The following is a 70946-nucleotide window of genomic DNA, read 5'->3' on the forward strand; positions in this document are numbered from 1 at the left end:
CGAACACAATAACAGTGACAGCTCAGAGTCAGCTTGGCGGCACCGTCAGGTGTTTGATAAAACTACAATTCAAGCCTTTTATAAACATACCGATGCCAGGTAACTCTTAATTTTGAAAGTTTTATTGTTCATACAAGGGTTTGGTGGAAAGTAATACATTTATTTCATTTATTTGATTGGTGTTTTACGCCGTACTCAATAATATTTCACTTCTATGACGACAGCCATCACTAAGGTGGAGGGAAACAGGGCAGAGCACTTGGTTTCCCCATGATCACCCACAGGTTGCTGGCAGACCCTCCACATCGAAGCAAGCCAGCATGAGTTGCACTTGTCGAGAGGCTCCTGGGTCATTGCCCTGGGGAAGTATTAAAACCAGAAAAGCTGCATAGGCTGACTGTTTTTAGTTAAGGGAGTGGTGGTGGTTCGGGCGTGGGTGTGCGTGGAGTATACGATTCCTCCCTCGGAAAACCAAACCGCTGAGAATAAGAAGAAATCCAAAAAATGGATTGTTTTGTTCAATATGGTAATATTTAGGCAAGACCATATACAGTATAGTTCTTGGAGGGATGCAAGGAAGGTGGGTTTCTTTTATGTTATTTTTTACTTCTCGATGTTCAAGTGACAGAGTTGCTAAACCTCACACTTTTCCACTGAATCACAGGACTGCGAAACCACGCTTCAATGTTTTTTAACTATTGCTGTGTTCTTTTGGGGTCGGCATTAGCTCAAAAGCACTGTGAGAGGCCCGTTTGTTACTTAATAAATGCATTAAATTACCTTTGAATAACAACTGCCTCTAAATCTCCATTTCTTCCAAAAATTGAAGCTTTCAAATCATATCGTCAAAGAATACATTTACTCGCCAAATCTATAAACACATTGTACAAAATCATTAGGCTGCTGTCTTACCACTTGTTATTAACACGATGCACCGTTATCGTTGTGTATCAAACCTATGAACAAATCAATTAGCCTTCACCTTCCTATTTAAATCCATTTTTCGGTTTGTACAATGCTACTTAAAGACTTGATCGCTTCCTGTTGTCAACAGAGCAGTCGACTCAGGTTGTGGTCAGACCAGAGATGAGCACCCCAAAGCACAGAATGGGATGTCCGTCAACAACACAAGGTAAGATAGTGGAAAGCGGTTCCTGATTATTCGGCCGAACTGATTAATTTTGTCACCGCAATACACAATTTACATGAATCCTGAATTTGATAGACGTCTATCTTAATCCCAAGTGTATGTAAAGTCACCGTCACAAAACTTCTGTGCGCGCGGTGGAAACCCACGGCCATCTGCGGCTTGCTGGCAGGCTTTTCCACGTACTGCCGGAGAGGAAGCCAGCATGAGGTGGACTTGAACTCATGGTTACCACATTGGTGACAGGCTCCAGGGTCATTGGGCTAAACGCAAATGTTCATTTATATATGCAAATATAAATCATGACATAAGTCTGCCCTTTTCCTGGCGAATGGCGGTTTACTCTTTATTCAAGGTAGTCCAGTTTCCCCTGCCCTTAACTCTGACCACCATCGCAGACGTGAAGAAGCTATTCTTGAGCACGGCGACTGTATCACCAACCAAACACATACATAAATATCTGTATCCAAAATCGTGCACCCAGCTATAGTTTATAAGTTGTCTCCAGTCCAGATGAGTATCAAAATGCATAACACCATGAACGTTGACTGTTTTTCCTCAGAGTTTTACAATGGAGCCTGGTACCCACTCAAGGGCTACTTGACGCAGGGTAATACGGAATCTGTGATGGACTCAGAAAAAGTAACTACGTGCGGAATAAGTGAACCTGACAGCCTGCCAGCTGGAAAGTACTGTCTGTACAAAGAATCAACCGCATCAAATTGTTCGAACAATTTTACGCAAGGAAAGTGTTGCTATTTTTTTCCATGCGATTAATGAAGGGTCGTTAACAAGAGAGGAATAGTCTCGTAAATGTAAAAGTTTATAGTAATGTATCCATGTTTTTTTGAAAATGGAGAGGTTCATTAAAAAAAACTGATGAATAACATAGTTTGTCGTCAGTCCATCCATGTAAAATCCATTATGGCTTTTTAAAACTTCAGTAGAGTGTTATTACTCTGGAGGAATTGTCTTTTCGGGGATTTTATATGACTTCTTTGTGTATTTCCTGGAGGCATGTAACATTTGCCTCTGAGTAGTTATTCCAAAGCATAGTATATAATGGAGAGTTTATCGTCACCGGTTGCTGCAGTACAATGTATAATACAGTAGATCTGTTCACACTTTTTTATGTGGAATGCTCACGAACTGTTTTGATTACCAGTAACAAGCAGCTTTATATGTCAGTCTGTCTATCGGTCTGTTGGTCTGTCTGACGACCGGTTATGTTTCCGACATTTTATAAATGGTATTTTTTAATATTTGCCTGAGTTTAATGTCAGACGATATCCACGTTTTGCGGGATGTTGCAGCTGATGGGAATTTGCGCTCGTATTTATTTCCATTTGGGAATTTTCTGCTGTGTTTTCAGATGCCATTATTGTACAGACGCTAGACAGTGGTGAGTTCAACTATTCTGTAGAGTACTGCTGCAGTACCAAAGGAGACGCGGATACGCCTGTAACGTTCCCGGCTTGGGACGGACCTTTCTATCTGTTACCGTCTGACAGGAAATGCCAGAAAGTAATCTTCCACATTTCACTTTTTTGTTTGCTTGGACGGGTCAAACAAACATAATTGCAGATGAAAAACGCCGTTGAATGTTCCACCTTGATCTGCTTCATGTCTGTCATTTTTAAATGGAAACAGTGATCTTAGGCAGTAAAAATCAAGACGTTTAAAGTATTCCATACAAACACATTACCGGATAAACTTTTGCCATTTCAATTATTTCGCCGCTAAAAATATGACATAACGCTATCTCACTGTAAATTAACAACTCAATGAATGAATGAATGATTATGGCTTAACGCCACATCGCTAATATTTCAGCCATACCGACTGAAAGGGCCGAAGACAGACGGAAGCGGAAGTTCAGTCCTGGTACATTAATTTGGTTTCTCTGCAGGTTGTGGGTTATACTGTGGAATTACAGTACATAGACTGGTGGGTGAATTTCACATATACAAACCTACAAGACCAGTGGAAGGGAAATTCAGGCCTAAACGTGATCACATTGTACATGTGTTCTTATATCCTCCAAAACTGTAAGTATCCTCAAATCCTTATATGTTTGCGCTTTGCTAGGTTCTGTTACTTGTCACTGTAAAGTATTTATATTTTCTGGCGTATAACTTCTCTTTTAAAGAATACCCTAATGTACGTCTTTACCGACGCCCAAAGAACTGGCCGTCATCGTATATGGAACTATTTTTCGGAATTGACATAATTGAAAAACTGTTGAAAGACTGAAATCTAGTAACCCTCTGAATTTGTTCCGTTATCCATTTCCTGCTGTAGACACAATTTGTAAGTATATATACGCAGTTTTTATGTGCCAAATCTTAAACTGTTTTGTGTTAATTCCTTGGGGATAAATTTTATTCTTCAAGTCACCATGCATATACATCAGATTTCAGACATTCCTACCTCCAGTATCGCGTGGAACATACCGCGTTCACAGGAAAGGAATGACTGTTTAGGACATTTAATTGCTTAAGAGATTCATTATTCCAAAAACCCTATTTTGTCAGTAACATAATAAATATGCATGAACTTTTGACATTATTTTGCCTTGTTCTGTTGTTGAATCCAATAGACTGGCCAACCGGAAACTTTGGTTTGCTGAGACCGGATGAAGGATGTGCTGAAGGTATTGTTTTGTTTCTGTATTATTGCTAAATGTTTGTATTATTTTGCTTACAATAACATGTTTCGTGAATGAATGCTCCATTGTTTTCCAATTCCTTTGTATGGGTTATCTCCCCTGTAAATGAACCACTAGATGCCATTACTTTTGTTACCGGAGCTTATCGCGAGGGCTTCTGTCCTGATCACGAGGGCTGGACCGAGTGCTCACGCCGGTGCGTGCGCAGTGCCTCTCTGTCTATATCTTCAATAAACTGTCGCAAATTATCCAGTGTGTTCTGGTTCGTCTATCAATCTCGGGAGGCCCTGTTCGAAACAAGTCTGTCCCTGCGGATAAGGCTTAATGGACCATCCTTATAATATTGTGTTACCTGGCTCCGTAACAGTATATGTGTATTTCCGTTACTCTTACTTCCTGCGATTAGATCGTATATTATATTCTACAATTCGTTACAAAGATGACATCAAAGTTACAGTATTCTACACACATTCATTCTGTTTTATTTAAAATGAATTTAAATAAGGGGTCGGCTGTATGCTTTGTAGAAATCTTCCATCGAGAGAGACAGGATTCGATTGTAAATATTGACTATGGCAGCTTCTGGTTGATAGAAAGCACCGGAACCACCGAGCTTACCAGATTTACCTTTGACTTGTGTGTCCGGTCGAAGAACAAACTGCGGCAAGCGTTTCCTAGGGGACGGTATTGTGTTTTCGGACAGAATGATATATGTCCTTTTGCATTGACCAAAGGTATGACAAGTTTTAGCGAATTTTGAATCTGAGAAATACGATACAAGAACTACGTGCTTTCTGGTCTGATCATGTTAAGTCCTTGAGAACATACGCTTAACATACTACATTCTTAAAGGGATACAGAATCTATTCTGATTGGCTGGTGTGGGAGATAGGCAAGTCCTAGACTCAAAGTTACGATGACCAAGACAATGCTCACAAAAATCAGATTCACTTGTATTTACCTTTATAAATGCCTTCATCTTTCTTCGCATCAAGGTTAAGTATCGTTCACAATTTTGATCGCATATTACATTAAATGAAAAAGTATTGCAAAACAAATTAAATTTTCCTGAGTCAAAACATTGTGTAGTGTGAAAATGGAATCAGCTTCTGAATTATATATTGCAGTATGGAAGGTGAATTATTTATATTGTATTACGGCTGAGCTCTACTCGAGGATTCATATACCAGCTGCTTTTGCCGTTCACCTTAAAGTATGTATTGATCGATGTTTGATCTTGTATGAAAATATAACACGCAGAGACAGTTGGAGTTACCAGTGTTCTGGGAGATACCTTGGTGTTCTCGCTTCTGTATTGTTGCATGTTGGACGGAGACCTTAACATAGCCATCACACTGCCAAGTGAAAACCCATTCTATCTTCTCCAGTACGGACCGAAATGCCAAAAGGTTTGCTCGTCTGTTTTGAAAACTTGTGTATGAAACAACGTTAATAAGTACAAACTCCCCTCTTAAACTTGATCACCATTGTATAAATGAAAACATTAAACAAAAAACAAATAAACGAAACTCTGCACATATAAACCCACTAATTCATGACAGAAGTTGGTGTAAATTTTACGTTAAAGTTTATTAGGTGCAATGACAACAGCATTTTGAGTAATTTTAAACCAGTGACGTTTAATAAATTGTCATAAATCTGCGTAATCCGCGGTGCTAGGGGCTGTATCAGTTGCTATTATTTAAGCATTTGAGTAATAGAACAGAATAAAACCCTAACTAAAGTAAACTGGCAAGATACAAGATCAGGTTACGCCTGACCATTTGCCAACCATTGCTCAGTCGTCGCTGCTCTCCATGTTCATATCACCTTTCATATCAGCTCATTTCGTTCACATTTTATGTTTAAATAGATAAATAATATACAGATGGTGCATACTGTGGGATGGGATATGAGTAATTGGCAGCTCAAGAGAAGCGATATTCAACGAGGGTGAAACTCCTCGTATTCCATCCCTCAGCATGCACCATATGTTTTATTATCCCGAAAAAAACGGTGTACCTTTTCGGGTTGTGTTTAAATCGCCGAATGTGTTCGTCCATAATGGAGCTATAATGTTCATGTTAGAGAGCCAACAAACTGTCGTGGAATAAACGAACGTGATCGTTGGATATTAGCACAAGATAGTTGGATTTTGCCTCGTGAAGGTTACTTTGTGGGTGCGACGTTGCATTCCTTGGGAGCGTGATTGTTGTAGCCTACATCATGTTTTTGGAATCTCATGTGACCGTCTCTCGACCAGTGGAATCGGAAAATAAGACTATGAGGTATAATAAATAAAGGTAACGTGCTATTTTGAGGCCAGTATTCACAACAGAGATATTTGCATATTTAATTTGTCTTTAACGCCATACTGAAGAATATTTCACTTATACGGATATGACCAAAATTATGATGAGAGGAAACTGAGCAGAACCCTTAGGGAACGTACTTCCGCAAGTCAATGCCAGACCTTCCCACATACGACCAGAGAGGAAGCCTTAATACATTGGTATCTTTTTTTTAGACCAAGTTAAAGCTCTGTTATCTAATTAAATCTTTGTGGCAATTGTAGGTTGAAGGAATGGATGTTAGAAGGCAGTTCCTTCTATTCCGAGCCTCAGTTTTATCCGGATTTGTCGAATCCTCTCCTGTCAACTTCACAAATGTGAGAACAAACGCTAATAAATCAACCATAACATTTGATGTCTGCAAATACCAGCCATCGAGTCACGGTGAGTGATGTGGTTCTTGAGATGACTTAAATAATTGATATATAAGCACAATATATAACATTAAGATTGCCACTGATTCACGATTGATGCAAGATTTTTCAAGAGCATTTAAGTACCATGATTGGTACCATGAGTATGATATCTAGCTTTCATGTTTAAGTGCGACGTCTAAAATTTAAGACATCCTAACATTAACCTTCTGTCTTTCAACACTGACCGTTCACTTAACACTGGGCCTGAGCGTCAGGAGACAGCTATTGCGATATTGAGCTTGCTATTTATTCGATCACCTAGTGGTTCAACCACAGCCCCTGAAATCCACGCCTCCATCCTCTATTCAATAAGCTTGGACGTCGCACGTTTTGCTCTTTAAGCAGTTTCATGTCAGATTCGTTGAATATCACTGGCCTTTCACCAAAAATATGACCCATGTCTGTACAACATGTGTGAAAGTCGATAGTTTATTCTGGGCACTCCGGTTTCCCGCACAAAAAACTGCGTCTAAGTGAAATAATGGTAAGTGTGTTAAGTCCAAAATATATAAAAATAACAAAAGATTTAAAAGATAATGAAGTAAATAAATTTTAATTAATGTAGGTATAATATTTTTCTCGCAAAAAGGGGGAGATATAGACAGGTCAGGATTTATGGCGACAATGGTATTACTGGATACCTTGTGATTGTTTATTGATCACTCCTAACAAAATATAATTAAAGACGTACCCTTATCTATATAAGGGTGATGACATAGGGATAGACCTTGCTTTGGCTGGATTAGATGAAGCTTAATATGGATTTCCGATTTCTCTGCAAAATAGTTTTTCCAAAAATTTTTTCTACACGATTTGTGGTTTCAGGATTGCTCAGAAAAAGTTAACCTCATCAGCACGAAGTTTTGTTTGCTACAAAAATAGAACCTAATATTAAGCTCTTAGGGGATGTATTGTTCCTTTCAAAGTATTGAAGCCAACGTAAGCAGAATGAATGTCTTTAAAACCTTATTTGATAACAATTTAAAATTATTTACTTTCGTTATAAACATATTTTTGTGATTTTCTCAGTTGCCAATGCCCCAGGTTCAGGTAAGTAATACACAAGTTAAGATTCAACTATTTTGTAGTTAATTTGTTCAAACTGAATCCACCATGTCCGCTTGTTGTTCCATTTGGCTCGCCATTGGTTGTGTCAACTTTTCATAGCAGCGAACATCTGGTTAATGGTCTTATTTTTCTATAGCAATTTTGCGGAGAACACAATTTTTATGAGTGATAGGTTAATGAAACAAACTGGAAACTGATTACTGTGAATAGACTGTCAATAATGGGTGCTTCTGTTAAATAGAAAACAACTATATAATGCATAAGATTAAAACGACATTACACCTTGTAAACCTATATAAATGATTAACCTGTTTCTCCAGTTTTCCATTGGGTGATATTTGTCTATCAAAGTTGCGATTCTGAACCATGATTGGTTGGTAGAGTCACTCTCACATTTATCTGAGAATTGTTGACAACATCTTTATCAATATGAACAATAGTAGACAATGTTAAATTATCCCTTGTACACGATATAGCCTATATTCTGTACTGTGTGATTATTTGCTATCTGTGATTTCGTTTGTCTCATCACCTTTATCATCATCGTGTCACTTTGTTACTGACTATAACAATTTATCTCGATATGGTGCTTCACTTGTTGAACCCTTGAGGAAGTTTCGTTTGAACTTATGCATCCACGCAACGCTTACACAATTATTTGATAGTCTTTGAAAATTTCGCATCACTTCTGCATCCTTACAACGTTTGCACATCTATTTGATAGAACATATAAACAAGGCTCTGTTCAAATACGGGTGACAGATGACTACGTAAAATAAGTAAAATGTCTTTTTAAAAAGCATACAGACGAAATTCGATTGCTGATCTATGATTTATCTCGTGAATAAATTTTGCACAACATTTCATTTATCAAGCAGCATTCACCGGTTATGGAATGCAGCTAGGTAAGATCTTCAATGACTTCATTCTCTTGTATATTCCAATAAGGTCTTTAATATTGATGTACTCTATGAAATGTAAACATTCGTGATTAATTATAGGTCTTGACTTGGGTGAATAAAACCCAATAAAAGACTTCAGTTAAACTATATTATATATGATAAAAGTTGTAACATACCAATTTAAGTGTCCGTTCATCATAAAGATTGCAAAATCCATATTTACTTAAAAATCATTATAAAATATTTTTTTTCTGGTTGATTTGTATACGATACCAATTAATCTATCTTTCTTTAACATACAGGGATAGCCTTTGGAGTGCTAGGCCTATTTATTGTTATATTGGTTTTAATGTGCCATAAACAACGCAGATGTCAGCTCATAAGAAGACAGAAGAATAAGAATGGAGAATTTGTTTCATCGATCTCAGGCTTACAACCATCGCATACAGGTTATGGCTATTTAAACTTCCAAATATTTAACATTTTTCACGAACATCACACAAGAGTTTATTTCCGTGTTAAACCCTACAAAAATATCTATTTTTTATATATATTTAACGAGGCAGAGCCCGGAGAAACCATCGCCCTTCATCTTCTGGTAGACCTCAGTCAGGCTGAAAGCGAAGTCACGCAACCTCTTTAGTCAAGGGTGCAACGTCTTGGCTTTGAGCAACGTGGTAGTCAAGTGAGCCTGAGACGGAAGATTTGAATTGTTTTCTGTTAATAAAAGTTACAGAATAACCTGCAATATACAGATTTCGTTGACACCCGTACGGTTTTGGTGTAAATGAGTCCCATCAAGGGACTGGCACACGCCAATATCCCAAACACCACCCAGTGAGCCTGAGAAGGCTTATATGTTGCTGCTAACATAGATATAGAACAAGTATTATCTACACAAATTTGTGTCATTTGGTAGCTAATCTGACATTGGTTTTACAGAAAAGTCTAAGCTGGAGATCGGATCATTATTAAAAATGGCTCTGGATATGGACGCTCAGCTAGCGATTTATGACCGTCTGATCCATCCAGATAAAATGGAAACTTTGGGGCAAATTGGAAAAGGTAGGACTACATAAACAGCACCCATATATCGGTAACGATGTTTCGTCTAGCCACGTAACTGCCCTTTCCTCTAATACATGTATGGATTGTCTGCGCTCTAATGGTTAGAGCAACTGGTTTGTAAACAGCAGATTCGGTGTTCAATCCCGGATCACCCCTGGTTGACCTGGTACTACCTCGCTTGACTCTCAGCGTTAGAGGGATACGAACCAACTACTGCTTGGTCCAGTGTTACCACAATGTAAATGGGTGGGGTTTTGTGTCTGGTGCCTTCAGCATGGCAGTCGTAATGTGACCGAAATAATGAAAGCGATGTTAAACCCTAATCAAAAGAACCAACCAATATAATCCGCAAAACACCCATCAAATGGCTAAATAAATAATCAATGGCAAGGGCCATAACTCTTGCATTAACTTCAGATGAAAGCATGAATTGCAAGGTGCATTGCAGCTAATCGTGTATTAATCGTGGTAATGTAGAAATGTGATCCCGCCAAGTTCTCAGTTAAGTTCTTTAAAAAGTTTTTAATACATTAGTTTTCTACAGATAGGTTAAAATCAAAACAAATGTTTTTATGTATTGCTAGCAATTTAACTCTTCTAAGATTGAATACCATTTTCTGTCTACAGGTGCATTTGGAACGGTGTATCAGGGACGATACAGACCTGATAATAACCCCCTTCACGCCCAATATGTAGCCATCAAAAACATCAAAGGTAAGTGCAGCAGAAAAGACCTGGGGCTGTGAATGTAATCCTTTGTTTACTTATTTCATTGTCGTATAACGCCACACTCACAAATATGATTGCGACCAGTGAACGGAAAATAAGAATTGGCGAACAATAAAAGCATTTTTCTTCATTGAAGTGATCTTAGAGTGTCTTCATCTAAGTCGCATTATTATCCAAGTTTTCCTTTTATAGGTATATGTATATGGTTTATTTAGTTTTTATTTTAATGCTATTTGCGTTTTTAAATGATTTTTTTTCAAAAGTATTCTTTTCCTCAGAGAGCTGCACTTACCCTGAGATCAAAGCATTCATGGAAGAAGCCATAGTGATGGCGGGTTTCCGACACGCAAATGTGCTGACAATGATCGGTGTGTGTGTCCACCCCATTACCCACATACCCACTCTCATCCTACCCTTCATGGAGCACGGAGATCTGCAGAAATACCTGAGAAAGTTCAGATATGAGGACGACTTAAAAAATATGGTAACCATGGCTTAAATGTGACTTCCTCCATTGGCCAACCTATCCTGGGCAAAGTAATTCGGATCTAAGCTGCGTAATCTATTTCTCATCTCCGTCTTTCCGATGACGTTATGTGGGTACAGTGATAATATATCACTGGTGCTATGCAAAAGAACAGTTGTCTATTCAGCTTTAAGCCAAGTCGACATTGTACATGAATAGGTTGACGCAAGTTAGTAATAATGTGATTATTTGTTGCATGGCAGAAGTTATGGTAATATAAGTAGTATCAATGTCCACTATGCTATAAGGTCTCCAGTTTCGAGACGATACAGGTTAATGACCTATCTCTCACTATTCTACAAATAATACCAGGACAATTTCTAACATTCCACAATATTATCTGCCACGTTTGTATACTTTATATTTTATGTCTCCTAAAATACAAATTTTGTTTCGTGGTAAGTTTTGGCTTATCTTCTTTATGGCTTTCATGCAATTTGCAGACACCCGAACTTCACCAGTTGTTGTCCTTCTGTCTGCACATTGCCAGAGGAATGACCTATCTGTCAGACATGAAGTTTGTCCACAGGGATCTGGCCGCCAGAAACTGCATGTGAGCTGTAAAACTAATGAATGGTTGTGATAAATGCATTTATTCGACATGTTATCAAGAACTGAAAAGTCAAAACTGAATTTGTTGATTCCATGTGCATACCACAGCTAAACATTAATAAAAATACCAAAAACAATTACATAAGTATCCTTTATAAGCAAGTTAAAACAACGATTCGTTTCTAGGACTATGGTTGGTGAAAGAAAGACCATTGAAATTTTCTTCATGTAACCTGTATCGATTATCTGATCCTTGAACAGAAATAATGTGAACGTGATTTGAAACAATCGACTTTTGTTTACTGATGTCATAGGTTGGACAGTAACATGGTGGTAAGGGTGGCGGACTTCGGCTTGACCAGAGACATTTACTCTGACAGTTACTATCGTCAGGACAAGAACAAGTTACTGCCCATCAAATGGATGGCTCTTGAAAGTTTACGAGACCGTGTGTTTAACTTCCAAACTGATGTGGTAAGACCATGTGCTGTTTTTCCCTCGTCGCTAGGTGACGATTTGCCAACTATCACACTGTTGTCACTGCTCTGGTTTACTCCACATATTGTTCGTCTTTTTGTCAAATGCAGTTATTAAGCCTTTTCTGTATGTATGCAATGAAAGTTACATTTTTGTGTGTTGTCTCAATAGTAGGCACTGACTGTTCATGGAATCCATGCATGTTATTAATTTTTATTTTTGAAGTTATGTATGTATCATAATTTTTGTTAGTACTTGCGAAGAACTAGTTACTAGGAAGGCGGGTGGGGATGTGAGTATAGTTTGAATTGGCCCCTAACCATCATAACTATGTGATGGCATTATGTACAGCTCAAACATCGTAACAATACGCGATGAAAATGTGGTGTTTGGTAGGTAACACGAATTAAAGCCGTATGTCCGACATTCGAATACAACTCATAGATCAAGAAGGGGCATTCGAAGTCGATAATAACAAAATCTATTTCCAAAATGAGTTAAAGCACAAATCCTTAATGGAATATGTAAGAAATAATGTATCAGTAGCAAGTAAAGTTGGCAGTTTTCGATGGATAATGCCGAAGACACCAAGCATGACCTTCCACTCATTCACATTATACCGACACCGGGCCCACCAGACTTGTTTCTTTGCTGTAGCCTCTTAGTGTTGAGTGCTAAGCTAGGCAGCAACAGATACCATTTTAAAAATAAAAGTCTTTGGTATTACCCGACCCGGATTTGATCCCATGTCTTTCCACTTCCAGGTGGACGCTCTAATCTCTAGGCCACCACAACGGTCTCGCTTTTTATGGAAGCCTAAAGCACCAATCAGATAAATAAATAAATAAACACATTAGACCACACGCAAACGAATTGGTTGAATATAAAAGACTAAAGTATGGAAAGAGCAAGAGCACAGATGACTGTGATAGTTGACAAATGGTCACACGTAACCAGTGAAATCCGGCCTCTTGTAAATTTACCTTACTTGGCTTTTATTCTGACTGTTCATGTAAGTGCTTACGGAAGCAACTTATAAATCCCATAGCACTAGGGCTAAATGGTAGCTGCAACTTATTAGACACCATCGGGTCTGCTATCACATTTAATACACACCAACTTAAAAACAACGCAAAGGGACAAGGCTTGGGACAAAGTACACCAGCAGAATCCAAATCCAATCCAAGAGTCCAGGCGGTTAAACGGACAGTTTGCCGCGATTGTTATTGGCCCTTGACCAATAAAGCCGTTTGTTTGGACCCGGCTCTCTTCTGCGACTTCGGTTGTTTTTGTAATTATATTTCAGTCACACTGTATTATACCAGGCCAGGACCACATATTATCAGATGATATGATAAATACGACTAAATGCCGAAACTGTTAAAGAGTAACCGTCAATAGGCTCGATTTTTCGCATTCACTGAACGGTATATTGATGATCTTTCAGCTTTGTACAACCCATTCATCCTAAAGGCTAAGAAAGATATATATCTACCTTTGTTGGATTTAAAGCAAACTACAGATTCTCTAGACGATGCATCTATTTTGTACAAAGACCAAAGCGATTTCTCGCAAACTCTGTGGCAATAGAGATGGTGCAATGTTGACATTGGACTAAAGTAAATTATCTTTACTTGTATAGCTATATACTCAAATGTTCTGTATATGTCGTGTACAGATCTCGCCTTGCAGCGTTTATTAGATGCTGTGTGTTATGAGACGATTTAAATCAACGTCACGAGATATTACTGTAATGGTGTGATAAGGTTATTCCACCAAACGCCTTTAATCAAAGCTTAAATTTTACACTGAGAATAATTCTCAAGCAAACAAATATGGACAGAAACTCTTTGACTCTTAATTCTTGCTTCATAGCTGCATGTGTCTAATTCACATCTAAACATGGGACCAGCCACTGTGAATTCATCGGGTGGAATTAGCTCGCTACACTACTATATATAAACAGTACCAGTCAGTGCGCAACTGAAATACGTATTTTGATTATACTTATAGATGACTAGCATGGTATACGATTATGATATAATTCATTTCACCTTCAACATTCCATGCGTCTTTCCATCATCCTAGAAAACTGTTAACTGCTTCATGACTAGTCTAATTCCGCAAAACCCGGGCTACGGACACAGGGAAACAGGAATGTCTGTATAGTATATTGTGACTGGGTAGGGTGCCATGTCTGGTGCCTTCGCCTTGATACTTCACTGGCGGTAGCACCTTGATGGCATGGAACCATGCCACAAGAAGACACTCTATATGCAGACACACCTAATGACCCCTCGTCGACGCATGGCTGAAAAATTGTTAAGTTCAACGTAAAACCCTAAGCATAGGCCTACTTTGATGTATAATTTGACATATACGTTGAACTCTTAAGCGTGGCGACATCGTCAGATTATTATTAGTTATTATGAAAAGGAAAAGGAAAAGCAAATTCCAAAGAAAGCTCGGATGCTCCATTATACAGATTCTACACGCTTAGGGTTGGGATTTTTGCACTCATGGAATATCTCTTCTCTCGAGCTGACAATTCCTGATATCCCATCCCCAGCAGGCACTATGTGCCGTTTTTAACCGAAAGAACGGTGCACTTGCTCACTTTATCACCAACTATAGTTTATCACCAAGCTGAATTTGTACATCGATAGCGGAGCTAACCATCGTTCGGTTGGATACTTACAAACAAGCAGGCGTCGGGAGGTACCTGCAGTAGGATATCGATTCGTCGAAACTGACATACGCAAAACAATCGTCAACCAAGAAGATCTACCAGGTCAACAATCGCAAGGCCAATTCCCAATAACACAAACAACCATTCAACAGTTTTCAGTGATGTTGGAAAGACTCGAGGTATGTTCTAGGCGACTGAGTGAAAGCAATGTTCAAATCGTGTATCTTGTTAGAATATAAGTTGTCGGTTGTATACTATGTTTCTCAGTTGCGCTTTGATTGCTACTGATTATATATCTAATGAGGTGATCTAATTCAACACGATGAATATGCATCTCCTAGCTCCGGATTAAGTGAACACAAGTGTCCATATTTACTTACAAGAGAATAATAATCACTGTAAAACTTAAGAAACTTGGTGTGAAGGCAAATAATCTGGACACACAAGTTTTTGCAGTAATAGCTAATAATTCTGGTTGAAATCGTCACATAACACAAAGGATCTAACAAATGCAACAAGGCAAGATATGTACACGCCATATGTAGGGCCCAGCATGATGTTGCTTTATTTGAGCGCGTGATCCTTGTACATCATGATTTGTGGAATATCATGTGACCGTGTATTAACCGATGGAAACCAAGAATCACTCGACGTATAATAATAATTAGTGGGAAACACCGTATGTGTCGCCATTGTGCTGATATATGGCCAAACGACTGACATTTATAACAACAAATTTCAAGCGATAAATAAGGTTTCATAGCACTCTGATTTCGGGCGAATTGGTATTAGCGGAAAGTAGCAATATCCTCGATGACAATCTCTCCCTATTTTGAGGCATTAGTTGTGTAGTTGGCAGTCAGAATTTTGGATTCTTTGTATTGATCAGCAGGTTATGACCGGGGGTTATATGGCAGAAGCAGACTAATACATTTAACATTTCAATCCATTAGTGATATTAAACCCCAAACCGTTTCACCTTACATTTTTCTCACCTGTTTGATGTCCCCAATACTGTGCATTAAAGTGTAAGAGATTCTGATGGGATTCCAGTCCCTAATATACACGCCCTCGAGTGCCTATAAAGTCACATGTTTCCGGTATGGAAGCTGCATTAGGGAAGCTCTACTGGCTTCCCAGTGAGCTCTCACTGCATATACGAACAGGCAGCACCTATTATTTATTTAGGGATCCCTACAAAGACTTTGGCAGGTTAACACGATATAATGTTTTAGGATATAAGATTTGATGAAATGCGCTAGGTTCAGTGCTACAGAGCTACAGTGGAAATATAACTTCCGGTTGATGTAACCCTAGGCCAGCCACATAGTATGCTGTCATTTTAGAGCATTACACACTGCATTTATAGTGAACCTGTTTATGAATAATCAGATTACACCTGATCTTATTTATGAGGAAGATAAATAGTCAGCTTAAAGAGGGTTGCAAGTTAGTCACACCTCAGGTGTTTTCGACTCTCCGACGTTTTTGTGATTTTGCAAAAGCCAAGGTTAAGAAGAAAATTACGTGGATAATGGACTGTTTTATAAAATACAGTAGCGAGAACTTCACAAATATAGAATATGCGATTAGTAAGCTGAAGCAGACCCTCGCCGTTATGGTGATTGGTATCGGGTGCCATCTGGTTATTCAATATGATTAATTTTGAGTGCAAACAGCTCTTTCAGAGAAGGGTGAATTTGGTTACTTATGTAATACTGGGCATGATTTTATCTGAGAAAGAGTAGTTCGAAAGTTAAGTGCATGGTTAGATAAACTAACAAATCATAGCGAGATGTTTACTTACTTCCGATTATTTCCGTTACATAACGAACAAGTTTCCATGAATCCACTCTTGATAACGATCACTTGGAGTTTACCTCTCCTCGTCTTTCCCACACTCAGTGGGTCTAAGTGTCAAATCCGATATTCGCATGCCATTCCGATCCTAAACCACGATAAAGCGTTTCAAGTATCATATGTGTTAACTTACAGTTTGTGTATAGTTTGTTTACGTATTAACTCTGGAAGTTTGATGACATGTTATTTATTGTATACATCACGATGTTTTATGATTGATTGTGATTCAGTGATTTATGATTGTGGTTGAATACGTCAGGTTGTGTGCGTTTCATTTCATAACAACGTCCAGACACAGCATTGCTGGATACATTCTGATCAGATACTCTCCCTAAATAAATTACAATAAATCTATATCTTCTTAACAGTGGTCGTTTGGCGTGACGGTGTGGGAGATCTTCACCTTGGGAAAGGTACCTTACCCAGAGCTGGAGAACATCCAGGTACTTCCGGAACTGGAAAGAGGTCAGAGACTTCCCAAACCGGACACCTGTCCGGTTGCTGTGTAAGTTGTTGGTTTTCCCATTTAATTTCATCTGGTAAGGGTACCACTATATCTGGCTTGTTTTACTCTCAGATCAGCAATAGGCCTTACACAAGATCAAACAAAGAAACACGATGACGTTTGAAGTTCAAGACATAGATTTTAACAAAATAGACTCCATGGCTCAGTTGGTTAGCGCGCTAGCGCAGCGTAATGACCCAGGAGCCTCTCACCAATGCGGTCGCTGTGAGTTCATGTCCAGCTCAGGCTGGCTTCCTCTCTGTCCGTACGTGGAAAGGTCTGCCAGCAACGGTGCGTAAGATACCAATCAAATAAATAAATAAATTTAAGGATGACAGTGCGATAAGTGGTTTATTCCCCAACTGCCTGTAAATGTGTAACTTATCTGGGCGGACGGATTGACAGTAGCGTCCATGATGCCGAGTTGTCGATGTGTGTTTCCTTGGAAATATGCACACAGTCACTTTCAGGGTAAACTGGGATGAAATATACCTAATCGCACAAAGAGACACTGATCGACACAAGCTCCAAAATAACGTCTCAAAAAATAGCAAGTGGCGAAATGCAAGCGCAAAAAGTGCTGCGTACAGAAAATGAAGTACAAATGACAAATTTCGAATGGCGTGAAAGCCGATATCTCCGAACCCAGCAATACTTTTCACAGTTAATTACGGTAAATATGACTGCTCTCAAATGGACTTGAATAAATGACTGCTTTCAAGTGACTTCGAGCTTCACAACTCTGTCGCTCATATTTATAGACTAACGTAAAAGAAAATTCTGGATGGTTTGATCGAAAACATGTTTCCAGCAGTAGGATAGACGTACATATTTCCAGAATGCACGCTGTATTTACAATGACACTAAACTCATAAACACTGAAGCCTCGAGAAGGCTCGACTAAAAAAAAGTGCAGGCTATAGCATACAAAAACGGAAAAATAGAGGTCAGAGACTTACAAATAAAGAAATATAATACAATGTTTACAGACGGGGCTCATAACAATCTGGCGTTCGTTAGTTTGAAACTATTGAAGTAACTTAGATAAGTTAAAGTTATGTATTTTATATCAACCATCTTCAACCATCAGTAATTCGACTTTGGTCTTACTGCTGTGCGGAGAATACTTCGAAAATAGATTCTGTAAACTCCCAATTGTGCAAATGGGAAATTAATTTTTAACATTTCTGGTGTTATATACTGAAGATTATGTCATTGTTATCAGTGTTAACATGGGTTGGTGAGATAAAACTACTGTGGGCACATCGTCCATTCATGGAATCTCTATGCAGCATGATGTGCACTCACTAAACCCTTCACGGCAAAGTAAGCCAAATCACAGATCCAGCCGTCAACCAATAAAATAATATCTAAAGCCAAATCCCCAAGAGCCAGTTTTATTAATAAAATTAACGTCAAGATCTGTAAAAATTCCACACGACATTGTGTTTAAGGTCCATATTTGCTATTTACACCCTATAAATGACACTTTGGTTAATTCAGCTATTTTGGGTTTGGATATAGTTCTAAAAGTAGATCTAAATTTCATTATGAATTTCACTAACCTCCATTCATTTGCATCGACCTAGTTTTGCTTACGACAGCAATGATAAGTTTTATTTACTTGGAATTTCAGATAGTCATTCATCAGTGTGATTTGATAGTTGTCTCTTTTTGTGACCCCGTGGGGTGCTATTCTTTCATGCGCAGTTGTTTTATGTTAAAGATGGAGAAAACATAAAAATTACATACAGCTCAGACCAAAGACTGCGAAAAGTTAGTTGTAAATGTGGTCTTCCATATTTTTTTCGATTTTTCTTTAAACAGAGAAAGACACTTGGAAATAATTTTTGCACAGTGGGCATTTGGGACCATCTCTTGGTATATATTGTCTTTGCAAAATAATGTTATAAATGAGAATGTAACACATGTTTATTAACTATATTGCTCTTTCAGCTAACAAATATGTTCAAAATGGATTTTGATCATATTTATATTTTTAATATATTTATAAATACTATAATAATTCAGATTAAATACGTGTGTTTGAACAAAATAATAAAATTTATATTGAAATTAAATTTACTAGACATGCATCCTTATTTAGAACATTATTATGCAAAGAAGATATATAACAAGAGGTGGTCCCAAATACCCACCATACAAAAATATTTTTTTATAAAAATACCCTTTTCTCCGGAAAATAAATGGAAAATAATTTTAAAAACCATATTTACAAATAAATTTTCACGCTCTTTCATCTGATTTTGGTATGATTTCTATGTTTTCTTCTCCTTAATATACAGGCTGGATAAGTTAATACAAGATCAATTGATAACATTCCAAGACAATTTACTGCTAAGGAACATAACAAAAGATAATTTTGACTGACAGATATATACATATACAGATATCTTTTTATTGTGTAAACTTGTTCATAGCTGATGATATATTGCTGGTTTCAGTGTGAGCATTGTGACTGGTTTGTTTATGGTAGTGGTTAACACTGAGTGGCGTTTGTATTTATCTTTCCTCAGTCACGATATGGTTCTCAAGTGCTGGCTGGAAAATCCAAAAGAAAGGCCCAGTTTTGTGGACATAGTCAAGTCTATTGAAGCAAACCTGGGTGAAATGAGTGAATATCTGGACTTGGACAAAGGATCGGAAAATACCACTGGTGTCACTGACGGAATTGTTTCTTCACATCAGGAATTGGCTGAGATCAGCAACTTAACCGCTCGTGCAAAAATGGGTTACGATGATTACAGAGAGCCAAGTTTGAGATGCAAGAAAAATACCCTAAGCCAAGACCCATTACAACAATCTTGAGTTTGAATAAAAGCATTCATGCATTCTGTTATATTTCATTTTATCATATATCTATGGCCGTTACCCACATGATACAGATGATTCGTATATGCATCCTGTGAAAAACGGGACTTTTATTCATGTTTACATTAAAAGCGCCCTCTACACCCTGGACCTGGAGTTAACATGGCGTAACAACAACAGCATTAAGTTCTGAAGAAAGCGTACAAAGAAACGACAAGCACGCTCTCCTTAGCCTTCGAAAGGGCGTAGGGGTTATGTATCTTTTGAGAGGCCACCATTACGGCCTACCCCAAACTTTGATCGCGGTTCACAACTTCTTCGAATTTACTTGTTTACGCATCAAACGTGGTCCATACCGCGACGATAAGGCATTCATTCAAGTTCTGATCTTCTTGGTGAAAATCCTTAATTTTGTTCCCAAACATCCTAAAAACAAGGCCGCAAGGATAAATATCCACATTCTGATAAATCCCTTACAGTCGGATACCTCCTCTTGCAGTAGTCTCCAGTATTTTCATCCTTAATTTCCATCAATGATCCATGGTGATCAATGTTTCGCCAGACACGATCTGTGGCTACACAACAGCATGAGGATCAGATTTTCAATAAATACAGATTTTGCATGACTGTTGTACTGTTGTAAAGCCACACTTTCAGTACAGTGATCATCGCGCAGCTGTTCCTTTCAAACAGGACTTGATTTTAAACTATTCCACACGCCGAAATTTAACACACGCCTGTCTCACATTACTATACAGAGGGACTCCCCTGGCGTAAGGATTCCTCAGCGTTTCGTGAAGCGACCGTTTTTTCATAGTTTAAGTTCGTAGGTGTTTACTAAATTGTTTTTTGTTAAGTAGTTTTCAACTGGAACTAATGAAATAGAAATTTAAAGAATATAATAATATTCGAGCTGAAGAGATTGTAGATGATCTACATTTTATCGGCTCTCCAAATGTAGGAAGTTAGTCTCCTATTTGACGAAAAGTAGTACGTGAAGATAAAGGTATATGATAAATAGGTTATCAAAATAGTGTTTGTTCCCCGATGCTGTATCAGCTGTCGTTGTCTGAGGTCGGCTTGTTGCATCGCTCTTCAAGCTCGGCTGATACGACAGACCGACCTCAGACAACGAGAGGTGATACATCATCGCGCATCACACACTGTCATGATAATCTCTGTATATACACTTTACATTTTGTCCACATGGTGTGATTAACAGTGATATAAATTAACATTTACGTCAAAAGGCCTCAATAAAACGATAAAGAATCGTTAAATTTTATGGCGTTAAAGGCTGTCTCTGTAAGCCGTTGTTACTCTTTCTATTGGAATGCTAACATTATTTTGAAATGATGGGTATGCATGCACTTTCATACAAGTTTCATGCAATAAAGCACTGCCAGTGCGTATTAAGATCATTTGATGAATACCTGGTTTTTATTGGGAGCTTTCCATGTACATTAATTTTAAGCGTGGACAGCCAACATGGAGCTTCATTAACATGATGGAGTTCTAGAAGGAAATAAAACAAAATCTGTTGCCAAAGTACTCAGAACACCTGCTGCTGTGCGTCCTACACCAGGTATTACTTCCGGTTTCTCCACGGGTATTTACGGGCAATATACGATACAGTTTCCGTTTGACCTTTACCTGTAAACCTGCACATGATCGTAAATTTATGGAGGATAATCTAGTGTGTGGCCTGAGAAGTTATATTTGTACTGGAATAACTGGCAAGTCGTTGTATTGTGGGATGATATGCTGCTTGAATCTGTGCTCATTACCATTGCGATCTAAATATCAGATCTCACTCCTGTACAAACCGCACACGCTGATTAATTTCTCAGGAACTAGGTGTGTGGGGTGGTTGATCAAGCACATTTCATTTAACCAGTCAAATGACGTTTAAGTCACAAATCAAATCAAGGTGTATGACTCACATAGCGTGTGTGATTAGAGATATACGAGCCCTGTTCAGCTGCAGGCCTTTGTGACAGCCGTGAACAATGTTTGTTTGCTTTAAAGTGTGTCCTGGCATGTTCTAGAGGAGTTAGTAATTGTTTACTTCTGGAACCTCCGACCTAATTTGCATCCATCACTTTTCTAGGTACATCAAACAGGTCAAACAACGGCAACATGAAGAAGATACCATCTGGATCGGCGAAGTGTGACGGAGTATAGATTTGGAACTGCATGGATCAAACTGCACACAAAACAGGGTTTATCATTTATATCTATCGTTTGTTTGGAAATTTGACAGTCTCTGCAACTTTGAACTCTTGCTCTGTTGTTTTTTTCCCTTAGGCTATCTGTGGTGATATTGGAGGAGATTCCATGAGGGTTCTCTACTATTTCGCTCTACCCGTTAGCCTGATCGTCGTTGCATATCAGTGGACTAATATGGAAGACGGCTATAAACAGGATGCAATCGGCCTTGACTAAACAGGTGTTTACACGTCTAGAACATTTGTCTTTCCAGCAAAATACTCCGTCCTAATTTCTTACGTAGCATTCATTCTTAGTTCTTTGGTGGTTTGTATCGAAAGTTTTTGTTAGGAAACTGGGATTGGGATTATTGACTTGGTAAGCTCAGCACGGTTGAAAATTGTTACACGAACAATAGTATTTGAAGTAGATTGCCGGTGGGTTTAAAATCTTATCCTAAAAAGCTTTCCAACTTATCACTTTTTTACATCTTAAGTGGCCAATGTGTAAATAATGTCGGGTGAAAATTCAGGAGGGACCAAGCACAATTCACTATCAGGGGTCATAGAAGTGCAAATTTGGGAAGTCAACTGACGGGCAATTGACCTTGTCTGTAGAAGCCTCAGGAAAAGGGAATGGTCCCGTATATTCTACAAGTAGAAGGTCAAGTCTAGGTCGCCTTTTAGCGTATGGGTTGAATTAGATTGGTATTTGGCTTGGCTTGAAGGTATATTATATTCCTTTGGCTTGGCCAATTATTTCGGATAAGCCTACACATTTAGCCATGATGATGCCCTAAATCATATTATTAACCATTCATTAGGGGCGAAATACACCTATTCACGTGAAGTGAATGGCAAATCAATATCCTTTATTAACATTATTTGCCTTGGTAAAACGCTTGCTCAATCGTAATAATTTTTTCAATATAATAAAGTAGATTTATACAACTACTTGCACTGACAGCCAGTGGTAGTGAACAACTATTCTGTGAGCGAATCACAGAAGTTTTAAATGTGTAAGTATGTGAATCAATGGCAGTGTATAGGGCTTTATCAGCTGATATTTCGTCGTGTCTCTATATCGATTACTAGTACTTTAAACAATAAACCATATATTTGTTAACACACATGACTACCTGGCTTTGTTAAACAACTCACGGCTTCCGATTATGCCGATAATGGATATCTCGCACAAATAAGATTAGTAATCCAATAGATTGCCCATGGGGTTAAATTGACACGTTAAACAACTCCAGCCTAGTTAGAGTAAAGACTCACAGATTCTACATAACAGTACCGAATCAGGTGTACATGGGTGTCGGTGAGTTACATTTTGTTTCTATAAATCTGTAAGTGCAATATAGCACTTTTAAGTTAACAAACTGTAGCAAAACTGTATGTATTTTTTGATTTGTGGTAATTTTTTTATTTACAACTACTATAACACACGTTGTTAGAACTATATCAGAGCGAGACATGCGAAATAAAAGGTGTTTAGCTTACCTTACCAAATATGTTGGTCTCTTTTTTTTAATTTCGATTTTTTTAAAAATCTTGAATTTAATGTTGAATGGCGTTGGTGGTGGGGTGTTATTGGGCACATGATTAGTAAAAAGTTATGGTTTCCACACCAACCACTTTATAGTTTCGAGGTCATGATGATGGCAGTAAGTAGCTGTATTGTAAATACCGGTGAGGACCTTGAAACGGTGCTATCTGGAATGCCAGTGTTGATGCAAATCGTGTTAACTGTGGATAAAATATATTTTCTCAAAAGGATTTAATTATCTTTTCATGTTGGCATATTATGGATTCAGTGATACATAAACCTGTAGAGGTGTGGTTTAAAAAGCTTTTCAGAAAGATAAAGAAGTACTCATTAAAAAGAATTTATGATAGTGTGTCACTACTTTCCTTCGTATATCTGTTTTCGGTTTGAAAAACAACAATACTTAAGGAATTACTTATCAAAAGTTTGAATTATAACTTTCCACATTGCAGCGTCTTCCAAATGCTTAAATATTCACAGATATACCTACAGCCTTTTATAAATGTACGTGGTTGTAAACCGCTCTTCGGTGGTGTAATATGCTATGACATGCAAGGTGGTAAAGAAGATAACAGTTGGGGGCGAGCTGCTATATGGGATAACAATTTCATTCCAAATTACGTCGTTTTCTCTCATAGGATATACGACATACAAGATAGATAATTTCTAAAAAATAACTTTTTATTTATATAGAAACGATGAAGTGCATTCTGGGAGCGTTGGTCTTCAACAGTTTGATCCAATTGAGTACATCTGATATGTCTGGAATGCTGAACACATCTGATACACCTGGAATATATAGTACATCTGAAAGGCCAGAAATACTCAACACATCTGGTACTCCTGCAATTTCTAGTACATCTGAAATACCAGAATTGTTCAGCACATCTGGTACACCTGAAATGCTCAGTACATCTCAGAGACCTGAAATGTTCAGTACGTCTGGTTCCAATGGAATACCTACAACATCTGAGGAACAAGAAACCTTCAGTACATCGGATACTCGTAGAATGCTTAGTACATCTGACAGTACTGAAACGTTCACCACATCTGGTACACATGGAATGTTTAGTACATCTGTTACGCTCTGGGAGGAATATTCCACATCTGCTACAGGTACACTCAATCCACCTGCCATTTTGTTATTTGAGCAAGTCCGAAATGCTCAAAATTTATTATGTGCGGAATATACTTGTCTTCAGAGGGAAAAACGATATCCTTTTTATTATAGCTTATTTATTACATTGCTAAATTTTACTAAATTAAATATGTTATTTTTCAACAGCATGGAAACAAAAGGTTTCTATTTTAGGTTATTTATATCTTCGAAAACATATATACTCAGTGGCAGCGTGAACAAAAAATGAAAAGTTTGAAACAATCCGTGACCACCTTAATAACGCTTTTTTTTAGGGATTGTGTGCTCTCGAAATGAATTTGCGGTATCATTTCCACGTTGTGCGAACAAAAGATTTTTTGTCGTAAGTTCACAGTTTGATAAATGTTTTTCTGGTTGAACATTGGTTTGTAGATGTTGTGGATAACATATCCCCAGGAAGGATCGCTTTGGAATCATCGTACAATTGGACTATCCCAGTTGAGGCAGACAGGAGCTTTATCTATTACGGAAGAGTAAGCTCTGTTTGAATCAAAATACATGTTACTTTAACACATTCAGTATCCTTTTATTGAACCATATGTGATTTTTGTATATTAAATAAGATGGATCATATTATGATTATTATTATGCCTTATGAGGCAATGCCGTTTTTGTTAGATTCAGCAAACTAATCTTGCACACTGATGTAATCACTGATCTAGCCCATCTATCCGAAAAAAATTCCCCTATTTATCGAAATAGTCTTCTAAAATATTGCACTCGTGGGCTTTTTACTTTGACGCCAATGGCTTTCTTAAACATGTCAAATCTATTTTAAGATCAGACAAGCCCTGGATTTAGCCGATAATTACGAGTAATGAAGTCGCAATGCTGAAAAGAATAGCATTTCCATATATTTGCCAGAGCTGCATGTAGACGTGCATGTCTAATTTATGTTTGGCCAATCTTGTTGACCCATTTTTCCATCTTCAGCACTATCGTTCAAGTCGGCTGTTTTGTGTTGTAGATGCACACAGCACTCACTTTATTTTCCCGTAACAATGAACATTAAATATCCAAGCAATAACTGGCCACACAACTTTTCAAGACTTTGAATCTGATTGCGATAAATCACTTTTGGAATATACTTTGTTTGAGGGATGCTAAAATAAGATCTACTCTTTTGACTATTGGTCTTACCATTTTAAATGGCCAACCTACTGAAGGAATCTCATTGAGTCACGTCATATGCTCAATGATAAAAGGTACCACCAAAGAAACAAAAATTATGAAAAATATCACCCATCCATCATATAAGCAAAGCTACACTACAACATTCGTATATTATCTCGTTGGATCTATTGGTGTGTTGTCCATAGAGATTATTTCCTAACAAGTGGTGGAATAAATACTTTACTGTTTATTAATAGCGCGCGACTTTGTTTACATAACCTTCCACAACTCAAAATTCAGCCTTCTTCAAGAAACAAACGATGTTCAAGGCTGGAATTCTCACAGGCCTGCGTCATTAGCACAACGGTCTCGCGAACACACCTATATAAACTAGACTAATGTTCTTTACTCAAAAAGAGACAATAATGTGTTTGGGCCATGCATATATGTATGTAATACCCACCGTATTAAAGACCTTGTGCGTGGGAAGGTCCTTCCAGCAATCTGAGGATGCTGGCCGCTATCGTATAAGTGAAATATTCTTGAGTACGACGTAAAACACCAATCAAATAATTAAATAAATCAAATTATAGACCTATAAATTCTATATCGTTTAAATTTATTTATTTATTGACTTGATTGGTGTCAATTATTCTTGAGCACGGCGTAAACTTTTAAATAAATAAATAAAATTGTTGCCAGGGAAACCCACAAATCTATTCTATGTCGTATTTCTTGAAAAAAATGTCACTGCATATAAGTGAAACGAGCTTCAACTGTGCTTTGGTTTATTTTGGTAGGTGTACATGACAGAACCGGTATATGATATCGTAATTCTGCCGGAGGAATTCGTCAGGCATTTTTCCAAGACAATTTTCCCGGCTAATTTGACGAAAGTTGGGGTTTTCTTAAGAGGATATGCCACCGACTTTAACACTAAAACTTTAACCTTGTCCGCTGAAGATCGTCATGGCAATGTCATCACCAACAGGATTAATCTGAGGTTCATTCAATCCTCTCAAGCCGTTGCGCCGCCATTTTTCCCGAATCTTGCTTACTATGTTTTTGCAACCTCTGATGTTCCACCGGATAGCCCACTGAGAATCATTACTGCAATGAGCACTACAGATTCTCCACTAATATACCATTTGAGTAACACTACCATAGTGACAGTGGAGAACACAACAGGAAACCTGTACCTGACGTCTCAACGTATCCCTCTTGGGACGTATTACACCATGCTGTATGTAGGGCTGGTCAATCGCCCAGATGTCCGGAATTACACTGCGGTGGTTATATATGTGATGGAGTCAGGTAGGTTGTATGATCGCTCTCACTATTTCGTGAATATAGGCGGGATAAAACTTGAAAACAAGTGACACCGACATACAGTTATACCATGCACACTCCCTTGACAGGCAGTTGCTAAATTCTGAACAATTTCCAAGCGTTAAAATGATACCCTTCCAATGGTAACTCGGAACCAAACTGAATTAACCAGTGTTTTCTTGCAATGAATAAGTAATACATTGTCTGTATGGTCACATCATCAAAAAGCTAGGAACGAACAAGACTTCACAGCCTAGGCCAGAATTGTTTTAGGCAAGAAAGGTTTTTCATTGTTTAAGATACAAGCTGTTCATATGAGTAAATGACAAAATATAAACGTGACCAAGAGTATGGATATTATACAGCAGAAATGTGTTTTCAGTATTTCTGTTAAAACTCCCTATAACATGCTGGTAAATGCTTTTAAATATAATATTTTTTATTTTTAATTATAATATTTTTATTACTCATGTGGTAAAGCTTATTTTGACTCAATGTCCGGTGTCTCGTCAGTCAAACATGCATTCCCAAACATTGGTACACTTCTGACTCCAGATAATTTATATTTTGTTCAAAGTATTGTTGATAACCCTTATAATTTGAAAATCTTTCCTTTTTTGGGCAAGCTAGTTATATGTCTTTCAATGTTTTGAAGGATATTATTGCGGACAGCAACGTTCAGCGTAACATTATTGACATTAAATGAATATTAATTTATTCTTATATGAATGATTGATGTATTCGTTTTAGTATTTGATTAAACCATTTATCCACATCGATCAATGTATTTATAACTTTCAGCAAATAAAACAAAATGATAAATATAAAATCAGCATCAACAGTTGAATATTTTGTTCGGCCACTCCTAATGTCAGCTAAAAACTGTACAAAAATATGGAAGGTCGCAATAACATATACCTTTGGTTTTGTTATGCTAAATGTATAAGGCAAAAACCCATGTATCTTCGTATCTCTAAAGCCTTTTCTACACCTGATGTTACAACATTGCGAATCGAGATATTTTCCATCAGTTGCTAGTATTGGAAGACAAAGGATATTTATTAATATTGTTAAATATTTGTACACACGAATAAATCACTATTTTATTAAGATAAATGCATAAAATAAACGACGATGATCTGGCGCCAGCTCGACAGTATTCCAGACATGTGGTGACGATAAATATTAACATATGTCTCATTAAACGAAATGAATGATTTAGTTTTTGATAAATAGCGTTATATAGTTAAGTATATTCCCACGAGAGTTCATTTTCCATTGGTTTTACTGCGAGTATTTGAGTGAGTGAGTACTTGGGGTTAAACGCCGTACTTAACAATGTTTCAGTCATATGACAACGAAGGAGTCCCTACAGTGTATGCAATGTGCCTCCTTGTATGCAGGGCGGATTTCCACCGCTCTTTTATCTAGTGCTGCTTCACTGAGATGATTTACCGAAGGCAAGTAATCCGCCCCGCCCGATTCATTATACTGATACTTATACTGATACGGGGCAATCAGTCGTTGCACTATCCCGTTCAAGCTGAAGTTACAACTTACTCTGTTTTTTAAGGCCTTAGGCGTGACCCGACCCCGGTCTGACCCTGGATCTACCGCCCATAAGCTTCATCGCCATCAAGAACAAAAAACTTCATATTCAGTAAATCAATCAGTTTATCATGATGGCCACATGTCCTTGTTGCAGGTGGAATGGAAGCAGACGTTGTGAGCGTGCCAATGCATAAAATGGGCTGCCCTTCATCGACACAAAGTAAGGTGGTGGAAAATTTGTGAATGTAGGAAACGAAGACCCTCCATATACATCAGCTTCTTTAGATAACGCAAACAATTTCTAGAAGACCCTTGTTGCTCTTTATCTCTTGACTTCAGCTGAAGTTAAGAAAGGAGTGAATTAATGCATATGACGTAGCAGGTTATGATGGTGAGTGAGGAACAAATAGGAAAACAGATTATTCATGTAATGTTTATCTGTATAGAATTTTGACCATAATTCTACACATAGACTATGCTATTACATACAGTCAAAGACGACAAAAAGGGTCACGCTTTTTAAATGCACGTTGTTTAACTCAAACCTGAATGAAGATATTCAAGAATAAAATTCTTGGTGAATTTTTATTACATAAAAGTTTTTGATTTGTATCAATTCTCCGCCATGGGTTACCATGGGTTATCTAGAAGTACACACAGAGTTATAAACTGGTGACAATTTTTTTTCCCCATGGATAAATCAACTTTTTCTGTAGGTGTATGGTAATGTATATGTATCACGCGTGAGGGAGGATAGGTAGGATTTAAACTAGAGATCAGAATGTTCCATATTATTGTATTAATTCAAAGTTCAACTAACCCACAATTTTTTTATCACTGCCCTAAAAGTTTTGGTGCTATGTTGTACCAGCCTACATTTTCTTTGTGATATTACCAGGTTTATTGTACAAAAATTCCTCTTGGTGACACTCCGTATCTTTTGCTTATACATCATTCAGAGTTTTCCGAAAATACATGGACCCCCAGCGAGGGAAATCTGATGCCCGTCTCAGTGAAACTTGTAATGGGCCTGAAATTTGAAAAAAGATGCGGAATGAACAAAGTTGAAGGCCTACCATTTGGGAAGTACTGCCTTTATAAAGTGCAATCCGCACTGACATGTCCGGAAAACTTCACGCAAGGTTTGCATCGTTTGGCTACATAGACCAAATCAAATCTGTACTTATTGATGAACAAGATAAGATCAAGCGTGAACTACATGTACATTAGAGACAGGTCTTATAATAAAAATCTTTCTACGGAATACAAGTTTGAAATTTTAATGCCATGAAATTTTGATGCCATGCCTGGAATATCGACTGTCTTCTTAAATCATTGAAAACTGCTGAGCACTTCTCTCCTACATGTTACCAGCTTTATTTACTACTTTGATAGTACTTCTTACATATCCCTTTGGGACCTGGTATCTTAGGTTGTTCACAATATACTTCAAATACTCATACATTCTTGTCATGTCCTCTTAAACGATAAACCGGTATGAAAAGACTCGCATTTCTCTCTTTCAGATGCCACAGTCGTACAGACTGCAAACACTGGAGATTCGAATTACTCCATAGAGTACTGCTGCCGAGATGACGGTGATGAGGATACGCCTGTAACATTTCCAGAATGGAACGGGCCTTTCTATCTGCTACCTTTTGACAGAATATGCCAGAAGGTATCTATACCTTTTAAACCTGTTGACGTAATGTACACAGGTAAAGCTCCAACTATATATTATTACATGTATAAGGATTCTTTAGAATTCAATGATACTAACGGGCACAAATTCATGTTTACTGAACGCTGAAGAATCCAGCTGACGACTTCATTGATTACTGTTCAGTTCACTGAATTTTCGATGACCTTCACCTAATGTCTCTGCTACCTGCACTTCTGAACTGTCATTCAAGTACACGCATTTCGCCAGTCATAATCAACATTGTTGCAAATAGCTCAACCGGATGTCAATCGGATGGGGATTACAATAAAAAGTAACGTTGTCACAAGAAGGAGTGATGGGGCCTCGAGCGTGTAGAATCCAGCCATTAAACCGTCTTTGTTGGTTGGTTAGTTCTCACAACAAACAATCAACATGGTCAAAGTCTTTATTTATTTATTTATTTCACTGGTGTTTTAAGCCGTACTCAAGAATATTTCACGTATACGACTGCCAGCGGTGTGGTGGGAAGAAACTGAGCAGAGCCCGGGGGAAACGAAGAAACATTCGCAGGTTTCTGTAAGGCCTTAGCACGTCAGACTATTTAAAATGTCTAATCAAATATCTTGTAGGTAATAGACTTCGACGCGAGGGTGGAATTTACGAAGTGGCTGGTGAATTATACCACAGTTCTGCCTAGAAAAGGCAGCACAGAGGTACTTCCGACTAAGAAAGAAATCAAAATGTACAGGTGCTCATATACCGTGCAAAACTGTGAGTATCATTAAAGGCGATTACGGCCGCTTCTCTACTTACTATCTGAAGTAACATTTACCTATACTGTCAAGTATTTGTGCACAGAACGGAATTAAGTAATCAACTTGACCATCTAAATACCCAACGACTGCTGATCACTTTCCCAAACAACTAGGTCCCAAATATTACATTCTCTGCCGTTACGCCGGAGTACTTGTGTACTACATCTTTGCTTTCTGTGCGCAACCGTACAAAAACTGTGACGTTCACCCGTTTGTTTTAGGCGCGGTACATGTGTTTCACTAAAAGACTGATCAGCTTGTGAGACTGATACGCCAGTGACCGTTATAGACTGAGAGAGATAGGATATATTTTTTAATGCAATGGTATTTGTTACAGACTGGCCAACGGGAAACTTTGGATTATTGAAACCAGAAGAAGGGTGTATCGACGGTACTTTGTTATTTTTATTAGTTTTTCTCATTGTTTCACTGTAATGTGGGTTAATGTGTAGGGCTGGCTTAAATTTTTATCATGATGGCTTTAAAACAATTAATTCTATTGCTCTTTTGTCTTTGTTTCTGCTTATGTGAATACCAAATGTTCATCATGAGGTTAATGTAAACAAATTCAATGATCAAAAAAAAATTCAAATATTGATATATTTAAACAAACACAAAGTGTTCAGAAAATATATCGTCGCTTAAAGCCCCACCCATTAACCAGGGTGCAGCTCGTATTATGACACCTTGACTGGTTTCACAATTATTGTTTATAGCATTACGGGCTCATACCAATGAATACTACGAAATTGGAAGGGAAAGGAACTGCGGTTTCCAATTGATTTTTGCGTTATGTACGTATTTCTTTATTTGCTCGTTTTTATAACTTAAATCGTCCAATATATTTTATATCAGGTTTCATATCTTTTAGGAATCTTTTCCGCTCAAACACCGGACTCATGGAAATACTCTGACTACGGCAGCTTTTCCTTGGTAGACAATATCGGTACAAGTGAGCCCAGGAATTTTGACTTCGATATGTGTATCCGATTGGAAAGCCATCAAAGACAAGGATTCCCTTCTGGGAACTACTGTGTATTCGGCCTTAATTCCACTTGCCCTTTATCAATGACCCCAAGTATGTTCCATGTACATGCTTTTATAGTTGAGCAAACAACACAGAATTATTGTCTTTATAGATAAGTAACCCCGAAGAAATACTTTTTGACTATCTCTACATTTAATTAAATACCTCAGTCTTTATTTAAGTTATCACTTAAATATGAGAAATACTGACGACTTCTTTAGTTCTTCAGATCTTTTATTTTTAAGCCACGAGTTGTCTGAGACATTCAGGGCCATATTACAAAATTAACCTTTAAGTTCAATTTTTTTTATTTATTTGATTGGTCTTGTATTCCGTACTCAAGATTATTTCACTTATACGACGGCGGCAAGCATTATGGTGGGAGAAAACCGGGCAGAGTCGGGGGGAAACCCACGGCCATCCGCAGGTTGCTGGTAGACCTTCCCACGTACGGCCGAAGAGGAAGGCAGCATGATCTGCTTCTGAACTCACAGCGACCGCATTGGTAAAAGGCTCTTGGGTCATTACCGTTTACGTTCAAGTTCAGGAACAATATCACAAGTTAAGAGTAATTCTGACTAAAGTTTAAAGGATTGGTGTCCAGAATGGTTATTTTTTCATAATTAGCTACCCCTGTATATATTGTTAAATCGAGTGTAAAAATACTGGAAAACTGTGCAGTAATCTGAGTAATATGGCATTAAAACTACTGGATAATGAGTCTGAATTTATGCATTTTTTCCCGCCAACACTCGGTAGTCTTCGCCGAATGACGTCATACAAGTGCAACCTTTACGAGGTGTCAGAGCTTCGCCATTTAGTTCAGTGTTAGAAAAGCATACGAGTAACAAGAAGCATATCGAATTCTGGTGATAGGGTTTGGTAGGTGTAAAACAAAGCGGGAGTGTATTCGTCATTAGTTAGATCATTCTTCGGTATGCCAATAATGTGGAAGTAAGGTAGATACAGTCATGTGAATGACTTCTAATAAATGTCGCTATCCCATTGCCTGTGACCAATGAGTGAGTTTCTAACATATTGTGAACTGTGTACAACAACGCAATGGCCGTTTGACAGCTACGGCAATGCTAGCGGTATCTGACAGGCTATCTGATCCATATTACGAGGATTACCGACACCGCAGGAAACAAAAGAGGTTTATAGTCAGTCACCCTTCATAGTACCCGTTTGACGTGCCATAATTGAGTAAATTCGGCCATAATTAAACCAGGAAATTAAACAATTGTAACAATTTTTTCAGTATTAAATTCATAAAAATTAATTCCCGCGAACCCATTTTGAAGTAAATCCACTCGGGGAATACAATGGTATTTATTGTGAAACGGACAGAAGAATAGTAAATATTGAATATGCTTCACGAAATGTAGACCTACAGTGTAACACAGGATAAAGCTGTAGCTTACCAGTTCGTATTGCCATTGCGGCTGGAAAGAAGTTCAAATTTATTGTCTGGAAACTCGGAATTTGAAGTCTGACCGAGATGTCAGTGTCATAAATCAGAACTTCAACGTTGCCCACTATGGGTACAGTTTAATACGGCAGTATATTTGCTTATGTCCAGTTACTTAAAATCCAGTTATATAAGCCAGCTAGACTTGGCTTGGCCATCTATGACAACACCCGCTGAACTTTACCTGGCGTTTCTCAGATGCCCTCCTGGTAGCATACTGTTAAACAGGCTATAATCTTTATACTTAGTAGCCGAATGTGGACACTAATCCTTTAACGTAGCTTTGTGACCCTTCCCTAAAGCGTCTCCCTTCTACATTGTAGAGACAATCAACATCACCGTGGATTCTGATGCAGTCGTCGTCTTCCCGCTTCTGTACTGCTGTATGGGGGATGGTCAGATCGACAATGAGATCGAACTGCCCACAGAACACCCGTTCTATCTTCTCCTCTACGGTTGGAAGTGTCAACAGGTTTGGTTAACCTTTATTATTAAATTATACACAACGTCTAATACTAATTCTATTATACGACTTCGCGTGTTAGAATCTAGCCCTCGCTCTATCGGCGACGGCAAAGGCATCTGGCAAAGGTGGGTGCTTTACTCCGAGAACTACGGTACCCTCCACCGCCACTATATAATTGAAATATTCTTCAGTATGGCATTAAATAGCCATCAGTCAATCAATCATTCAACCCATCAGTAATGGCAAGTTGTAGATCGTCTATCCTCTTACGAATGAGGTTTCTGGTTCAGCCTCATCACTCAGCACAAGGCGATAAATCCATCCTTGACGAATTCGATGTCAGTGTCCAGCATCGTGTCTTTGTTTGTTTTAGTGAGACAGCACTATAAATATTGAATACTGTATAGGAGACATCATCTGGATAGGCACGAAATAATGTTGAAAGAGGTCTTTTACCCAGATTAACGAACAAACAAATCTGTATCCAGATGGTTGTATGTTCCACAGTTGTTGGGCCTATTTGACATCTACTTCATGAATTGGCCTGTCCTGTCTTATTTGCTTAATTTTAACAACTGGTCTAGTGTTACACCATATTAAGCCACAATGGTACAGTAATAAATGGACAATGTTTTTGCTCATACTTTTAGGTTAAGGGAATGGATGTGAAAAAGCAGCGTCTTGAGTATCGAGCTGGTGGTCTAGCCAAACACGTGCAGTCCTCCCCTAACGACCTTCTCGGTGTGACGACGAACGCTAATAAAACGGCTGTCACGTTTGTCGTCTGCAGATATCAGCGAAAACTTCCCTGTAAGTCCTGACAAATTGTTATGTTTATTCCCATTTTTGATGAAGTGATTTCCATTTGTCCAATTTCGTAGGATATTTGGCAGAGAACATGAACTAGTGGATTCACTGTTTAAAGTGCGTGGCTTAATTCTTTTAACCGTCTAGTTATTCAGCAAGCAAAGTGCCTTTCCTTTCAAACTTGAAACGAATTTGACTAAAGGCTACTTGTTCTTGCTTTGTTTACCGAGTTACTTCAATTTCTCCTTATTTACATTTCCACGACGGCAACACTGTGTACAAGCACTTATGTGGATGAACACAGTGTTGTCTTCAAATTCAACTCTACTACTTCAAACCGGCCCCGATGGCTCAGTTGATAGTGCGTACGCTTTGGGAGCGGATTACACCTAAGAACTTAAAAGAGGAATTTGTAGCTTCCTTGCTTGGTGTTCAGCATTAAGGGAATAGTGCAACGAATGATTGACGCTTACCAATATAATGGATCGGGTGGTGCGGCTTACTTGTCGTCTCAGTGAAGCAGCACTAGATAAAAGAGCGGTGGAAATCCGTCCTGGAAATAAGGGGGCACATTACATGCACTCTATGGACTCCTTCGTCTTCATACGACTGAAAAATTAAGTACGACGTTAAACCATAAGCACTCACTCACTGTAGTACTTCAACTATAGACGGAAACTCCTAAACTTGCCATATTTAAAGTTTGATACTTTCACAAGGCAATATGTTGATAATTTGATGGCCTTAGACAAACGGTATATCGTCACGAACGTGAAGGATATATGTCTATCTTGGTTGGGAGACCACAGTTTGTTTTATCTATAGATTAACAACTTTCTATTCACGTTACACATTAAGTTTAAATGCAGTTGCGACATCCATCTAGCTGCTTCCGGTCAAGTCAATGTTACACAACCAGATGAGCATTATATTATTGCTAGACAAGGACAGAATGTTGAAGACCTCAGGCGTTCTGTTTCATAGTTGTGTATGAACCCTGTTAACTACAGCAAGGTATACAGTATCGCTTTACCCAGGGCACAATGCACTACCTTTCTACCTGGAGCAATGTTAGATATCTCCTGGCAAGTTTCGGTACCCGCATCACTGTTTGTTCCCTGTAATTCAAAGCGCGACGGAGATACATTCATTTGTTGTTGAAAATGAGGCTTTTTGGATGTCGAATAATCGAAGTTTGAGAGTCATTGAAAACGAATGACTGCTTCTCTTTTGAATGTAAAGCACTTGATTTAACGCATGTTTAAATAAAGCAATGGGTGTCCATGCATGATGGTGTTGGAAATTCGTATTGCATATGATCTACACAAGATCACCTTTATCCGCAGAGCCAACAATTCTTCAGTAACAACTTGTTCTCAAATTTACCTCACACGACTAAATATACACTGTTTTCTGATTTTACATAGCTTTCAGAGATCCAGTGACATCAGGTACGTATTCAAAACGTGAGCCTTTTCCGCTGAACTTTACATTTATTTCGCTGTGTAAAACATCCCTTGTTCAAGTATCGTACTTACTTACTTGTTCGGTACATATGTTCCGTGTAAAAAATACCAAAATTTGACGTGCTGGATATGTTAATAATGTATGAATGTTATGAGAATAATTAGACTGGGGTTTGGAGTAATAAATAATTTAGCTGTCATGAATTGTCTTATTGGGTACATGTGAAATGTTCATGTAAGATGATATTTGTTGTACTTAAATGTGGTATTCGTGGTACCCATAGTTTTACTTATGCTTTTACTCTACTGTCTTTTTTTATTCTGCTAACAGGCGGTGATAACTACATGACAATAATTTTGGGTAAGTATCTGGGAACATCTTTATTTCTTCACTGGCTTTTGAAGAGGGAGTATAAATGCTGAATTTCAGAGCTACTATTTATTTATTTATTTAATTGGTGTTTTACACTGTATTCAAACATATTTCACTTGTACGAAGGTAGCCAGAATTATTGTGCGAGACAACCGTTCAGAGTCCGGTGGAAACTCACGGCCATCCGCAATACTGACAGAAGACTCGCAGTGACCGCACTGGTGAGGCTTCTGGGTCATTGTGCTACGGTAACATGCTAACCTCTAGGCCACAGAGGCTCTCTCAGAGCTACAGTTTGCGTAAAATCAAGATAAACATTTGCCACACTGCAAAATTATCGGAAGTTTTATTGAAATGATTAAAATGGCAACTATGCCGTGCAGAGCGTCCTTTGATATTCGAAAAAGCCTGGTTTGATGCTAGTTCATCATACAGCTCAAGTCGACCAACACTATAGCTGATGAGAAACCTCCAAAATCAAGGGCCATTTTTACGTTCTTTCTAGCATGATTTTTTCACTTTAACTGAAAACTGCCGTTTTTGTTATATTTTCATCATCTGCACCATCTTTTTTTGACAGTGTCGACCATTGGAGTTTTAGGTTTAGCCATCACATTAGTAGCCTGTATCTGCCGGAAACATCGAGTTGTTCATAGGACTCACCGTGTTTTGGAGACAGAAGGAAGCAAGCTGATCTCTATCTCAAGCGCCTTGCCAAAATCCAAAGGTGAGATCCAAACAAATATCAACACTTTTTTTCAGGTGATTTGAAGTGAACGCTCTTGCATGGTTTCGCAGGTTGCTGTCAGGATATATTCATTGTCCTGCTATTTCAAGGTACAGGTGGCTGAGGAAAATGTCAGAAACAGTTTCTTTAAAGGAAAGTGGTCATCAGATACATCACAGAAAATTAAAATACTTGCCTTTGTATTTTTAACTTTCTTTTATAGATTTATATGTATCTAAGATTTTAAATTACAATGTTTACTTCATGGAACGTACTTGTTATTAGATCTTTGCCCTTGGCAATGGGACTATTTCTTGTGAATTCACTGGCGTAGAATATCCTTGTCGTCCATGGCGTTCATCCTGGAATTTAATTCTATTCAGGAAATGTTTAAAATTCAGAGGAATTTTAAACACAGTGTTCAGTGATTGGACTGCATTTTAGTTTGTTTTTCCCTTTAGAGAATAAAAACCAATGTTTGGTTTGATATCTGGTTCCATCACACCTTGTTGTGTTTGGTGTCTCGTACAAACATTGTTGCCTTTGAAATCTAATCCCACAAAGCATGTGTTCGATCTCTGGTTCACGAAAACAATGTTCTATTTGTTATCTGGTACAATAAAACCACAGATATAAAGTCACCTGACACATGTTTATCTTTCAAAGATTTGCTTAGACTGATCATATCAATACAAAAACTGTAGACAGCCAAATGTACATTAAAGCAAACCCTATTTTTACATCAAACTACTTTTCCTTGACATTTTGTACACCCATGCGATGAGTTCCCTTGCGATGAATTCCCTTCCGAATCAAATTGCTATTTATAAAACTGCAAAAGCGGTTGTGTTCATTTTTATTAAACAGATAGAAAGGTGTTAAATTATACAACAGAAAGGCTTCGCCTCTGTAATTGTAGTTGTCAGCATCTAACAATTTTCTGTTTTTACTTTGAAGAAAACGTGGAGCTGGAAATCGGATCGATGCTAAAAATGGTTCTAGATGCGGAGTCTCAGATGACAATATATGAGTTTCTTATTCATCCCGATAAAATCGAAACTTTGGAGGAAATCGGAAAAGGTACAGTTGCAAAATTCTTTTTTTAATGTTTCTGACAAAATTAAATAAAGATCTGCTGTCCTTTCTATTTGATCCAGACAATGAATAAATGAGCTAACTGCAATCATTTTCTACAGGTGCGTTTGGAACTGTTTACCGGGGACGATATCGACCGGATACTAACCCTCTTCACGCTCAAGATGTAGCCATAAAAACCATCAAAGGTATGTTAGGTGTGTAATGCAGAAATCTTCAATAGTTTGTTGCAGAATTGCAATTATTTGCAGAATTAGATTGGTTGTTTATGACGGCAGACCTTGGATGAAAACGTTTAAAATTTTACAGGTTTTAATTCATATAACATTAAGCCTAAAGTAAGAAATTAGCGTTTTAATTGATGAAAGATTTAGAGATTTAAGAGTTTTAAAGGATGACCAAGTGTTTATCGGTTTGATGGCAAATCACAGGCTTTCCTGTCAAAAACTGAGATCTATGGGATTTTCTTGCTTAGAAAACTGCGCTTACCCTGAAATCAGCGCTTTCATGGAAGAGGCCATTGTAATGGCGGGCTTTCGACACGCCAACGTGCTGACAATGATCGGTGTGTGTGTCCATCCAACCACCCACATCCCCACCCTCGTCTTACCCTTTATGGAACACGGAGATCTGCAGAAATACCTTAGGTCGTTCCGGTATGAGGATGATTTGAAGGACAAGGTAATTATCTATGTGCAGACACCACCGAATTTCTGTCTCAGATTTCTTTCTTTCTTTATTTATTTGATTGGTGTTTTACGTCTTATTCAAGAATATTTCATTTTTATGACGGCGACCAGCATTATGGTTGGAGGTCTCAAATTTAAGACCGACGCAACAATACACGTACCTCTAACATATTGAGATTTCAGACAAACGTAATATTCAAATGTCTTGTTTCTATACACAAATCATTTTTTTAAAATTACTTCTTTGTAAATGTTTTCTTTCTGATGCGAATATTTTTCAAGCATACATAAAATTATGTTTCTATTATAGAATTTACTTATTGGATTGCTGTGTAATACAGTACTGATAAACGAACGTTAAGTTTATAGCCTTGGAAAGCGGATTGCCCCTTAGTAAACCACCTCCATTCGCTATAAGTATCTTATAGCTTCAGCCAGAACAACGAGAACTAGATTTTAGCACGCGACTCGAAGAGGCCAAAATAACATTTTATCAAGAACTATCGATATCAGTAAATGATTTATAGATAGTGGTTCGCGACCAAATGACATTAGCATGTAGCAGTAGCATGACATTTGCTGTGAGCCAGAGCCGTAATCGTCAGCGTGAGCCACAACTCTAGAATGATGGTCCTTCACCTTTCACCCGCTAATAGGAATTCATGCTCGCTGATCTGATTAAAACTGTTTATTTTTTCCCAGGCACCAGAACTTAACCAACTGTTGTCCTTCTGCCTACATATAGCCAGAGGAATGACCTATCTGTCTGACATGAAGTTTGTCCATCGAGATCTGGCCGCCAGAAATTGCATGTACGTCACGATGCGGTTGAAAATAAGTGCTATGGTAGTTTGTCATGATCAATGTTTCGGCTGTATGTTGGAAGATGTGGGCAATATGCATAAGGTTTTAGTAACAAAAGAGAACAGTGAAAACAGTACTATGTCTTGTGGTTGTAGTTAAAACACCCATTAGGAAGTCGACATGAGTATAAATAAGCACGAGAAACTTGGGATTCATTATATGAATGGACATGTCTGCTGTCAGAAGAGCTTCCCAGTTCCATATCATTAGTTATCCCGCGTCTGAAAAATATTTCGCTTTTGACTGGACAACAACGGTCACGTGATGAGTCTTTACAGGATTTGCGTATCCTATCATTGTGTCACCATGTAACGAATTTATCCTGCAAAGACTTATCAGTTCAATGCAAAGACCGATGTATAGGTAAATCGTTTCAGGGATGTGATCGTCGTTGGACCCAACAAAGGGAGATAGCCTACTCAGCAGACATATTTGACGTCGTCTGCAGGATTTGAGAATATATATGTATCCCACGTGACTGTTCAATGAAAAGCGGAGTATTTCGTCAGATGCGGGATAAATAAACATATCTGCTGTGTGTAAATTCCTTAAGAGAGTTTCATAGTTTCATGTTTGAACATGTCTACTGTTTTTACTGCCAATGGAAGAGATTAATAGTTCAACATATGAACATCAATGCTGTCTGCACTTTCTTTAAGAGAGGTTCATAGTTTCACACATGAACATGTCTGCTGTCTATAGCCTCCAAAACGGATTCCCACAATGTGATGTTAACGTATATCACAAAGTGATATTTATTTATCCCATGTATTGCTTTAGCTGAAGCTATTAATCTAATATTACAGTGCAATGTTCCATGACAAACGTTCTAAACTTTTTTATGAACTAATTCTCAGGCTGGACAGTAACATGGTGGTCAAGGTGGCGGACTTTGGCTTGACCAGAGACGTTTACTCCAACAGTTATTATCGTCAGGACAAGAACAAGTTACTGCCTGTAAAATGGATGGCCATAGAGAGTTTGCGGGATCGCGTATTCAGTATATGTACCGACGTGGTAGGTTTAATCCCAAATGATTGGTTTAGAAGCTTGCTTGAAGGGACAACATCTGAGGTTATTTATTTGTCTGATCCATCTAATACGCTGTATGTATAACACGGCAAGTAGGATTGAATGTTTACATGGGTGGATGAGTGAAAACTATCCCCGCGGACAGACACCTGTTGGGATCTTCGACCATCTAGGGATTAATCGTGTAAGGTTATTAATTTCAGCATTAATGAAATTAACAATAAACTATCTGTTTTGATCCGGACTAGAGGCATTCCAGCTATTTACCAAATGATTGGTTATGACCAATAATACTGTTATATGTATAGACTGAAGCAAGATGTAACAGCGGCATGAAGCCTGTGGCAAAACTAGCAACCTGTACGAATATCGTATCGATTTTGGTTGCCTTCGGGCAAGGTTGTGAGATAAAAAGTACATTTAGGATCATATAACGACATCCTTTGGTACAGGTATGTTTCCAGAGGGCATCTCTAATTTATCTGTGTTTTCCCCCAGTGGTCTTATGGCGTGACGGTGTGGGAAATCTTCACCTTGGGAAAAGTACCATACCCCGAACTGGAGAATGCCCAGGTACTTCCGGAACTGGAGAAAGGCCAGAGACTTTCCAAACCGGACACTTGCCCGGATGCTGTGTGAGTTATGTGTAAACTTTCAAAGATTAGATTTCTAGGTCGACACTGTTTGATGATTCCATTCTGCGGATATTTTTACTCCAAATTATTTCCGATGGCTCGCCTAGATTCTAATATTCAGCAGAAAGTATGTGCAGCATTGCTTGTTTTAAATCACGGTAAAGCAGCTAGTGTAGTACTCAGCTCTGTTACATTCTGGAATCTCTTACTTTCCTATTGGCTGACTGTACTGATTTTATCGTTGAAATTGAAGAAGCCAGGTATCAACGGTTACGTGTGATCATTTGCCAAATATCACACTTTTATATCACACTGTCGCTGCTCACGATGCAAGCATTTGTGTCATACTCGATCTCAGATAATTTCCTGTCAAAAATAACAAATGACATCTGACTTGAAAATAAAGTTATAAATTTATAAAATTTTTGGCAAATATGTACAATTTATCAATGCCTCAATGCATCTCGCCCTTTGAAAAGGGTGTGGCAGCGAGGCATTGTGTTAATCTCGCTACCTCGCTGTCTTGCATCGCTACCTGGCTGCCTCGAGCTCGCATTGCCACCTCGCTACTTAGCTACCTCGTTACTTTACTTCACCGACACGCCCTGTATTAGAAAGGTCGAGGTAGCGAGATGTCCTTTATCGGCTTCCATACTTACCTATTCATGCACCGACAACAAAAGGTGTGTTTGTGACACGGAAAATCTTTTGTTTTTTGTTCAGATATGACTTGGTGCTCAAATGTTGGTTGGAAAACCCCAAAGAACGACCCACGTTTGTTGACATAGCTAAAACCATAGAGGACGTTTTGGCCGGGATAAGTGAATATCTGGACTTGGACAAAGCACCGGCAAGGACTGTTGACATATCATCTGGTGTAATCTGCTCACCTCAGGATTTGGCTGACCTTGAGAAGAAGGGAACTCCAACCAAAATGAATTATGTGGATTACAGAGAAGCCAGCTTTAGAGCCAAAGGTTTCACAGAGAGTCGTAACCTATAAGCAAAAACTGATGAGCTGTGAAATGGACTTAATTTCACAGAATACATTGGAGATTTTATGTAAAAATAAGTCGGATCTCCAGAGCACTGGATTAAGAAGAAAGACTGGGGAGAGGATACGTCGTTTGCAATTCTCCTGCGCCTGGATTTTTGTTCAGATTATCGAATGTATTTTTGTTGATTCCACTGACATCTGACGCCTGTTTTTGGATATTAGCTCCAAAAACAATATCAACCATACAGTGTACCATGGCGTATCCAATTTTTCAATGTTATGTGTGGGTTCATGCTATTAAGATTATTAAGTAGTTCACTGACGAAATTTCATAACATGAATTTGGTTGATCTTGTAAAGATGGTCTGTATTTCATACTGGTCAACACATGGTCCAAACAGAGTTAGCAATTGTTTTGTCCCCTTTATTTAATTAACTGGCGGCATTAAAGATAATGCCGGTCATTTCAGGCTCAAGTCTTGTTTTTGCCTCATCCGATCAGCCTCAGGCCAGTGAGTTCAAAGACACGAAGCTAGCTCTCGTTTACGTCAGGTGGTTTGTGATTGACTTGGGTGAGGGTTCAGTCCTCAGTACCTTAAGGCCGATATATATAGCTGGCATGAACAACAACTCATCTCGGTGACGAACTGGGCTGTATGTTATTTCTTCTTACAAGAAATCGTCTGGCAATTTTCTCCCAAAATTACATTATGAGCCATCATGAATATCCCTGCCACTTTCTCGTCGCGACAATATATAGTTCTTACCTGGTCGCTATATTGCTCTTAACTTGTTAATTATGTGGCATGGCCTGGTTTTGTGTTTCGTTAACACAGTGTGTATATCAGTTTATTGAACAGGGCATTGCTTGTTATTGCAAACTTTTGGTTGTAGCTGAACATAACATAAGGTTTTCAAAAGCATATGTAGGCTACATTCACAATTTACCACCTAATTAATAATGTACAATGAAGTGGCACATCCAGAAGCTATGACAGCGTGAAAACGGAGTGGCCGGTAATCACAATTTACAGCACTCAGTACCGACTGTGTCAACCGTTAGCATCCCGAAGAGCATGAACGGTGATAATCGACCACTCTGTTTCCACGCTGCCATAGTTCCTGGATTATTGCCCTAAAATTTCAAAATCTGGTGGAAATTAAAGACACAATTGATAATGAATATTTACTCTAATTGTTGAGTTAATTCGTTAATTAATACTGAGAGAAAACAATATAAAATTGCTTCGTGCGTTTATATTTGTGTTGAGTATAGGTTAAACGAAGGTGTTATCCATTGACAGGATGACCTACTTTCGACCCTTTTTATAAACTCAAATGAAATATATTTATTAAGCAGACATTTTAGTTAATTTAAGAAACTGAATATTGAAATCAAATCTAAAGAGCTGAATGTGTCGAGTGAATAAAATAATGATATTAAAAATTAGAATATTTTGTTGGAATAAATATTAGAAGAGCTTTTTCGCATGTGTTAAGGGGATATTGCTTATTTCTGCTTAAGCTATGGTGCTAGGGGGATCTGTCAATACAAAGTATGTACATGTACAGTGGGAATAAAGCCCTGGCTTAGGCTAGTTGACAACAGGCCGGACTCTGGACTTAATTTTAACAAATTTTTGCCTATACACGTACTGATCCATTGAGTACGTTGTTAAATCTTGGCGTCGGACTCGGACTCAAAATAAATTGGCTCATTTTATGTTTCTTGCGAGAGCGTTGTTTTCCTGTTGTGATAAAGTGGACGTTATCTGTGAGTGCTCACAATGGCATTAGTTTGTTGAGAATGACACTGAAGGCTTTTCAGAAAGTAAGTGCTCAAGGGTTAAGAAAAGAGACCAAAGCGACATATTTTGTTTATGAATGTATAGTATTCTGATTTTTGTCGGTTCTCAAGAAAGTTATTGTCGTATCGTATTAACATTTTTGTTTTTTACTCCACCCCTTTCAGTTAACAACTATCTATATTGTGTTAGTTATTGGCAGTATAATGAGCAATTTTTATGCATTTTGAACCCTCCAAAATATGGAACCATTTATATTTGTAATCACTGAACATTTGAAACCTTTTACCTAAATCTGTTGTAACTACAACAGCATGATTTCCGTAATTTCCTTGTAATGTATTGCTTTTGTCTTCCTCAATCATTTAAAGCGATATAAATATTCTTATCGCTGTTTATACAGGGTTTATATATATAAATATATATATACATATATATATATATATATATATATATATATATATGGTCTGTCGTCACCAAACGTCATTACTCCCACTTTCGAACTTGTAAATATTTATGAATGGTGACGTAAATATCCGCCGTTCTGAATTTTAATCACCTTGAAATAGAAATACTCAGCTCAGTATATAGATACATATTTACTGTTTGACCTGGTTTCAAGTCAATGACTGCCCAATGACTCGTTTATTCCATATTACGATGGAAAAAGAAAGCAGTGGCTGATTTCACAAAGCCAGTTTTGACTTAAAGCAAAATTTGAAATGTGATTTAAAGTCTCATTTTTGGTCGGAAGAATATACTAGTGGAAGTACTTTATATATATATATAAGTATATTTATAAGACAAATGGGTCCCAATTTTTAATTTTGGGCCATAACCTGCATATTTTTGCGAGATTATAAATTTTGACTAAAGGTAAAACTCGCTTGGCGGTATTCGCGATGACAAAGAACACTTAATGCAGGACTCATAACAGAACCAGCGATTGCCTAAAAAGGCTAAAATTGAAATACAGATAAATTTTTAAAAAAATTATGCATCAAATGAAAGTCATTTTGATCGCTTCAAATAGTTTGTTTTGTGAAGAAGATTAAATAAGTTTTTGACCGTTTTGGCTTCCTGTAACAGGCCGCAAGGAATCGTTGACATATACATTTTCCTGGCTTGTGGCCTGTGGCCTAGTTTTGGTAAAAAGCTAGAATTAGTGAGACTCAACCAAAGAAGTGGAGGATTTCTTTGCCCATAAATTCACGTTTTGTCTTTGATGCCCTGTAGGTTTCAGATGCTTGTCTTTGTTGTTGAGGTGGTTCTTGCTTTGACTTTTTCAAAACATTGACTCAAAACTGCTGGTTGGACCAATGCCAAATCATCCATGTATGTAAAAACCAACAGTAAAATAACCCTTAGTGTAGAAACATTATAGCTAAGTGAAAAACCTGGCAACATTTAATTTAATGTAACGAAAACTTTGTCATGTTACGCTTTAATCAATGTATTTTGTAATTCGGAGTCGCCCGAGAAGATCCTGCATATGCGTTCTGGTTAAGGAATGGTAACTTTGTGAAAAAGGGGCAATTTTTCACCAAAAAAATATGTAAACACAAAATGGTTGCAACTTGCAACTAATCAAATTAAAATTGATTTGGGAGATAAAATTGTCCATCGTAGGGATTAAGTTTTTTTCTGCTATTTCTTTCTAAAACTGTTTTTGCTACAATCTATTTTTTTTCACGCCTGATGAATGGGCATGAAACAGGAACTAACTTTTAGTGAACTGTTTGTAACAAATTGCTGCATCTTAAATATATTTTTGTTGACTTGTAAAGTTAAATGTTTATTTAAAAAAAGAAACATCATATTGTGGATGATGTAAACTGTAAATGTTGTTAGAATTATATTTAGCAATGTGAGGGTGCATTTTCTTCCGGCATGCAACTGGTCGCAAGAAGAGATGTAATCCGCAAGTGGCATCATAAGATGAATAAGCTAAGCGTTGTATGACATGTAAAGAAGCAGGCGACAAAGCAGACATCTAGCGTTCTAGTGCCTGATAACCGGATCTCCAAGTATGTGAACATGCCAAAATAAAAGTGATATTTAGTGATTTTAAATAAAGCTCAACAAAAAATAGATAAATCTTTCGTCTTATCAATAAGAAGTAGAAATGTCGTGTTCAAGTAATTTCTTCAGTTATTATGTTGATTGGTCTTTTGGTGGAACGATCGAAAGATCCTTAAGTTGGCTGTTTTCTTTGCTGATTCCACGCTGGAGCCCCCCCCCCCCCATCCTGAGGACAAGCGGCCTATGATGCTCTTGTGGCTGTTTGCAGAGTCAAGCGTCCGTTAAAGTCCACTTGTCTTCTACCATGTTATATATCAAATGTAGGAAAGCTGGTGAGTAACTCGCTAAAAGTTGGTGGTTTTCCATTTAAATGAAGGTGGTACGTCGACAGACAGCAGTTACTTGTATGATAAACATGACGGACACACTCTTTTTTGACAAAAACTTGGTAACATCTAGATGTACAATGCATTTTATAACCACAAAGGTTTTTTTGTTTGTTGTGTATTTATAACAAGACTTGCCTTAACAAACATAAGAACGCTTGTGATGTTCCTTACACCACTTGCGGCGCTGTTCACGTTCACTTTACATATTGTTGTCACCACCATAAAAGTTTGACCTTTAAATGGAACCCGTTCAACACGCATGGGAATGTTTAAGTTTAGGCTCACCACCAATGCCCTTGCACCAATCTGTTATCAGCATTTATCGACAGAATCAAGGTATCTGTTGGGCATATCTGTAATGCTGGGCATATTTTAGATAAATGAAATGCATATTTGTCAATTATTACCAGAAACAACATTTTTTTTCTGACATAGCTTCCTGTTCCATCATTGTGACCAAAGTGACCCAATGGCCTTGCTCAAAACTGCTGCTAAACATTTGCTCGTGGAGTACGAACGATTGTTCTGGCAAATATCTCACAGGCTGAATATACTTTTATACATGCTCTGAAAACAGCATAATAACATTTTAATCTGTAATACATGAACAACAACGCTTTTTTTTCTAACAAAACAATTACACATTTTATCATACAATCAATTTTAAAGTACAATACCTTAAATAAAAGACTTGTTCCATGATATACCAAACCGTACAAACAACACCATCACGTGCCGAAGGCGACTGCCCAAAACGTTCGAATTCTGTATTTACATGTATTTTAACAGACACTCCACATTACAACACCAATAAATGTAGAAGAATATATGTACAAGCTAGTTATTCTTGGGCCACAGCCTTAAGCAGTATACAAGTGGATGGTGAATTCAATAACTAAAATGACCGAAAATTGATCTGTTCACAACGTGAATTATAAAATGGCGCTTCCAAGGACAGAGACATTTCAGTATTAAACATGACAAAATAGTGCAGGTGTGTAGAGTAATCAAGAGTGCATACATCATGTTAATGTGTAATGTAAATCTCCACAGTTAGCACTTATACTCTCAATACCTCGACACTTGTAAATACATATTTTTTTACATTTTGTACTTCAAGTACTCCAAATAACTTTGTTGGGAAACATCCTTTGGAATCACTGAATTTATGTTTCCTGACACATCCCAACTTTTCTTAAAAAACAAAACAAAACAAAACTAACCAGCGTATGATTTTGCACTTCAGTCATACTGTGTTTTACAGCATTTTTCAGGAGCAGTAGATCCAGATCGCTCGATTTTGAGTCCACTCTATGTGTGACGGAATGTAGCGATACTATTTGCCACTTGTTAGATCTACAAAATCGGTCTACTATTTCCGATATATTTAAACCACTTATCAATAAACAGCACGACTGGTAGTGTAAATTTTTAAACGATAGTAAATTTTCATTAAACAATCTTAGTATCACATAAAATATATGCTTGTTCTCCGAATTTACTTCACTCATTAATCCGACCTACTGAACATGTAAATGAAATATTCTGAATCCCCAATGAAATAATTTCGTAAATAAATGATTCGTTAAATATAGGATATACTCAGTTTTTTAGGGACCATAAAACTTTCAAAGGTTCACATGTATGTACAAATATGGCATTAAAAAACAATCAAATAAATAAGTAAACACATACGTTTTCTTCACAAGAAATAAGGATCCAAAAACTTTGAAGCCGTGACCATGGCTAACCAAGTAGGTCAAACACAAAGATGTGTTCTTTATGCTGAATGTTAATAACTAGGTAAAGAGCACAAATTTTCCAGCCCTCCCATTTTGCGAGGACTGTGAAACAAAGAAATAAAAGGAACCAGACCACATTTACTTATGTCACTAGTTGCCTTATTCACTATGAACATGAACTATGTCAACATGGTAGTGAAAAAACAACATTTGAATGCGATCACCTACCATTTAGATGAAAAATCGCCAACCACCACACAGCCACTTTCTCAACAGATAGATATTATATAATCACCCCAAAAATTTCTTTGAATGTTAATCTGTGTGATAGGCGGGCTACTTTTTAAATTTAGGCCTCTTGATTAAAGCATTACATTTTTTGCAAACACCTTCAGCTAGCCTGGAAGCCAATTTGTTACAAAATACCATGGCTGTCAAAAGCACAATCCTAAACTTGTCACAACAACTGTACATATTATCTAATTTTCCTGAAAACGCAACCGGGTAATCGCAGACTCATTGCAACTATTACAGTAGAACTGTCAGGACGATCACCTCATGTAACTTTCTTTTACTGCCTCATAAAATCAAACAACATTTTGTCACTGTTTTCATTTTCAGGAAGTAGGGTCTCATGGAAATCACCCCGTAGGCCTACTGTTTTCAGATGTGTTCACATTGTTGGCAAATTTGACTACGCCTTTCTGTCAGTCTTATTATTGATGTTACAGTTTATATACGGACTATTTACATAAGTGAACTAAGATAAAATCGCGCGGGAAATGCCGGCCATGCAGCCGTACTTTGACAGGAGTACGTGAATGGTAACAAAACTAGTCATTATGAAGACATCAGATGATTTTAAAAGGCAAGGCATTTCTCAAGTATATAGTGCATCATTGATCACAAAGAATACAGAAATCGAGCCTTTAGTAAATGAGTTCGAAATAATTTTGTAGTTCAGAATTCATTAAAATTTCAAGCTGACTCTTGTCTGCTAATGGGTGATACTAAAATTAGAACTCTCTTCATACTCTGAAGTTTTACTATATAAAAATGAGTTAATGTGACAAAGTTTAATAGTTTTTGTTCTTTTGTTGTCAGTCAAGTATCACTCTGTCTCTAAGTGACTGTCCCCACTTTCTCATCGCCTTTTATTTCATGCATCAACTACATGTGTTCGTTTTTATGAAGGATTATAACTTCAAATACACCCAAAATTGTCTAAAACAAGTAGTGCATTTAATGGTGGATTTCCGGCAAAGTTCTTATCTACCCTGGCTTTGAAAAGCTAATTCATTAGCCTTAATTAAAAAATTTCTCGCCTACCACACAGATCAGCATTCAAAAGAATTTTTGATGTGATTTTTGATAGCTGAATGTGGTCTGGTTCCTTTTATTTATCTCTGATCCCTCTCAAAATGGGACGGCTGGAAAATTAGTGCACTTTACTATGGCCTTAAGTTCTTCTGGTCAGAGTTTGGGTTTAGCGGTTATGGGTTTCAGCTTGGGCCTTTGCCCGCAAGCTAGCCTCCCTGTAATCGGCGTAATTCATTTTGGATGGAGTTTCCTTGCTGGTCAGTTCCAGAGGTGAGCAGATCACTCCTGAGGATATATCCACAGTTTTAGCCGGAGCTGTGTCCAAGTCCAGATATTCACTCATCCCACCCAAGGCTTCCTCGATGGTTTTGGCTATGTCCACAAAACTGGGGCGCTCTTTGGGGTTTTTCCAGCCAACAGCTGAGAACCAAATCAAACCTGGGGACATACATATAGATTATCGTCAGTTACAAAGTTTGTACAGAGAGCTTTCTCGGTAAGATGGTTAAAGCCCTAGTTTGCTGTCTGTCAAGCCCTTGGACCCATAAAGATACGGCGGCTTTAAGTCAGGGAGTTTATGTGATATTTGGCCCCACGAAGGTCGGTGGTTTACTTCGAGTACTCCCGGGTACCTGCATGCACCCATAAAACCTGACCATTTTCATATCAGTTCCAAATTTTTTGAACACGGCGTTAAAGACCAATCATAAATATAGATAAAATATATGGTCTGTATACGTTATATTATATACAGTTTATTATACATTAACTATTATGTATACTTTGTAATAAATACACTTGTATGCTTTATTATAAATATTAGGTCAAACCTTGTCATCGGCGATAAGTATAGGTATAAGCTGACCAATACTTACAAATGTAACTTACAAATGTCACTCGGCACAGCACTGAGATAGCGCTTTCCGCAATGGAAAAAAACTGTTCAAGAATCAAAATGGCACGTAGTCGTAAATATCAGAAAACTTACACAGCATCCGGGCAGGTGTCAGGTTTGGAAAGTCTATGCCCTTTCTCCAGTTCGGGAAGTACCTGGATGTTCTCCAGCTCTGGGTAAGGTACCTTTCCCAGAGTGAAGGATCTCCCACGCCCGTCACGCCATAAGACCACTGAGGAATAAACACGGATGAAAATTGTAATTCATTTGCTGACATAGTTTCGGATAAATCTGTTAAAGCATGAAATACATTACATTGGCTGTACTCCGGGCTGGTTCTTCCTAGTCATTTTTCTCTTGTCAAGAATGTAAAATGTTATTTAAACGCTCATTTTGAACCCAAAGATTTAAAATTGTTAACCACGAACAAGTGTTACGTTTAAGTAATTTTATCACAATTTAACTACTTAGACGTAAAAAACGCAAAATACTGAAGATTTCAATTTTGATTTCGATCAATTCAATCAATTGACTGGGTATTGATTAGCATTACTGCATTTACCACGTCAGTGTAGATGCTAAATACTCGATCTTGTAGACTTTCCACAGCCATCCATTTGATGGGCAGTAACTTGTTCTTGTCCTGACCGATAGTAACTGTTAGAGTAAATGTCCCTGGTCAAGCCAAAGTCCGCCACCTTGACCACCATGTTACTGTCCAACCTGTGAATAAAAGCATTGAAGAGATAATTTAGCATACATGCCAAGCCATGGTCTTGGGGAGCTTGAACGTTGCTACTTAGTAAGCATGTACTATACCTAAACAGTCAGAGTACAACTCTGTCTGAGGTATATTGACAAGAGACCACATTTCACAGGTAACACGTGTGACCTTTTGTCAAGTAGCACACTATCGGCACTGCTCTGGTTTATGCTGTAACCTGTAATATTTAATTTGGCCTATTGTCTCCGATCATGGGGGTTAAAAGCTTGAGATTAGCTCACCTTCTTACCACACCGAAAAAGCACCTTGCTGGAAGCCATTGGTGGTTTCCTATATTCCGTCGGAGTGTTTAATGACGAATATCATAAAGAGACTTTTTTCTTCTCTCTACTATAGTATTAATCCATCATAATTATTTCTAGAAGAAAACATTACTCTAAAATTCACAAACCGAAAAAAGTATTTCAAAAATTAAGGTATCCTCTACTATTTTGTCACAATCCAGTACCGTTGGAACTTAAATATGGTAACTTACATACAATTTCTGGCGGCCAGATCCCTGTGGACAAACTTCATGTCTGACAGATAGGTCATTCCTCTGGCAATGTGCAGACAGAAGGACAACAACTGGTGAAGTTCGGGTGTCTGAAAAAAATCATGACAATTTTATAAAAGCTCCCCATGAATACAGTAAAAATGAATGTAACATGTACTTCTTCTATACTAGCCTTCTTTAATTTGAATTAAAACAACGATAATCTTAGGATCTACAGCTAAACATCGATTTTGTTCCACAAATAGAAAAATAGGTCTGTCAATGTTTACTTTGTCCTTCAAGTCATCCTCATATCTGAACTTCCTCAGGTATTTCTGCAGATCGCCGTGCTCCATGAAGGGTAGGACGAGGGTGGGGATGTAAGTGATTGGGTGGACGCACACACCGATCATCGTCAACACATTGGCGTGTCGGAAATCCGCCATCACTATGGCTTCTTCCATGAAGGCACTGATCTCAGGGTACGCACAGTTCTCTGAGGAATGAATGTAAGCAAATGACAAAAACCATTTTATCAACATTTACCAGTCAGTCAAATTTTTGATCTTAAATTTTTTAAAATGAGTTATTCACTTAACCTGGGTCTTGAAAGACAAAACAATACACGGTAGCCTTATCACAGGTTGTCACAGAAGCTGCAAATCTGCAATTGTTTGAGTCAAAGAGAATCTTTGACTTGTAATCGGATGATAATCCCCGATGTTTGGAGCACAACAAACAATGAAAGGTTCAAAATGACCCTTTTCAAATATATGTACATATGTAACGACCACTAATTAAGATCAGTAACTTAACTTACTTTCTAACGGAACGACTGCCACTAAAATATGCAGATTTCCTCTTATTTCCCATACACATGTATAAATTATGATGCACCACAATCCCCATGTGGGCACCTCACCTATGGCTTCTCGAACATACCATAATAGTAGTTTATTCCACTCAACAGCTAAACACATGTAAATGACATAAACAGTAAACTTTGAATAACTGATATGACACGTTCATAATTGTCCAGATCTGTGGGCCGGGTGCAATAGAGGGATGCGATAGGCTTTTGTGTCTTAGTCTTGAGTGTTTAGTGGAAAATTTAAAGCGTTCTGCATGCTATAGTCCATACCACTCTCATACAAGATAACAAGACAGAATCGGAAAGGCTTTAATTAGTGAATTTCCTTTATGTTCCGTATATATTCTAAGTGTTCTAAAGCTAATGTTAAACAAAGACGAAGATAAGTCCTCTTTCCTTACAGATATTACCTATGGATATCCTTAAAGGCACAGAGAATACTGAAATGAAGTATATACCAGATGAAAGACCATTAAACACTGTCCATAAAAAATAGGTGGATGTATTTTTTCGAATTTTTGCGAACGACTAAAATGGATTTAATCGATCAGATTCTACGGTGGCCTCTAGGGACCCACAATGTATCAGTGACGTTACATTCCTATTTTATGCTTGAAATAGTTTCAAAGTCTATTTGGTAAGTGCATTCATAGATCTACATGTACAGCATTCAGAATTATGAAATCTTAAAGTCTATGCATTTTAAGTGTCACAAATCTGATGTGACGTTACTGGTATGACGTTACAGTATGGTCAGAGAAAGCAGCCACTCTAGAATCCAAAATTTCAAATGCATTTTCCGGGATTAAAAAAATAAAACAAACGAAACTATTTTTGTGGACAGTGTTTAATGGTCTGTCATCAGACACATGCTTCGCATGATTGTTTTTTCTCTTCTTTTTTTTTGCCTTTAACAAAGTTGTCGTCCGTTTAGTAAATTGTATTTCAAATTGCCCTACAAGGCGAGTAACTTTCTGTTCCAATCATATCTCATTGATTGTTATGGCTCCCACGTCTAGAGCATATCTTTCTCACAGCGTTGTTCAAAACCACTTACAGCTGTGTTGTTAGTTTAACTTTTGTTTGGTACCTGGCGCGGTATACTGATATCCGCCTCTCAATGGGTTTTCTTCCCACTCCATCCCTTGTTCCCTAGTGAGCGCAGTTATATAAGTAAAATATATACGTATACAAACACTGAGTAAAATATCAGGTTAATGATTTATTCATCAAGAATTTATTTTTTTAGCAGTAAGGTTGCTAAATGGCTTAATACAGTACTTCTGACTCCAGCATCAATTTGATAAATTTCTGACGAAAACTGGAGTTATGTGTTAACCTGTTTGTACACAAACAAATCTCTTACAAAAAATGTAAAGCAACGTTCCTGAAAAAAAAAAACAGCAACAAACAAAACAAAACAGAAACAAACCAGTGACACATGTTATATTTCTTCTGCTGTGTATGATCTTTCTAAAAGAATGTATTTTTATCAACCATTTTCTGTGTATTATACCGCCCTATTCTTACCTTTGAGAGTTTTGATAGCTACATCCTGGACGTGCAGAGGGTTCTCATCCGGCCTGTATCGGCCCTGGTACACAGTCCCAAACACTCCTGTTGAGATTGAGAGCATTTGACTTGTTTATCCAAAATTATATCATGTTGTAAAATTATTTTTAATAGTTACAAAAAAAAACCTGTTGTCCCCAAACCGGAAGAAAACTATATAAAAAAAACACCTTAAGAGAATGAAATAAAAGCGAAAGCATATGTGCTAAATAAGTTCAAAAATTTACACAGTGGACAGGGTCAATCAATCGTACCTTTTCCGACTTTGTCCAAAGTTTCGATTTTATCCGGATGAATGAGGAAGCCATATATCGTCATCTGCGATTCCGCATCAAGAACCATTTTCAGCATCGACCCAATTTCAAGGCTTCCTTTTTCTTAAATACAAAAAGAATGTAATATACTATGTGTAATGAGTTTAATACTAACCTACAGTAAGACGTCCTGCATTGAAAGAGAAATGATTGACTGGTATGAAATATAAATCAGAATACTTTGCCTTAATTGAAGTGAATACATTTCCTTAATTGAAGTGAATACATTGCCTTAATTTAAGTGAACAAGAACACATTATAACAGCTAAGTGACACTAGAAAAAAGTCATGCATGGATTTGCACAAGGTTTTGTGCATAAGTTGGTCTTTGGCTAATGACAAATCAATTCAGGTATGGTTTTGATCCAGATCAGGATCCATGACATTTTTAAAGCGATTCTTTCCTGTTAATAGGACATTTCACTATACATAAATCATGACGGCAGAGAACTGGTGTTATATGGTTTACATACACTGATTAATCCTTAACTGAGGGAAATTGACCACAGACCAGATCTTCACCGGTTACGTGTGACATTTGCCAACTATCACACAGCCATTGCTGGTTTTCCCAGCTCTATGCTGTAAGTCTTTTATACCTATACCATATTCTTTTATATTTTATTTTGTAAATTTTCTGCGATGGAGGTTGCTTTCTCTGAGTGCCCCCTAGTTATGCTATAATCATAGTACCGTTACAATAAGCAATGTAGCTAACCTTTGGGAGTTAATTCTGTGGTTGAGATCGAGGCCAGCTTTTGGTCGTCAATTTCCTTCAGGCGCCGAGCCCTTTGGCGTCTGCGACGCTTGCGACAGCAGTAAATGACAGGAATCAGAGCTAGAATTATCGACATTATTCCTGAAAAAAAGAGATAAAAAATGCAAGTCGATTTATTTCTTGTTTCAAAGCTAACTCTCTTACATCAGACAAAAAGTAGAAATCACAGTGGTTCCGATCCATGTTCCTGTCAGCTATCTTGTACCGGTGATCGTTTTGTTTCAGCACTCTGCGTTGTCTCGAAAACCGCATTACAGTTTTGCACTCAAATGAAGTCAAATCGTTCCCAGCAAACCAACGTCATGCACACACATTATGTTAGTGACATCTCACTGGTTTCCGGGACGTGATTTTCTTGCGCCCAATGTCTAGGGCTTATATCCCTGAACGCCAAGCAAGGAAGCTACAACTTCCTCTTTAAAGGTCTTAGGTTGTGATCCGACCCTGGATACTGACCCTGGATCAATCAGAAACTGTTAAACGCCTTCACTCTACACCAGGTTTTCTTATGTACGCCAGGTAACAAAATCCATAAAAGGTTCTACAAGACTACAGAGGGTTTGAGTATTCTTGAGTGGTATGTTAAACGACAATGAAACAGATAAATTCATTAATATTCTTCTGATAAATACACTACGTGCCTCATATAAGTAAGCGGCAGTGGAAAGACTATTCACAGTAAACTCCAAAATCATAGATCTACCTTTATTTGTCTGGTCTAACACTATTGAAATTAGGTGTTATATTAACCACATCACAGATTTCAATCATTCAACTGCTTTATATTAATTTAAAATGAAATCGAAATAAATAAATGAAGGCAGTTTTGGATATAGTTTTTAATGTTTTTTTTCACCGACGGTTTTTTCCATTGACGGATTTTCCACTGGCTGCTGCAGACGCAGTAATGGTAAGGTCACACCCGTTGTATTGACAACCGATGTGACAACCGAAGCAATCAATCATAGATTTACACCCCCCCTCCCCTCCACCCGTTATGTTTCAGGCACATTTACATCAAGTGTACTTTACCTAACATATTAAACCGAAGCTTTTTTGATGAAATTCTAAGGACAATATCTTTTGATTTTAGAAAACCTGCTTGACGAGATATATTTTGCACCTTTACATGTTAGCATTGGATATTTAGGGACATTATGTCCACCCTAACACTGCCTTGAGTAAATCTCTCACGTCATAATAGAAATTGGTTTCTTCTTTGTTTTTAAACATTATGTTAGAAGAGGCTTCAGTCTTTTTACTTATTTTTTTTTTGTTGATAAATATAATGGATCATAAACACTGATGGTATAATCATAAAAAGACTGGCTGTTTTTAGATTCCTTAATGTATGACGGTTATTTGATTTGTCGTCGTCATATGACTAAAAAACTGTTAAGTACGACGCTAAACCTCAAGCATGCGTACATTTGATCCAATGGAGATTGTACATGGTTACTTACCCACTGCAATTCCAAAACCATCGCCACCGTTAGTAGCTGAGGAAATCAAGAAATCAGAGATACTAGTATTAGCCATGCGTATGACAGCGCTTTAAAGCATTCCATGGCACTGCCAACGGCCAAAAGTTCCACATGTATAAGATTTCCCACCTGCTGCTGCGGACACAGTCATGGTAAGGTCACCATCGACGTATGGAGGAATCATTGTGACAGCAGAAGCAATCAGTCATAGATTTACACACACCCGTTATGTTCCAATCACGTTTACATCAAGTGTACTTTACCTAACATATTTAATCGAAGCTTTTTGATGAAATCCCAAGGACAATATCTTCTTGATTTTAGGAAACCTGCTTGACGAGATATATTTTGGACCCTTTGCATATCTGTTAAGTACGACGCTAAACCCCAAGCATGCATACATTTGATCCAATGGAGATTGTACATGGTTACTTACCCGCCGTACTTCCAACATCACGGTCAAAGTTAGGAGCTGAGGAAATCAAGAGATCAGAGATACTAGTATTAGCCATGCGTATGACAGCGCATTAAAGCATTCCATGGCACTGCCAACGGCCAAAAGTTCCACATGTATAAGATTTCCCACTTGCTGCTGCGGACACAGTCATGGTAAGGTCACCATCGACGTATGGAGGAATCATTGTGACAACAGAAGCAATCAGTCATAGATTTACACAGACCCGTTATGTTCCAATCACGTTTACATCAAGTGTACTTTACCTAACATATTAAATCGAAGCTTTTTGATGAAATTCCAAGGACAATATCTTCTTGATTTTAGGAAACCTGCTTGACGAGATATATTTTGCACCCTTTGCATATCTGTTAACTACGACGCTAAACCCCAAGCATGCATACATTTGATCCAATGGAGATTGTACATGGCTACTTACCCTCCGTACTTCCAACATCACGGTCAAAGTTAGGAGCTGAGGAAATCAAGAGATCAGAGATACTAGTATTAGCTATGCGTATGACAGCGCTTGAAAGCATTCCATGGCACTGCCAACGTCCAAAAAGTTCCACATGAGCGTGACAGCGCGTTGTAAAAACCTTAGCGACAAGTCCGACACTCGTATGTCACTCGTACACAAAGAAGGGTTCTCTTGTGAGAGGATATATTCACTTTTGGCTTTTTGGAATCCCACGCCTCTCCATCATTATCAGATAAGCTAAGAACACCATAAGTAACAAACAATTGGATGAATGACAATACGGCATCGAAACTTTTTCTTAAACTTCAAAACTTAACACAGAAGAACTATTTTCTATCATAATTAATATCTAACAAGCCATATTACGAACATACCGTGATATTTGCAGACGCTAAATCGAACTGTTTCTTCACCGTTTGTGGTCACACCGACAATATCTGCAGGAGATATCAGGAGTTTGCTGTTGTTAGAGGATCGGAATTCAAGCCACAATCTCACGAAATTCATCTTATGAACCTTGAATAAAAAATAACAGCATTGTTATTTGGACCTCATTTCCGAGAACAAAGCAAATCCAGGGGCTTTTTCCTGGCCAATGTCCTACGAGTAAATGTTCTTGAGTGCAAATCCTAACAAAACATATATAAATAAATGAAGGAAAGATGTAAATAAAAGTCTCTTCTATTACTGCTTCCTGTCACTGACGGAATTAAATGAAATTAAATGGAAAGTAAAAAAGGGCAATGTTCATCGAACCCTCTGTGTTCGTTGTAGGCTTTTTATGGTGACAGATAACGAAGCTCACATATATGCCGTCATTTATCGGTGAGATTTATACACCAGGCAATATGAGTGTCACCAATATGAACCGCACCTGTTGGCAATCGCTCCCGGACTGGAGAAGATAGAACGGATGCTCCGTAGGAAGGCTGATGGTGGTGTCACGATCAGAACGCATACAACAGTAGGTCAGCGAAAAGAGCGAGAATGACTTATAACGCAGTACATTGATTTTACCTGAAAAAAAAAACCCAAAACAAAACAGAATAATGCATACAACAGAAAATAATAGCGAGCATAATGTGGTCATCACCTATCCGTGATATGCAGCATCTGGTCACCCAAGAAATCATTAATTACACAAAACTAATCATAAAATATACACAACGTAAGCACTGACCTAGAACATTTTTACTTGATCCGAAGTTACACATAACGAATCTGCATATAAAATTTTGTACAAATACGACAGAATCTAAAGCAGTTATTGTACGGAAACCAACAACCAATGAAAATTCATTAATTTATGGACGAATCGAGCAGGTTTTGATACGATAACCCTTCATTCAATATAATAGATCTTTACGAGAGGGCACACAGATCCATGGTTAAATCCGATTTATACAATTATATTCGGTACTTAAAAGATGTAATGCAACTACTTTTTTCTACGGATATTTTTACCTGTTATGAAGACAATAATGTGCAATATCCAGTCTGATTAAAAACAAATCGTTTGTATATCGCTTCCCAAACAACGTTGTTAGCGAAGCGATATACATGTACAATCTGAAATTAATCAGATTGGTGCAATACCCAATGCCAGTGTACACATAAGGGTTTTTGAATAAGTCAAGCTTTAAATCCTCGACATAATATGCACCTTATGGTGCCAGCTTAGGTTAACATTTGAATGGATTTATTATGTCATACACATGTTAAGTGTCCCAAATATTATCTTCTACCGTCCAAAAATAAGCGTTTTAAATGTCATTTCAATATTGACTTACTGTATTTCGCCAAAAATGGCATATTGATTAACTTTTCATCGGAAGAACTTGAGAACTGGCATAAAAATATCCTTTTCGGGCCTTTCTGCGCTTCTGAAAGTTGTACATTTTTGTGTACATTTTTACAGGCCAAACCTTAGATGAAATACAGTAATTTAAAACCGGTTATGTGTAACTGAAGCCAGTTTTATACCTCCGTTTTTGAACGAAAACCAAGCCGTCACTATACTCAATTGTCAGTTTGATACAACAGTGAATGTGGTTCGACTGGGCTGATAACAAGCTAACAATCCATTCCAAAGAAAGAGAGAAGTTTGTGTATAACCAACGTACTCTTTTCCATGTTCATAGGACATGTGTTTTTTTTCCCGAAAACACAGTAATTTCCCGGCGGGAATCCCTGTCGTTTCACGCTTTCGTTTCGCGCGCACATATGCTCCGTACTGCTCATGGGATCGTTTTCACCGCCCCGGTCTGTCAACCAGAAACTACCATACTGATAGTATTCAGCGGAGTCCACCAAACTGGTGGCGGAAAACAATCCTGCAAAAACACGACATATAATAAAATGTGCTATGGGTCTGAGAATTGTTGACATTAAGATGAAAAGATGTGAAAAAGTCATTTGTAAATATGGTTTTGAATATCTTTTTGGTGTATATATATATATATATATATATTTTTTTTTTCTGTAACAATGTTCTATATGAGAGTGTGATGCTTGTCTTATAAATCTATAAGATTGTAATATTTTTCTTTATATTCCAAACTTAATGGTGATAAAAATTTTTACGTGTTGACAAAATATAAAAATAATCAAAATTATGGTATATAACTGCATTTGCGGATGGTCGTGGGTTTCCTCCGGGCTCTGCCCGGTTTCCTCCCACCACGACCGCCGTCGTATAAGTGAAATATTCTTGAGTACGGCGTTAAATACAGGTCAAATAAATAAATAAATTAGTTATCACTTCATCAATTACTGGTGATTCACGAGATTGGGGGGGGGGGGAGGGGGGCAGCCTTCCAAGAAAGTATATACTCAGGAAAAATTAAGTCCAGATCCGACATAAATCTTGAGACTTATTGTTTTTTTGTCTCTTTGCATCGTCTTTACGTTTCGAAGTCGTACAGCTAAAATCGAAAATGAAAGTCATATCGAATTATTAAGTCATTTTAGTTTATTTTTATATAACACCTTGAACTATTGGCATAACTTTATAACAGTAGATAACAGTGGGTAATTTACCATGCACTGCGTAAAGTCTCGCCTTTATCTTAATAGTTAAGTGGGATGGTCAGTTCGATAAACTCACATGTGCAGAGATGTTAACTGAAATTTATTTATTTATTTATTTGATTGGTGTTTTACGCCGTACTCAAGAATATTTCACTTATACGACGGCGGCCAGCATGAAATTTATTAGAAGTACTCTCAGAAATACTCTCAGTGTTGTGTTGTCATGACATTTAATACACAATGACATGAAAACATTGCAAAGTGACTTCGGGGATACTTAGTCCACCAGTACAATCATGGTTTATGCAGGATTACAATGTATAATACGACAGCATACAGAGTAAGACCCGAGCAGCCACGATAGTGTGATACTCACACGTAACCGGTAAAAAACGGTTTCTCACCAGTTTAGTTCAGATGTGCTTTAACTCTTCATGTCAATGCTTAAAAAGCAGAAAACTACACGCTCGGAGCACCCTGGCTTAGGCACAAGAATTAGGTAAAAAAGAGTCTAGTTATGTTACCCTCGATACACGGTTCTTCTGCTTTCAGTAAACCAAAATTTCCAGTTGGCCAAACTGAAAAGTATGAACAATTAATCAAGTTGATATCAGCTAAAATTCAGTAATTTTAACAAAATCATCACTGAAGTATCAAATCATCAAAATACATCAAATCACATTGTATCGATCCAAAAGTTATAACACAATTCATTACAAAGCTATATTTGAGGACACCATCTATCTGAATACCTGTGATCAAACCTCGTGTGTGTGTGTGTGTTTGTGTGTGTGTGTGTGTGTGTGTGTGTGTGTGTGTGTGTGTGTGTGTGTGTGTGTGTGTGTGTGTGTGTGTGTGTGTGTGTGTGTGTGTGTGTGTGTACTGTATGTGTGGTTCGAACATAACGTCCCATCCAACAACATGTCTATGAGAATGGAGACATTTTGTTTTACCTCCTATGAAGCGAGTGATATGCATATTTAATGCAATATGAGGCTCAGAGCAAATACAAACAGAACTCCATAATCTTGGCAAATATACACGAGTAGGGACTGTATCATATCATAGTGATAACTTTGTGTAACTGTATAGAAAAGACCAAAGAAATATTTCAACATTATACTTACAGTTATGAAAGGTGTATGAACACACCAACAGTTTGATTGCTGTACGACCCGAATACTCTGTTGTTTCTTGTCTTGTTAGCCCTGACACATTAGAGTAATTCACATCCCATTTCAAGTATTCTAAATGCACGTCAAAGCCGGCTATCTGCAAAAGAGGTTTAAATTAAAAGCTTGGTTATATGTTTCATTCCTTGTTAATTTGAATACTGGTGATTTTAATGGAATACAAGTCCCCAGGACAACGAGCGTTGCTCCTAACTTAAGTCATTGTCACAGGCAACATTCCGGCTTATCGTTTGGCTTACGGCTTTGTAATTATTTACAGACTGGAACCCGCATACATCTAGGATCTACGAGAAAGTTTGGTTGAAAAATACAAAATTTTACATAATTCAAAGTTTCGGGACCCTGCGTTGGTGTTTTATCTATAGGATCTAGCTAAATTATTGCATATACTATATGTTGACTTAATAATATGAATAGAAAAATCATCCACCAAACAATCTGCAGAACAAGCATAAATATTTAATTTCTCTCAAGGACATTCTTTTCCAGGGAATAACCAAGAGATATTGAACAGGACACATAGACCTTACCGACTGACAATGTCTCTTATAAGGAAATAGATAGAAAGGTCCATGCCAGTCAGCCGAGAACGATATTGATACATTCTCATTCCCGCTATTTACACAACAGTAGTCTACTGTTATAATGGAATCAACACTGTCTGTCATCCGCACGGTCAATGAATCTGAAAAAAATACAAGTGCGGAACAATATTTGTGTTTATTTTCAAATTCGGTATCCACTTTACCGCGAAACTCTTTTCTCAAAGAGAGATGTCACTGTTGTTTGAAATTTTCGTCTCGGTTATGTCTCAGGCCAATTTTACAAAGCTATTTTCGACATAAATTAAAATTTGAAACCTCTTCACAGTGCTTAATTTTTTGGTACTGGATGCTGAAATTTGGACGCGTTTATCTTTAGATAGTTTTGAGGAGGTAGACACTATTTCGACTATGGTTTGATGTGTAAGGGGTTGATATTCTTTGTGTGGGGGTTCAGCGTTGCTTTCAACATTACTTCAGTCATAACACAACGGTGTCTCTTTGTAGCAGGCCAGACACAGTGTCCGCCATGTGCTGGCTCAGAGGAACGCCAAGCTGAAACCACCAGATACGATGTCCCACCCAGGCACATACGGACACCGGGCCGATCAGTACTTTGCCTATTTCTCCTACGCTGAGCATCCAGTGAAGTAGTGCCAAGGCTATATACCGATATTAAATATTCATCTGTACTGCGTAAAACTCGAATCAAATAAATAGATTACGACAACTTGCATGGTACATGGTTTGGACTATTGTTTAACGCCACGCTAAAACATTTGACAAATATGTTGTCCGTCAGCCGTATTGATTGAGGAAACCAAATGTCCCCAGACCAGAAACCTTTGGCAAGTTGCTGACGAACTTTTCCGGGCCAAACGTACAGATATGCACACCATATTGATAGAAGATATGTGGTCTTCAACCGTTGCAAACTGTCAGCCCAGCGTCGGTGACTGCTTATTGTGACCATGCAAAGCAAAATGATAATCTACAAATTTCCTGTCCAAGGCCGGAAGTGAACGGACACCGCATGTATCGTAATCGAGACAGGCCGCTCAACCACTTGTCCACGACTCGCTTCCAACCATGTCCTACACCTATATGACTAGCTTATAAAGCGCATGTTGCCGAGAAAGAGAATGAAAGGAAACAAACCTTTCATGAACTGTTGCGGACAAGAAGCTGTTTTTGCTTTATGAAGACAGTACTTTCCACGCAGTGGGTTAACCGGTTGTTTAAATCCACACATTTCCAAAGTATTGTTATTGTTTATAGTCACATCCAACTCTAACGGCAACAATATGCCCGTTTCCACTTTCCAGCTCCCTGGTATATCTGATAAAAGAAATGTAAAGTCATGATTTATTGTGTAATGGTATGTGTCAAAAAGTGATCGTTTCGGAGCCCATACAATAAGTACAAAAACCTGAACTCAGAAATCTGTTAGAATTCTGCAATTATTCTGTGATAACTGCACGTTGCCCCTGTAACTCTTGAAGAATCGTTGTGATACATGTGTTACCTTGGGTGGGAAAAAAATAGAACAGAATTAGACATTATATGATGGGGTCACATTCTGATTTCCTATCGAAATTCTAACACTAATTAATACAGCATTCGGAAACCTGCACCGTTGTCGGACGGCGGACGTCGGACGTGCGCAATTGTTATAGTCTGGGCAGTTAAGCGACCCCTACACAGTGCCGAATTTGATTATTCTCGGCATGTCTTGTCACACGTGACATGGAGCGATTAGACCCATTTCCGTTTGATGCACACGTGTGTTCAAGTTGTGAATTGTCCGTCTACTTCATCTCTTGGCACGTGCAACAGCCACAGTACATTGGTCAGTCCGGAGCATGTCAACTGCAGGTTCGCTTTCGAAGTTTATGAGGCATGACATGAAAACTATTTATCTCTCAAGGATTGTTAGCGTTTTTTTTAGTTCTAATCATCAGCAAATTCTGTACACGTCTTGGCTCAGCCACATGAAACTGTGGTTTACGTGACCTTGCACAAGCGCAGGGTCGCGTTTAACAAAAGAGCGTGCTGCATGCACCCTTCGTGGTTAACCACAATTGCAGTTGTCGGACCCGTCAGGTTAGGCCTGGACATGATCGCATTCTCCCATGTTCACTACCTTGTACTGCCCACTCTCAATGTAATTCATTGCTCCATATGTGAATTTTCTTTTTTTATGTCCCAGATAACATAGTTGTAAATCTAACGTCCTGTCAGGAAAACTTCTTTTATATTTCAGAATAAGTAACATTTTTAAAATTTTTTTGACTGAACGTTACATTTACAGCTACATTGTATGTTGTTCCACTTTCACTCAAGAAACAGTTCTTGCATCCACAATGCCGGTGACTGGAATTTTGTGACAGATCGTTAAATATACAACAATCTTTTTATCTTGACTTTCGTCAATCTTACCTTCAGCAGGACAACCCATCTTGTGTTTCGGGAAGCCGATTGAGTAGGGAACCACTGGTTGTGCCTCTTCGACTGCGGTTTTTGTCGTTGTTGTACTCGCTGCAAAATCCAAACGATGTCTGATAGAGAAGGGGACCTCTGTCGGTGTCGTTTCGAATGTGGTCCATGTCGTTGTTACATCCGCTGCAAAATAAAAAAAAAAACTTGTCTGCCCAAAACTGTGGCACCTTTGTACATCAATGGAGAGCTGGCCACAAATACCTAAATGATATGCTTTAAAGTTTGAGTGACAGCTGTTGACGTCACATAGAGAGGCAACCTTAACCTAAGCCAAGGAACAGCAGGCCCTGTCAAATCGCTGCTTATAATCCACTCCCAATCTGATGAAGACTCCATTTTCTTTTATTCATCCAAAGACGAGATTTTTCACCCGATGAAAAGACTAAAAATGTCAACAATAGGCTTTTACTACCTACAAAAACAGATGTCGGTGAGAGCATACATCTGTTGTGGGCATGCTGTGTGTGTGCCACGGGTATACTCACCGTATGGACGTACTCTCCGTGCGTGCATAATGCTGGTGTGGGCATATTGTTGATGTGGGCATGATGTTGGTGTGGGCATATACAGTCAGTGTGGGCATACTGTTGGTGTGGGCATACATTGTCGGTGTGGGCATACATTGTCGGTGTGGGCATACATTGTCGGTATAGAGATGTGTCAGTATAGGCATACTGCTGGTGTATGCACATAGTGTCGGAATGCTGCTGGTATAAGCATAATATTAGAGTGTGCACATACTGATGGCGTGGGCATCCTGATTGTATGGACATCTGCATGCTGCTTTGCTCCCACCATAATGCTGGCCGCCGTCGCGTAAATGAAATATTCTTAAGTACGATGTAAAACACGAAATAAATAAATAAATAAATGTTTTCTATATACTACCATTACGGTGGGCCGTTAGTGCTATTCGATAGTTTTAACATTTTTTACTGATTTACAATTATTCAGAGGACTTTCTAATGAAGCTTATTATTATTAACAAAAAATTTGAAGTATATGCAGAAGGAAATTAACGCAGAAACAAAAATATTTCGCAATCGATCTCTTCCTCTTTTGATAATTTGTGTCATTTTCCAGTTCAATCTCGAATACTATCTTCTTAATTTGTTACCCTGGCCTATAAACCTATTAATTCGCTCTCTTGAGGTCGCCTTAATTGCTAAACCTTAATCGACGGTACCGAACGCCATTTTGAACGGTCACATGACTTCTCTGTGGTTTTTGAAATGACTGACTAAAAGCTCAGGTATTGAAATCACAACCAAAACTGGCATAAGAAAAAAAAATTCATGGATAGTGATGGGAGAGTAGTCTTTTAGGCAGTGACTACCACTGGTACCACCATCCATCCCAACACTGGAACCATTAAAAACAACCGTATAACTTACATGCTCCTTGCTTCGTCATCCGGATAACGATGGCGGTGTAACTCTCGACATCTGAGTGATTTAACAGCCCGGCATAAAGCAGAGTGTGATACGTCCCTGGTGGCGTGCAATTTAGTGTCGGGTACAGGTGTCCTGTAGTATTCTCCACTGTCACTATCGACCTGTTACTCAAATGGTAGATTACAGAATGTTTCCGGGTTGAGACTGAAATGTTTTTAAGTGACACAGAAGGATCAGTGTGAACACTCGAATGGACAATGTAGAAAGGCTCCAGGAAAAGTGGCGGGGTGTCGTTAAAGAAACGCAGGACTATGCTGGTTATGATGGGGTCACCATGAGGGTTTACTGTGACATTTGTCGTGGTCAGATTAGCCTTGGGCACTGTACCCTCTACAAAAAATGTCACTAGCGTCAGATTACCGATTACCGATGTGTTTTTAATCACCCAAATTATGCTATTATTGGGCCAGACGTGGATGGGAGAGAAGTAGTCCTCCATGTAAACCTGCCAAGTAAACGACAACAAATTTACAGAGGAGTAACACAATCAGAATGGTCTCATTAAATATTCCTGGCGCAAGCTCACGATCCATAAAACCAACGGTAGATCCAGGGTCAAACCTGGGTCGTGTCACACCTAAGACCTAAGAGTTTGGCGTTCCACATTAAGCGGATAGTGCAACGTCTTGTTGACCGGTATCAGTATAATGGCTCGGTTGGGGCGGCTTTCTTGCCTTCAGTAAGTCGTCTCAGGGAAGCAGCACTAGATAAAAGAGCGGCGAATGTCCGTCCTGCCACAAAGAGTCACATTACATGCACGTTAAGGACTCCTTCGTCTTCACATGACTGAAAAACTGTTATGTATGACGTTAAACCCTAAGCATTCACTCACTTACTCACTCATAAAACCAAATTCTAGGTAAAGTATATTTAACATTCGTATAGCATTTTTATTCGTTTAATTATATTTTTCCTATTCCGTGACTCACCTTTTCGATGGGTTATGGTATGTATTAAATGAAATATTCTTGAGCCGCACGTGAATGTTAAAAAAAGTATTAAACAAACAGAAAATTTGCACTGCTAATAAACTGTTACAACGTAATATTTTGCAAAACAGAAAACTTCGCTACGCAAGAAGGCATCAATACGGTTTTCATTGAACGGTAAACACGAACTCGTCACAGCCATGTTCTATATGTTCTTTTTGATAGAAATATCACCTTTTGATCAGTATATAACCTTTCTGCATCACTTTACTTCGTCAGTGTTACGGTTTTACTAAACTTTACCGTTCCGTTATAGGTGAATGTCCCATCGGCGCCGATTGGTACACTCCAGTTGTACGGAGACCATAGGCCTTTTTTAGGAGAAGTATCTGCAAGTCAAACCGAGAATCTTTGCCAAACAACTCAATAACCTTTCTATCCTGTCGGGAGCAGTCTACAAGCGAGAATTCCGACATTCGTATAATAATGGTAAACCTTGGAGAAGCGTTCCAAGTCGGTAATCGCAAGATCCTTTCCAAAACAACTTATAGCACCAGTTCCCTAACGAATGTGTAAGAAATGATATATATAAATAATAAAACTAAAGATGAATAGCCGCCATCAGCGGAAGTTAGGACAGTCAGAAAACCCTGGACGCTCTGTCCGAATTGCCCAACAAAAGATGTAATGGCACAACAGTACTTATTCCAAATTAACGTTACTTTTTGGAAAGTTCTGGTCATTAAATTTGACAGAAGTTTGGTTCAACCTCTTGATAAACCTAGCTTTGTATGTGTATTTTAGAAATCCAACAGTTGTGGTATGTTTATATGACGGGAAGGTATACCTATGTGTCTTTCATTATAGGCAAGATGGGCCTAATTGACCCAGTGCTTAGCGTCAGTATCATGATCCCATCAGGAGATGGCCCCATCTCACCGATGCGGTCGTTGTTAGTCCAACTCAGTGCTGGCTTCCTCCCTAGTCCTTCGGGGGAAAGTCTGTCAGCAGCCTGCGGATGGTCTTTTCTCCATTTTCCTCCCACCATAATGCTGCCCGCCGTAGTATAAGTGAAATATTCTTGAGCAAAGTGTAAAACATCAACCAAACAAAAAATAAATAAATAAATAAATAAAAGAATAAATATTAAATAAATTCATTAAAAGAAAGGATTTGTGTTTGTTATATACTTCCTCAAGAGTAAATGTAGTATCAGAATACGTATATGTTGTAGTAGACGTGTTTAACTCTGGCATACTACAAATTTGATAGTTCTTGCAAATAAAGATAATATTATACGTTTTGTCCACTGGATCAATGACATATTTTCTCTGAAGCTCATCATGTACATCTTGCACAGTGTGATCCTTCAGGAACAGTATTAATGTCTATATTTGCCCAGTTTCATAAATAAAATAAAACCAAGTTACTGGATCGTGCATCGCCTTGCGTCTCATGTTTTAGTTGCCACATGTCGCTGTTCTGTCCGCTGCGTGATGCTCATCACTTACTTTTGCTCGCGTAAGGATACATCGTTTCCTTGAGCAAACGATTTTTGCACATATGGGTCTACTTACCAAGCCTTGTTGTGGATTCTGCCATGCTCGCCCTGCTCGAAACATGCGTGGTACAGGTACATACAACACCACAGCACACAAGACTTAAAAGGAAGAAATCCAAATTTCCCAGAAATAACTTCGTCATGTCTGAAAAAAGAACACACTGGATACACTCGAAAACCTATCCATATTGAACACGCTGTGTCAATAAGGCTCTAGGTCTTCAAATAAGCCTATTAAAATGCAGTGGAGGCAGGCAAATTTTCGAGAGGTCTTAATGCTTCTTTTCACGTCGCTGATGCTTGCCCTCAATCGCCAGATCACACCAGGCATTTCATCTTAATTCTCGTACTTGGAATTTTCTACAGATTCCATGGCTAGCGTTATTCTTGGGGTATGGGTTGAAATGTAAATGGAAGACAGTGCCCTCTTGTGTGGTCTTACATGGCGTCCACTGGAGACCACGTGCCTTCCACCGGTATGACCTTGACACATGCAGTTTGCCAGTTACTAGCCAATGGTCGAGGATTTACTCTGGGCACTCCTATTTTTTGTTTTATTCATAAAATTGAGCATAACGTTAGACAACAAGCAAATAAGAAATAAATACAAAGCATTGGAGAATAAATATGAGAGATATGTAGTGTTTCTTTGTATTTGCATTGGCAACTAGTCCCTTTGTAAGAGCTGGGGTTAAGCCGTAATCATTCATTCCTTTTGCAAGAGTAATGAGTTTCGATAGCCCTAACTGAGCCAAGTTAACGAAATGCCTTATATTTCACCGGTTGCGTGTATATCACACTGATGTCGCTGGTCTCTTTCTTACCCTCAATGTGTACTCTTTTATATTCAAACACTTTTAAGCTGCACCAACAAACACAGGAAACTTTTCCCCCCTATTTGGTGCTGAACTGTCTTTTTGCGTCTGCGTGTATATTATTAAACTCTTTTCTATTGAAGAAAAAATTGGACTTACCTGTTCTCGAAGTGCTCAAAGGGTACATCGGGTTTGGAGGCTGTGTGAATTGCAGTGGTGGTTGGCTCGCCTATTATCTTACTACATTACAGTCAATTTCATTTACAGATATGTTTTCGTTCAGTCATAGACTGAAATCTGTAAACACTGACAGGCTGAATACAGTTCATAAGTCATCCGTGTAATCGAACTGTGTGAGTTTTGAAGAGCTTTTGGTAAAGAAATTGATAAGAATGATGTATGAAACCGATTACACCACGAAGCACACTCACCATTAATACCCAAGTAGACTTATATAAATGTTAACGCTATTTTTGCTACGTATCACTTGTATGTAGGCCTATATGTCACAATTGACGTCTGTGACTTAATGGCATAAAATCCAATAATTTATCCTCACAGCGATTTTGGCACGGCACACATTTTACGAAGGCAAATAACATTGTCGCGCCAATCATAGATGATAAAACACGAGGCTGGTTTGTCGGTTAAAGCGTTTGCTCTCCTCTTCCAAACAATCTCGTTATATTTACATATCCCGTGGATGCGT

At 38.1% G+C, this 70946-nt stretch overlaps 2 protein-coding genes across 2 annotated transcripts; both read left to right on the top strand.

The window, feature by feature from the left end:
* The first annotated feature begins 569 nt into the window (after positions 1 to 569).
* On the top strand, positions 570 to 22235 carry LOC135482286 (tyrosine-protein kinase receptor TYRO3-like). Its single transcript, XM_064762199.1, has 15 exons — positions 570 to 580; positions 1029 to 1132; positions 1710 to 1841; positions 2520 to 2671; positions 6391 to 6550; positions 7612 to 7632; positions 9495 to 9617; positions 10248 to 10334; positions 10628 to 10833; positions 11319 to 11428; positions 11742 to 11901; positions 16822 to 16958; positions 19496 to 19734; positions 20484 to 20563; positions 22098 to 22235. The coding sequence occupies exons 1-15, from the start codon at positions 570 to 572 to the stop codon at positions 22233 to 22235; spliced, it is 1860 nt and encodes a 619-aa protein (XP_064618269.1).
* An 11511-nt stretch (positions 22236 to 33746) lies between these two features.
* LOC135482294 (tyrosine-protein kinase receptor UFO-like) lies at positions 33747 to 42834 on the top strand. Its single transcript, XM_064762210.1, has 11 exons — positions 33747 to 33750; positions 34001 to 34149; positions 34794 to 34953; positions 36748 to 36777; positions 37370 to 37516; positions 38474 to 38596; positions 39087 to 39292; positions 40003 to 40112; positions 41022 to 41181; positions 41695 to 41831; positions 42555 to 42834. Exons 1-11 carry the CDS (start codon positions 33747 to 33749, stop codon positions 42832 to 42834), a joined length of 1506 nt encoding a protein of 501 aa, XP_064618280.1.
* The last annotated feature ends 28112 nt before the right edge of the window (positions 42835 to 70946 follow it).

This window comes from Liolophura sinensis, chromosome 1 (genome assembly GCF_032854445.1).
Source record: "Liolophura sinensis isolate JHLJ2023 chromosome 1, CUHK_Ljap_v2, whole genome shotgun sequence".
Taxonomy (NCBI): Eukaryota; Metazoa; Mollusca; class Polyplacophora; order Chitonida; family Chitonidae; genus Liolophura; species Liolophura sinensis.

Bases quoted from the DNA above. Each gene is read 5' to 3' on its own strand.
- LOC135482294 (XM_064762210.1), top strand. The intron at 38,597-39,086 runs GTACAGTTGCAA...TTTCTTGCTTAG, and splicing joins TTTGGAGGAAATCGGAAAAG to AAAACTGCGCTTACCCTGAA. The intron at 41,182-41,694 runs GTAGGTTTAATC...GTTTTCCCCCAG, and splicing joins TCAGTATATGTACCGACGTG to TGGTCTTATGGCGTGACGGT.
- LOC135482286 (XM_064762199.1), top strand. The intron at 10,335-10,627 runs GTAAGTGCAGCA...TCTTTTCCTCAG, and splicing joins AGCCATCAAAAACATCAAAG to AGAGCTGCACTTACCCTGAG. The intron at 20,564-22,097 runs GTAAGGATTCCT...TTTTTCCCTTAG, and splicing joins TACAGAGGGACTCCCCTGGC to GCTATCTGTGGTGATATTGG.